We start from the raw sequence: 72,089 nt of genomic DNA, 5'->3' as shown, positions 1-72,089 counted from the left end.
TTTTCTATTATCTCTTTGTCATGATTCATAATATTGAGGGAAATAGCATACTGCATTTAATTTAGTATCTTTCTGAAGTCTGTGTCCAAATCTGTGCATAGACCTGACAATTATCATTATGCTTATGAATAAATAACAATTGTAGCATTTCTAGATTATAATTCTATAAGTTTATAAATTTTCAGGAGCTTATATTTGTGATAGGGTACATGTTAGTGAGATTGGCTTCGTAATGGGGCCATTATTTTTGCCAAATGCAATTGTTCACTAATAACACAATATTAAGAGTCATATAATCCCTCAAAACCCTGAAATAGTAAAAGTATATAGTGATTTCAAAGCTGTACTACTGTTAAAATATTCTTCTTTTGAAGGAAAGAAAAAGGGCATCTGGAGTTCCCAGACTGTGTGTTCAACCTAGCATTCATTATGAGCTTTTTACTTTACCAGTATAAAGAATGAGCAGGAAGACTCAGGCCAAGTAGCTGAATTCTTGTACATAGAAAGGACTAGTATACTCAGGATTTATTGATAGTTGGCAAATATTAACAGACTTTGAAGGAGAACTTAAATAAAACTTGTAAACTCCTAGATGTTTTCCTGGGACTAATAACAATCAACATATATGTACAGATGAATAACAGCTTGAGAAAATTCGAAGACCACTTTTTTTTCTCTAATGTCTTTTTTATAGAGCTAGTATCTAGAATTGACTATTAAAGATGAAGAAAATTAGACTAATTCACAACTGGAAACACTACAACTTTGATTTAGGAGATATGGTACAGATATACAATGCGATATTACTCAGTCACAAGAAAAGATGAAAAACTGTCATTTGCAACAACATGGATGGATCTTGAGGTTATCATGCTAAGCAAAATGATTTAGATAGAAAAAGTTGAGAACCATATGATTTCACTCATATATGGGTGAAAGCAATAAACGAACTAGATGAACAAAAGCTCATTGACATGGACAACGGCTTAGTGATTACCGGAGGGAAAGGGGTAGCAGGAGGTAGATATGGGTAGAGGGAGTAAAATATATGGTGACAGAAGGAAATTTAACTTTGGATGGTGAACACTCAATGCAATTTACAGATGATATATTATTGAATTGTTTTTCCTGTTGAAAACACTTGAAACCTATATAATTTTATTAACCAAAGTCACCCCAATAAATTTAATTTAAAAACAAAATAATAAAGATAAAATAAAAAGTATTCAATAAAATTTTGAATAAATAAATGTATTTATTTCAATCATCATTCATTAAATATAATTTATAGAAAACACACCTGACTTAGAGCCAAAGGAATACTAAAAATTTTTTAAAGTAGTGCTTTCTTTAAAATCTAAAATTTTGTAGGAAAGATGGCAGGAATACATAACTTTATGTTTGTTGAATTATGTATGCAAGAGAGATACAGGTTGGTTATAATGTGTGACAAAAGAGCAGTTTCACCAAAGCAGTATGTGAGATCAGAAGAGGACGGGATGTTTAGCGGGGCAAATCAAGATGAGTGCCATGAATGATGTGGAATTTGAGCTGAGCCTTCAACGTGAGGAGGAAAGCATTGTGGTAAATATTGCACTAGGTATGTCGAGGAAGTCAGTAGTAATACAATTAGGTTGGTATAGCCAATATTCATCAAGGTATAGTGCTAGGTTATGTTAATATTGAAGGACATTTTAGACTTTCTTCTATATTTAAAGGAAAGTGTTCAAAGTTGCTGAGCAATGAAATGATGCTGTCAGAGTTGGGTTTTAGAAATAAAAATGAGTTGATTTTTTCATACATAAAATAAGACACTGCAAGCAGGAAACCCAGTTAGGAAACTTATTATAGTCTAGAAAATAAGTAATAAGGATCCAAAGGATAGTAATGGATCTAAGGCCAGATTCAGGGAAAACTAAAAAAAGAGGTTTAGCAAACTGGAGGACAGAGCTAGAAATTAGTCTCACCACAAAGACAGCCTAAAAGCCTTTATGTGTACCCATGTGTTAATGACACTACCAGAATTTTCAGGCACATTTCTTTGAAGAAATTGTTTCTAAGAAGAGGTAATATTAGGAAGAGAATAGTTGTCAACAGGAAAAATAATTTAAAAAACAAAAACTAGACAAATTAAAAATACATTTTTGTCTTTTAATGTCAGCTATTTTCTAGTTGGATGTCTAAGTGTGTCATGAGGGACCTGAAAATAAAACTTGAATTTTTCATGAAAAAGGCATCATGAAATCATCAATAAAGATATTCATCTTTAATGAATTATTTAGGTAATTAAAAGACAGCTATGTATCTCCTCACATATTTGATGTGTTGAAACTATTGAAGATTACAAAGTAGGTTGATGCTTCAACATAGAAGTTGAACAATTTTAACATGTTAGAGTTGATATTACTAGATAAAAAAAATTTAATTAGCTAACATTTATAAAGGTTTTGCCTTTTCCCAGCTGCCTTGAGATTGTTTCTTATTAGAAGCCATGCATTAGTACATAATATTGATAGTTATGTTTTACATGAATCCATGCTGCTATACAGAGACCATCAATATTATAGTGAGGTCCCTGGCCTCTAAACATTCATGTGTTAAATAAAAATAAAATTAATATACTTCTGAAAATAAGGTAAGTAAATATGCAAATGTTTGTATTTACATTGTACTATAATTTTCAAAGTAGTTTCTTTGAATATAAAGTAGATGAAGTTCAGTAAAACGTCTTTCCCTTCTCTGATCTGTATGTAGTGACATCTGGGGAGGAAAACATCACTGATGCCTGCGAACATCCTTCCACCCACTAGTTAACTTCTGTTGTCAGAATTTAGTTCCTTTTGCCCAAAATATTAATTTTTTACAAGAAGCCTATCATATGATTAAGAAGCTCAGACTTTAAAGACATATTGTATTGATTCATATTCTACTTCTATTCTTGCTAATCTGGGCAAATTGTTTAAACTGGGATCCAGTGTCCTCTTCTCTAAAATAGAGATAAAAATCACACCTACCTTATAGAATTTTCAGGAGGTTGTATGCAAAGTGCTTAACAGGTTTAGTCATATCATAGGTGCCAAATAGATGATCTATTTTTTTTTAATATTTTTATTACTGTTTAACTTCTGAGTCCCACTGGAACTGTCAGATGGTCTGAGTAGTGATTGCATATAAGTGTGAAAAGGAAAGTCATAGGAAAACTGTTTCCCAGTGTGAGTTCACTGAGAAAAACTATATGTTAAATATGACTAAGAGATGAGCAAACAAATGGAGATATTTATTAGAAAAAGGCACAGGATGAGGACATAACAATGAAGGAGGCAATGAGTAGATGATCAGGGAAGCTAGAAGAATGAAACAGAGGATATTTCCAGGGCACTTGATGTTGGGCATTTTGGGAAACTAAGTCCAAGAATTAGAGATAGCTGTTGAATTTCTTTGTTTTCAAATTCATCTCTTGTGAAAGGGCATGTCTATCTTTTTTAAAGAGGTCTGTCAGGATCCTAGTTGAAAGTACAGGACCACTTAGGGAGGTTAAACTTTAAGTTACTACCCCTAATTTATGCTTTTTTGTTATTGTGTTGTCTATGACAGCTCTCGTGAAAGGCAATGGGTGCACATATGTGACTAAGACATAGATGTCTTTCTTGATAAGGGGATGTCAGTGTTTTAGATAATGCAAGCTATGGAATATGAAAGAAAAGTAAGAGTATAAAAGTATGATGTCTGGTGTGTGTGGTGTGGGAAGAGAAGGCCAAATATGAAAAAGAAAGCCTTTTGTTAAAAAGAAGACATTGTCTATTAGAGGGCTATGTGAAGAGAACATATTTTAGGTCTAATGGGAGGGAAAAAAGTGGAGAACAAAAAGCAGGAGTAACTGAAATTATTGTAGACTGGAATCAAAGATGAACAAGTAAGGCAGTGAGGAGGTCTATGCAAGTCTGAAAATAATGTTGAGTCTCTGTTATGTGTGAGATTTATATGTTCCTTGCCATTAAAATATAAACTCCATTAGCAATATATTTTCAATAATACATACATGAATATCCATTTAAAATGTTTTCTAATAATTATCGTTGTTAGAAAATTTAGACAGTACAGAAAATTATGAAGGGATTACAAAAACACTTGTAAGACTACCCTGTCAATAATTTCAATAATAGTCTTCCAAAATTTTTACACTCATTATAAATAGATTCTATATAAACTCATTCACTAATTCAATATCAAGACTTCATGTGTGAAAAGCTCATTTCTAGACATTAGGGATATAGCTATGAAAGAAAACAGACAAAATTCCACCCTCACAAAGTTTATATTTCAGTGAGGGGAGAGGAACAAACAATAAACATTAAATGTCACTAACAAATAAATTTTTTAGCATACTTGAGGGCAATAATTGCTATGGGAAAAGAAAATGCATGATGTAAAAAAGATTTTAAGTGCCAGGTTAGGGTCAGTTTGCAATTTTAGATAAAGTAGGTAAGGTAGGTCTTATTGAGATTATGTTTCAGTTAGTTCTTGAAGATGAGTAATATTTTATACATTATAAACTTTTGTACTTTGTATTGTGTATATTATGCTATACTGTATAAATAGATTTACACAATATGATCTTAAAATTTTATACAGTACAGATTTTTATGTCTTTAAACAAATTTTTAAAAGTGTCATAATTAAATCTGAACATTCCAGTTATTTAAAAAATGGTTTGTGTGTGTGTGTGTGTGTGGTTGTACAGGATGTTAATGTTAGAGAGAACTGCTGGGTGAAAGGTAAAAAGAAAGTCCTTGCATTATCTTTTTTATATTTATTTCTGTAAATATAAAGTTATTTTAAAAATAAGCTTATTAGAAATGTTTTCGTTACTGTAAGCAATATGAAAACACTTATTTATACACCTAAATCTTTGTACTTACATACCAGTATGGTCTTAGGAGTTATTAGGTCGGTGTATGTAAAGTTTAAGCTGTTGATATAATTTCCAAAAAGAATATTACAGCAATATTCCATGTACTTCTATTTCCACTAAAATTTAGGTTATTTTTTCAGTTATGCCCAAATTTAGTATTTTATTTTAAATATCTGCCCTTTTGAGATGGCTGTGTACTGATTTTTTGGCATAATGGGACTGAGAAAATTCTGAGTTTCTTGTTACCACAGAGAATCGTGAGCAGGAATATACAACCTTGTTCCCAAGTAGGGGAAATGGAATAGCGTGGCAGCGGTGCCATGAGCCAAATGCCAGAGACAAGGTGAGTATGTCCACAATTTAGGGCATGCTGATACAGACAGCTGATGAGAACTGAACAGACACTAGATCCAACTCCATCTAGATAGCAACTGTCTCCAATTTCCAAGCAGTTCCAAGCAGTTCAATCCTTTCCTTCTATACTCTGAAATTACTGAATATGCCAATTGGAACTAGAGAGACTATGCTGGGTATCTAAGAAGTAAGTGGAAGAAAAACTGCATTTAAATCTAAATGTCTTGGGAGAATTTACTATTGGCCAAGATTAAGTTTTTTTGACATCATATGAAATGTAACTGGAAATGACTAAGTTGTCATCAATAAGAAAAAAAAAATTCTATTTCTAAAGGCTTTAAAATCTCAAACAATACCTCCTTTAGAAATGATGTTCCAAATTTGGACACAGTTCTAAAGGTGCAGATAACTGAGGAAGACTGCTTCCTCAGCCCCCATCACTGGCATATCTAATGTTTGATAATAGTTTCCAAAAAGAAATGAATTATCGTTTCCTATGTCTTTACTGATTACATGCAAATTTTATAGATTTAATCTTACTTTAATTCAAACATTGGAATTCCATTTCTAGTGCTGAAAGCATACGAAAATTCTGAATTATCAGAAATGAATATAAAGCCATTACCTAATACACAAATCTCTTCAAAGCAGGGCTTATGTCTGTGTAAAAGGGACTGATTTTGTATAATATGGGGTCCAACCAAGTAGAAAATTACGAATTCAGCACGTGAGTTGTGTTAAGTACAAAATTGCTGAAAGATTTCCTAATGTGAATTATATCCTAAAGGCTGGCACTTTTCTTATTGTAAAGGCCCAGGTTGATGGGCCATACTGTTTCTGTCTTAATTCTTCATCTCAGTCCTTGCAGCATGAAACAAACGTAATGCCTGTGTTCAAATAAAACTGTACTTATATAAACAGGTAATATGATGGATTTGACAATAGTTCACCTATCTTTTAGTTTACACTCAAACTAAATTGAACAATTTTTTGCTTTGGTAGAACTCTTATAATTACATTAATTATATTATTTTAGTGTTTAAAGGAATAGATTTGTATTTAAGGGACAATGGATTAGCTGTCCTATTTCTGTGACCTATGTAAAGGCACAATCATAAATACAAAAATAACAATGGACTAATGAAATTACCTAGTAATTCAGGTATAAAAAGTATTTTTCACTCAAAGAATACTGTAACAAAAGATGTTAATTTTTACTTCAGTCTTTCAGTGCTCTGCAGTAATTTTTTCAATGCAGTTCTCATGTTTGGTAATAAAAACTCGTTAGAGAAAATTGTCATAGCGAAACAAAATCCATGGATTTTATTTTCTCTTCATGTTCATATTTCTGAAGATCTAATTACATTGCAGCTAAGGAGGTGAATATAAGAGAGCAGCTTTGAGTCCAAGGAGATGACAACGCAGTTATGTAAGGTTCTGACAGGTTGCTTGATGTCATTGTCTGATGACTTTGTACATTTCTCGGATTTTTCCACAGCTTTTTGTGAGACTTCAGGTAAGTTTAGAATATGCATTAGTTCCTTGATTTATTACTAAAAATGAAAATTATATAACAATCTTACATATGGTCTAGTTTTCCAACTTTGTTTTGGAACCCGGGTTGGCTAGAAAATTACCAGTTTTATCTCATCATATTGATGATAGAAATATCATCAATAAGTATTTATCATATGTTATATAAGGCTTTACAAAGACTCAGAGAAGTGAAGACAAAGAACTTGCTTATTTATTTATTTATTTATTATTTATTTTTTAATTACAGTTGACATTAAATATTATTTTATATTAGTTTCAGGTGTACGGTGTAGTGGTTAGACATTTATGTATTTTATGAAGTAATTCTTGCTATTGGTCTATTAACCACCTGGCGCCATAGTTATTACAATATTATTAACTATATTCCCTATGCTATACTTTACATTGTCATGACTAAATTGTAACTACCAATTTTTACTTCTAAAGCCTTTCACCATTTTCACCCAACACCCTAACTCCCTCTCATCTGGTAACCATTGGGTTGCTCCCTGTATATATGAATCTATTTATTTGTTTTATTATTTATGTTGTTCTCTAGATTCCACATATGAGATCATATGATATTTTTCTTTCTCTGAGTGACTTACTTCATTTAGCATAATACACTCTAGATCCATCCATGTTCTTGCTAATGATAAGATTTCATTTTTTAATGGCCAAGTAATATTCTGTTGTATCTATGTACCACCTCTTTACCAATTGTATATTAATAGGCATGTAGGTTGCTTTCATATGTTGGCTATTATAAACAGAGCTGCAATGAACATAGGGGTGTATATATCTTTCCTAATTAGTGTTTTGAATTTTTATAGATAAAAACCCCAAAGTGGGATTGCTGAGTCGTAAGTAGTTCTACTTTTAATTTTTTTGAGGAACTTTCATGTTTTTCATAGTGGCTGCACCAATTTTCCATCCAACCAATAGTGCACAAGTTTCCTTTTTTCCACATTCTCACCAACACTTCTTATTTGTTGATTTATTGATCATAGAATTCTGACAGGTATGAGGTGATATCTCATTACAGTTTTAAATAAAAATTCTCTGATGATTAGTGACCTTGAGCATCTTTTCATATGTCTATTGGTCATTTGTATTTCCTCTTTGAAAACATATCTAGTAAGGGCTTTTGATCATTTTTAAATTGGAATGTTTGGGTTTTTTTTGGCATTGAGTTGTATGAGTTCTTATATATTTTAAATATTAATCTCTTAACAGATGCATCATCAGTGAATACCTTCTCTCAGTCAGTTGGTCAGCTTTTCATTTCGTTGATGGTTTCCTTTGCTCTACAAAAACTTTTTAGTTTGATGAGGTCCCATCTGTTTATTTTTTCTTTTGTTTCCTTTGCCTGAGGAGATATATCGGAAAATAAATTACTGTTAGCAATAGCAGAGAGTTTACTGACTGTGTTTTATTGTAGAAGTTTTATGGTTTGGGGTCTTACATTTAAATATTTAATCTATTTTGAGTCCATTCTTGTATATGGTGTAAGAAGGTGATTCAGTTTTTTTTTGTTTGTTTTGTTTTGCATGTATCTGTCCAATTTTCCCAGCACCATTTATTGAAGAGACTGTCTTTACCCCATTGTATATTCTTGCATCCTTCATCATATATTAAGTGAGTATATAGGTTTGGATTTATTACTGGGCTCTGTATTCTGTTCCATTAATCAATGTGTCAGTTTTTATGCCAGTACCATGCTATTTTGATTACTGTAGCCCCGTAGTATAGTTCGAAATCAGGTGGTGTGATACCTCCAAACTTGTTCTTCTTTCTCGAAATTGCCATGGCTATATGGGTCTTTTTCGGTTCCATATAAATTATAGGATTATTTGTTTTAGCTCTCTGAAAAATGCCATTGACATTTTGATAGAGATTGCATTGAAACTATAGATTGCTTTGGGAAGTATGGCCATTTTAATGATGTTGATTCTTCCTACCCATGAACACGGTATATGCTTCTATTTATTTGTATTTTTTTCAATTTCTTTTTTCAATGTCTCATAATTTCTGAGAACAGGTCTTCTACCTCCTTGGTTAATTTGATTCTCAGGTATTTTATTGTTCTCAAAGCAATTATAAATGGGATTGTTTTCTTAATTCCCATTTCTGAAAGTTCATCATTGTTGTATAAAAATGCCATTGTCTTCTGAATATTAATTTTATATCCTGCTACTTTACTGAATTCATTGATCAGTTCTAACAGTTTTTAGGTGGAATCTTTAGGGTTCTCTATATGTAGTATCATGTTATTGGCAAATAATGAGAGTTTTACATCTTTCTTTCCAATTTGGATAAATTTTATTTCTTTTTCTTGTCTTATTCTTGTAGCTAAGACTTCCAATATAATGTCGAAGAGGAATGGTGATGGTTGACATCCTTTACTGTTCCTGATTTTAAGGAAAATGCTTTAGCCTTTCTCCATTGAGTACGATGTTAGCTGTAGGTTTGTCATATATGCCCTTTATTATATTGAGGTATGTTTCCTCTATTCCCACTTTGCTGAGAGTTTTCATCATAAATTAATGCTGGATTTTGTTGAATGCTTTTTCTGCATCTAGTGATATGATCATATGTTTTCTTATTTTTTGATTTGTTAATGTGGTGTATCACATTAATTGATTTGTAGATATTGTACCAACCTTGCAACTCAGGAATAAATTCAGCTTGATCATGGTGTATGATATTTTTAATGTATTGCTGAATTCAGTTTGCTAATATTTTGTTGACTATTTTTGCATCAATGTTCATAAGCAATATCGGCCTATAGTTTTCTTTTTTTGTAATGTTTCTGTCTGGTTTTGGAATTAAGGTAATGTGGCCTCATAAAAGGAGTTAGGGAACCTTCCCTCTTCTTGAATTTTTTAGAATAGTTTGAAAAGAATAGGTATTAATTCTTGGAATGTTCGGTAAGATTCACCTATGAAGCCATCTGGCCCAGGACTTTTGTTTTTGGGGAAGTTATTGATTACTGATTCGATTTCCTTTGTAGTAATCGGTCGGTTCAGATTTTCTGTTTCTTCTTGACTCAGGCTCAGGAGATTGTGTGTTTCGAGAAATGTATCCTTTTCTTCCAGATTGTCCAATTTGTTAGCGTATAACTGTTCTTAGCATTTTCTTATGATCCTTTGTATTTCTGTGAAGTCCGTAGTTCTTTCTCTTCTTTTGTTTCTGATTTTATTTATTTGAGTTCTATCTTTTTTCTTTGATGAGTCTGGTTAAGGGTCTGTCAGTTTGGTTTATTCTGTCAAAGAACAAGCTCCTGGTTTAGTTAATCTTTGGTATTGTTTTTCTAGACTCTGTTTCATTTATTTCCACTCTGATCTTTATTATTTCCTTCTATTCTCTTTGGGCTTTGTTTGCTGTTCTTTTTCTAGTTCTTCTAAGTGGAAGGTTAGATTATTTATTTAAGCTTTTTCTTGTTTCTTGAGGTAGCCCTGTATTGCTATGAATTTTCCTCTCAGAACTGCTTTTGTTGTGTCCCATAGATTTTGAGTCATTTTGTTTTCATTTTCATTTGTTTCTAGGTATCTTTTGATTTCTTCCTTGATCTCTTTGATAACCCATTCATTGTTTAGTAGCATATTATTTAGCCTGCATGTGTTTATGTATTTTCTAGTTTTTTTTCTTGTAGTTGATATCTAGTTTCATACCATTGTGGTTGGAGAAAATGCTTGATATGATTTCAATCTTCTTAGATTTATTGAAACTTGTTTTTTGCCTAACACGTGGTCTATTTTGAAAAAAAAATTCCATATGCACTTGAAAAAAATGTATATTCTGCTGCTCTAGGGTGAAATATTTTTAAAAAGTCAAATAAATCCATCTGGTCTAGTGTGTCTTTTAAGGCCACTGGTTTTATTTTTTTTTTTTTCTTTTTTTGATTTTCTGTCTAGAAGATCTGTTCATTGGCATCAATAGGGTTTTAAACTCCCTTAATATGAGTATATTACTGTCCATCTTTCCCTTTATGTTGTTCAATATTTGTTTTATATATTTAGGTGTTTTTATTTTGGGTGCATAGATGATTACTATGGTTATATCCTCTTGATGGATTAATCTCTTTATCATTATGTAATGTCCTTTCTCATTTATTGCTGTCTTTGTTTTAAAGACTATTTTAGTTGATATAAGTATTACTGTCTTAGCTTTTGTTTGTTTGTTTGTTTGTTTCCATTGCATGAAATATTTCTCCATCCCTTTACTTTCAGTCTGTGTGTGTCTTTCGATCTGAAGTGGATCTCTTGTAGATAGCTTATGTTTGGATCTTGTTTTCTTATCCATTCAGCTACTCTATATCTTTTGATTGAAACATTTAATCCATTTACATTTAAAGTAATTATTGACAGGTACATAGCTATTGCCACTTTATTATTTATATTTATGTTCTCCACTCCCCTCTTCCCATCCTTCCTAAAGTAGTCTATTTAAAATTTCCTGTAATACTGGTTTGGTGGTTATGAACTCCTTTAGCTTCTTCTCATTTGAGAACCTCTTTTTTCTCACTTTTGATTCTAAATGATAGCCTTGTGAGGTGGAGTGATCTTTGTTATATTTTCTTTCTTTTCATCAGTTGTAGTATGCCAATGCCATCTGGCTGGCAATGTTTCTGTCGAGAAATCAACTGACAGTCTTATGAGAATTCCTTTGTAACTAAATAGTTATCTTTCTTTTTTGCTCTTTCGGAATTTTCTCTTTGTTTTTAACATTTGTCATTTCAATTATGATGTGTATTAGTGGGTGCCTGTTTGGGTTCATCTTATTTAGAACTCTCTGCACTTTCTGGAAATGTATGTCTATTTTTCACTAGGCTAAAGAAGTTTTCAGTCATTATTTCTTCAAATAGGTTCTTGATCCCTTGCTTTCTCTCTTCTTTTTCTGGTACTCCTGTGATAGAAATGTTGTTACACTTAATATTGTTTCAGAGGTCTCTTAAGCTATCCTTATTTTTAAAAATTCTTTTCCTTTTTGTTTTTCTAATTTGGTGTTTTCTGCTACTTTATATTTCAAATCACTGGTTTAATACTCTGCTTCATTTAATCTGTTTGGATTCCTTCTAGTGTATCTTCATTTAAGTTATAATATTCTTTATTCCTGACTGGTTCTTTTGTATGTTTTTTATATCATTTTTTATGCTTAGTATCTTTTTATTGAAGTTCTAAGATCCTAGATTATCTTTTTAACCAGTGTTTCAAACTTGTCTTTGGTAAGTTGCTTGCTTCTATTTAATTTAGTTCATTTCCTGGAGTGTTCCTCTGTTCTTTCATTTGGGACATATTTCTTTGTTTTCTTTAGCTTTTTGACTGTCTCTATATTCATTTCTATGTATTAGGTAGGACTCCTATGTCTCTTAGTCTTCACTGGTTGACCTTATGTAATATAGTTCTTGTTTTGGAATTATTTTTCCATCACTTATGATGGAATTATTTTTCCATCACTTATGATTTATCTGTGTGCATCCCATCAACATTCTACATCTGTGAGTAGAATTGCCTCTAGGGTGAGAATTGTCTCCACCCACGACATATAGTCTGCTGTGTGTGGGTTGACCTCACAGAGCACAATTTACCCCATCAAGTTCCTGTGCCTTTCGAGAACACCCTTTGGGTGTTTTGCTTGTGGGGCTAATTGGTTAGTTCGTTTTTGGTGGTCTGAAGCTGGCCTTTAAGTTTTTTAGTTCTCAGGATTCCTGGTAGAGGCTCCAACGCAGGCCAAGGTCAGTTGCTGCCTGTGACTGGCCAGGAAGTTGCCTGGTAGGAATTACAAAGCTATGGTAGGTCACTGCCTGTGCTGTACCTGAAAGCGTATGAGAGAAGTCATGCTGAGAACCGAGGCTGGCTATGGCCACCACCAATTTCAGGCCTGGGGCAGCTCAGCAAAAGACTCAGGGCATCCTGAGACCTGATGCCACCTGCCAGCCTTCCACAGGACTCAGCCACTAAAAGAGCCTTGGGCAGTAGGTGAGTTAGGTAAGGCAGGCTTCCAGGTAGTCACCAGGGTGAAGTGAGTGGTGTTCACCAAGTTAATGCTGATTCAGATTTGGTACCAGTGCTGAGGCTTGGGCCCCTCCCAAAGTCTCAGAGAACTCCTAAGCCAGCTACCACCCACCTTGGGTTCTCAGACTCTCTAGTATTGCCCAAGAAATTGATTGCTCACCATTGAAAGTACCCCCAGTGGTGGGCTGGGGCCCCTTGCCCTCAGGGGAAATCTCCACTGCCAAGATATTCCTCTAGATGTTCACCCACCACTCGTGGGTGTGGAGCTAGCTCTTTCACATTTCTGCCACTCCTACCAGTCTCAGTGTGGCCTCTTCTTTATATCTTGAGTTATAGAACTTCTTTTTAGCTAGTCTTAAGATGGTTCTCCAGGTTGATTTTTCTATAACTTAGTTGTACTTTTGATGAGGTCATAGGAGAAGACAAACACAGTATTTATCTACTCTGTCATCTTGCCAACAACTTTCAATAAGCTTATTTTTAATAAAAATGAATAAGTACTTAAATTTAAAAAATATATTTTCAGTGTTTATAGGTTAAAAGAAATATCTGCTCAGATTAATATAAAAAGAATTTCAATAAATAAAATTTACTACCATTTACCTTTGGACAGTTTCTTACTGGTATATGTATGAGTATGTGTGCATATTGTAAAGCAGTTATACTAGCTCTAAGATATTTTATCTTGAATTATTTTTCCATCATTTATGATATATCTGTGTGCATCCCATCAACATTCTTTTAACATCTGGCTCTTTTTATATTAGCATTTCCCATTGGCTTTTTCTTCTTAAAGCTGCAATTCATGAGTATGAAATTAAGTAATATCCTGAATTAACTGAGGGAGAATCTTGCACTTGCTAGAAAAAGAAAATTGTAGGAACTAGATTTACTCTCCTGACTGAATCAACCAAACAAACAAAATATCTAAAGAATGGTTTACAAGACACCGAGCATCAGGCAACAAATAACAGTATGTCTGAAAGACAGTAAACACGTGAGATAAGCTCTATTGTTGTCTCAGTATTCTGTCCTCAGAGATTGTTCAGGCTGCAGTACAAGGAGAGAGAATCCAGGTGGATCCTGGCCAACTTATGGAGGTTGTGAGATTGAGATGAGTTTCAAGAGAGACTAAAAAGGTTGGCGTTCACAGGACAGGATACAGAAAGGAGAGAGCTGCATAGAGAGAGAAAACTCAAGATATCTACAAAGGGCCCCCTGATGTATTCAGCAGAGTACTTGTTAGCACATGCATTTGAGAAAACTAATAGAGACCAGAGAAAGAACCTGAAAAGATTAGAGGAAATGGTACCTCACATTCACACAGGGCCTGAAATAGTGCCTGTTCCCACCAGTCAGATTGGAAAACTCATAATTCATTGGACATTGGGAATAGTACTGAGAAGAAACATGCCTAAATAGTAGGGAGTTACTAGTCTTCGACTCAGATTTGACCTGTCCCTGCCTAGGAAATCTTAACTGCAGAACCCCAAAGGATCAAACCATTTCTAATAACTTAACTACATCCTACATCTAGGTTTAAGACTATTCATAGGAATAAAAAATATCCAGAGCACCAAAGAAGGCAAAATTTACAATGTCTGTAAACTAGTGAAAGATTATCAGACATGAAAATAAACAGGAATATGTAATGAGTAAAGAGGAGAAAATTCAGTCATTCAACTGATGCAGAACTTGCACAACTCTTAGAATAGCAGAGGATATTGAAATAGCTACCATAAATATATTCCGTATGTTCAAAAAGTTATGGAGTGATAAGCAAGATTAAAAAAAGCCAAATAAAGTTTCTAGAGATGAAAATTACAATAACAAAAAAAATATAAGGTCAAATTATATATCACAGAAGAAATGGATAGTGAACATGAAGACATGAAAATAGAAACTCTTTAAAATAAAACACAGAGGAGAAAAATAATAAAACAATGAAAAAAGCAACAATGAGTTGTATGACAACATAATATATGTGTAAATAGAACCTCAGAAAGGAGGAGAAGGAACAAATAGATAATTGATGTCTGAAAAAATTTAAATTTTATTAAACTTCTAAACCCAAAGATCTAAGAAACTATGCATACACATTCTAGGAACAAGAGACACAAGGAAAACCACCCCAACTTACATCATAATCAAATTTTTCAAAATCAGTGATAAAAAAAATCTAAAACCAGTAATAAGGAAGAAAAAAGAACATATTACATACAAAGCAAAGAGGAAACAAGTAAGAAAAAAGTGAAATACACTTTTAGAGTACCTTAAATAAAACCCTGTTAACTTAGAATTACTGCAAAGACATTTTTCAAAAAAAGGTAAAATATTAATATTTTACAGACAGAAATATTCAGTTTATCATTAGCTGATAGGCACCAAAAGAAATGTTAGGAAAATAAACAATATACTAGATAGAAATATGGATCTACACAAAGGAACAAAGAGCACCAGAAGCAGTCACTATATGTGTAAATAGATAATATTTTTCCTATTTTAATTTAAAAAGAAAACTGACTTTTTAAACATATTTAAAAATAAAATTCTAAAGTAATTTGAACTGAATGAAAATTAAAATGTATAAAAATTTTCAGATGCCACCGAATGATACTTATTGGGTAAATTTATATATCTAAATATAAAAAACAGTTTTTATATCAATGACTTCACCTTCTACCTCAAGTAACTAGAAGTACATAAAAGATCTGTACTCTGAAAACTGTAAGCCATTGATAAAATAAATTTAAGATGACACAAATGAATGCCCATGTATTAGAAAAATTAATATTGTTAAAATGTCTATACTACTCAAATCAATCTACATAATCAATGCATTCTTCATTAAAACACCGATGACATTTTTTTCATAGAACTATAGCAAATAATCCTAATATTTGTATGAAGGCACTACAGATCCTGAATAGACAAAGCAACCTTGAGAAAGAACAAAATTGGAGGTATTTCTCCCTGATTTCAAATTACACTACAAACATAAAATAATCAAAATGGTATGGTGCTGGCACAAAAACAGACACATAGACAAATGGAATAGAATAGAGAGCCTAGAAACAAACCTACAAATATGTGGTCAAATAATCTAAGTGGTGTTAGGAGAACTGAGCACCTACATACAAAAAAATAAAAAATAAAATTGAACCACTATCTTACAACATACACAAAAATACATTCAAACTGAATTAAAGGTGTCGATATAAGGTTTGAAACCATAAAACTCCTAGAAGAAAGGCAGGCCGTAGTTCTTTGACCTTGGTCTTAGCTATATCTAATATCTGTCTGTCTGTCTGTCTATCACCTATCTATCTATCATCTAAATTTTGAGTCTGCATTTATGAGACTCATAAATGCAGACTCAAAATGCATTTAGTTTCCCTTGCCAGTCTCCTCAGGCAAGGGAAACTAAAGCAAAAAATCAATAAATGCAATTACATCAAACTAAACTTTTGCATAGGGAGGGAAACCATTAATAAAACAACTTACTGAACAGGAGAAAATATTTACAAATCATACATCTTATAAGGGACTAAAATATAAAATACATTAAAAACATATAACTTAATATTAAAAGAGAAACAACTTGATTAAAAAAATGGGCAGAAGACTTGAATAGACTTTTCCTAAAGATGAAAAACAGTTGGCCACTAGACATATGAAAAGATGTTCATCATTAATCATCAAGGAATTGCACATCAAAACCACAACCTGACACCTGTCAAAATGGCTATTATCAAAAGACAAAAAAATAACAAGTGTTAGTGAAGATAGGGAGTAAAGAGAATCCTTATACATTGCTGTTGGAAATGAAAAGTGCTGTAGCCACTATGGAAAACAGTATAAAGTTTCTTCAAAAAATTAAAAATAGAACTGCCAGCAATTTCATTTCAGGAAATGTATTTGAGGAAAAGAAAAATGCTAATTTGAAAAGATATTTTCATTGCAACATTATTTATAATAGCCAAGATACGGAAGTAACTTAAGTGTCCATCAATAGATGACTGGATAAAGAAGTTGTGGTATATATGTATACAATAGAATGTTATTCGGCCATAAAACAGTGGAATCTTGCTCTTTGCAATAACATAGGTGAACCTACAGAGCATTACACTAAGTGAAATAAGACTAACAAAGACAAATACTATGATTTCACTTCTATGTGCAATCTGAGAAACAAAACAAAACAAATGAACAAACAAGACAAAACAGAAACAGACTCATAAATGCAGAAAACAAACTTGTTTTTACTAGAGTAGGGAAGGGTTGGAAAGGCAGATAAAATGGGGTAAGGGGATTCAGAGGTACAAATTTTAGTTATAAAATAAATAAGTCATGGGGATGTAATATGACAGGATAGGGAATACAGTCGATAATGTTATAATGACTTTGTATTGTGACAGATGGCAACTAGACTGATTGTGGGGATCATGTCATAATGTATGTAAATATTGAGTCATGATGTACAACTGAGACTAATAGGGTATTGTATTTTATACAACAATTTTAAAATGTAAAATTAAATAAGGCAGAAGAGAGACAATAAGAAAGATGAATGGAAATCAATAAAAGAAAAAAGGAACACAATACAGAAAATCGATGAAGCCAAAAGCTTAATTTAAAAAAAAAATCAATAAAATTGATTGATGGCTAGCTAGAATGGTTAGGAGAAAAAGAGGGAAGATACAAATTACCCAAATCAGGCATGAGACAGGTGACATCATTAAAGATGTTTAAGAATAATAATACAATATTTTTACAACATTATGTCAATTAATTTGAAAATTGTATGAAATGGACAAGTTGCTTATAAGACACAACCAAATTTCACTTAAAAATAATCTGAATAGTCATATATGTATTAAATAAATTGAATTTGTAGTTAAAAGCCTTATTTTAAAGAAAACTCTGTGAATAACTTCACTTGTGAATTGTACAAAATATTTAAGGTGGAAAAATATTAATTCTATACAAAATTTTTCTAAAAACCGAACTCTCCACTCATCCTGTGAGGCCTGCATTACCATAATACTAAACTCAAAAAGATTACAGTAAAAGAAATCTATAGATCAATATCCCTCATAAATATACAGAGAACAATTCTTAATAAAACTTTTGCAAATTGAATATAATATGAATAAGTGGAATTCAACCCAGAAAATAAATGAGGTGAATGTGATGAAAAATTTAACATTCAAAATTAAATCCATGTCATTTGCCATATAAAAAAACTAATAAATAAAACCCATAAGATCATTTCAATAGATGCAGTAAAAAACATTTGGTAAAATTCAGCATTTATTCTTGATTTAAAAATTCTCAGCAAATTTGGAAGAGAAGAGAATTCTTTCAACCTGAAAATGGGTTATGAAAAAAGCACTAATGTTAACATCGAGTTAAGCATCATACTGAAGGGTAAAAGACAGAATGAATGTTTTCCTTCTAAGATCATGAAAAAAAAATAATGGCCACTCTTGCCACTCTGTTCAACATTATACAGCCATTCAACATCAACCAATAAAACAAGGTGGTAAGAAATTATAATAAGCATTGATAGCAAAGGAAGAAGTAACATGGTCTTTATTTGCAGACAACATGACTGTCAATGTAGAAAGTACGATGTAATTTTCAAAAAACGTTACTAGTAGAACTAGTAAAACACTAATAAGTGAGTTTAACAAGGCTGCAGAATACAAGAGCAATACACACACAAAAAAGAACGATCAGCAACTGAAATAAAAACAATGCCATTTATAAAACTATTAAATTATTAAGTATTTATGGAAAATCTACAAATGATGTGTGGGACCTGTAAACTTAAAATGATAAAACATTGGTAAGGTAATTGAGGAAGACATATATAAACTGATAGGTGTACTATGTTCATAGTTTGGGGTTTCAATATTGCAAAGATTTTTAATAACACCAAATTGATCTATAGATTCAAAGCAATCTTAATTAAAAGTCTAACATATATCTTGGGGCTTCCAGACAAGATGACAGAGTAGTTGGATGCTGTGCTCGCCTCCTCTCGAAACCATATCAAAATAACAATGAAACTACAGAACAACCATCATTGGGAGTTGCCTTAGGTCTAGCTGAACAGAAGGGACATACATACGAGGTCACCTCGAGTTTGGTAGGAGGAGTGGAAATGTGAAATGGGGTGGTCCAACACCCGTGTGTGGTGGTTGAGATTAGGAGGGATGTTTTGGCTACATTGGTCCCCCTGGAGAAGCAAGGGGTCCCAGCTCCACACTGCGTTCCCCAGCATAAGGTTCCAGTGCCAGGAAGAGAAGTCTCCAGAACCTCTGTCTGAAACCAGCAGAGATTGTGGCTGAGACAGAGAGCTGCAGGATGTTCTCAGATGTTCCCCTTAAAGGGCCCGTGTGTGAACTTACTCGGTGACAGACTCACTTGTTTGAGCCCCAGTTCTGGGGCAGCTTCCCAAGGAATGCCAGAGACATATGGGAAGGACCTGAATTATCTGACTTCAGGTGAGGGCTGGAGGGGAGGCTTTCTCTCAGATAGGTGGGTTGGCAGATTCCATTGTTGTTTTTTTTTTTGAGCCCACCCCACTTGGCACGAAGAAACAGGTGGCTACCATATCTGAGTCTCCTTCAACCTGACTGACTCTGTCATCGTGCCCAGGTGACTTCCTGAGATGCTACCCCACCAATGTGCAGGCTCACCAAGCTACTTCCAGTGGCTTTTCCATACAAATAGCCTATCTTGGCTAAAGCTGTGAATTTTCCAAAAGCTCTCACAGGTTCACAAATCCCAACTAAGCAGCATCTGGCCTTAGTATGCTCCATACCTCTTGCTGAGCAGCCTCAAGCCCAGCAGTAGTGGCAGCCATCTGTGGATCCTGGTTTGGCCTTTGAAGGCATCTATAAGCCCAGCACAAGTGGGAGCCATCTGTAAATTTATTGGTCACTCTTGCCAGGTGGCTCTGGACAGCGCACAGGCTGAGGCTAAACTTGGCCTGCTGCTGGGCCCCTCCCAGGGGACCCTTGGGCAGGCATATCCAGTGGCTGGATTCAGTGGGAGCCAGGGCACCATCCAAGGCTACATCTGAGGAGGACACACCTGAAGGGCAGACTGGGAAGGCACCAGAGCCCAGCTAAAGTGAATCCTGCTTTTTATGGTCAGCTCCTCACCAGCCAATTATCATAATCAATCAACCCAAGGGTCATTCCCTCCCATCGATGTGCAAACAGAAACCAAAGCTCAACTACAACAGGAGGCATACATAACCCGTACAAAGGATACACCTTGAGCACCTGGTTCAGGTGACCAGAAAAGACTGTGCCACTGGACCCCACAGGACACCCACTACATAAAGCCTCTTTACTAACACTGAGTGACTTAGGAACCCTACTTAAGCCATCTATGTTGGTGATAATGTAGTATTTTCTACCATTACCACATTATTTCCACCCCCTCTGAATCATTTTGGGAAGATCACAGCCACACCCCAACCAGTTGAAATTGAAGTCCCAGAATTCTCTACATGACTACTTAGTTGGTAAGACATTTTGTTTCCTGTCAGAGGCTCTAAACGTTAAACATTACACTTACCACTGTCTTACCACTGTCTCAGACTAGAAAACATTTTGGAAAACCAAGGTTATCAAACACTTCTTTAGTAAGTGCCACTGTCAGAATTTTATATCTCACTTCCTCGCCCCAATCACTGCTCAAACAAAGAACTAATACTTTCAGCTAATGATGCTTTAGAAGTGAGCCTGTGACCCGAGGTGGACATCTATGGTCAAGATTAGTATCTTCAGTTTGGCCTTCCTCAGTTTTATAGTCTCCCATGACTAATTTACAATGCAGGACATAATTTTATTACACGATCACCACTCAATTTTTCATCAGTTTGAATTCTATTCCTTAAATACTCATGTTAATTTGTTCACATAAGGATGACACTTGTTGGGATCTGAGTAGATCAAACTGATACCTTTATAATTCTTAGCAAACAATTATTTTTCTTCTCCTTTTCTGTGCAATGAACTCTAATGTTACTTCAGTCTTAGTTTAGAGCATTTCTGTGGCTTCTCCCATGTCTGGCCCAATCTTAGGAAAAATTAATCGATGTACTTGTGCTTGTGTAGTGCCGATTAAATGTCATGGTGCATTGTGGATTATTGATGATTTGTCTCTTTATCCTTCAAGAACAGTAACTGTCTAGTTATTCTTTTGAATCCATGACTTAATACAGATCTGGGGTTATATTATGTACTCAGTTCATCATGATTCTTTATTCACACAGTAGTTTTAAAAATTCAAGAAACAGTAAATTTATTTTATTCCTTTAATGATTATTGTTATTAAAAGGAGGTATAAAGTCCTGCTCCCAAGTCCAAACCTCTTATTAACTTAAACTTTGAGTTTTCTGAATTACCCAATTTGAAGTAATTCTCTTTAAACCTGAAAAATGGTTTTATTGAAATGTTTGAGATAAAAAATATGTATTGCAAGAAGCATAGACAAACATTTCAAGAGTACAAAATCAGTTTTAGGAATAACATCATTTACCAGTAAACCAACATTGCATTAGAAATGTGCAAAACATTTTGATATGTTTTGTTTGATTTTTAATACTTAACACTCTTTTTTTTATAACTTAGCTTCCCATGGGGAGGTCACTGGTTGCAGGCATTTTATCTATCCACTCAATTTAGCCAGGCTCAATCTACTCAATGCATTTTATCTATCCAGGCTCAATCTACTCAATGGTATAATAGTTCACCACTCTGAGAATTGAATTGTAATAAATCCAGTGATAAGGATTTTCTTTAATGGATCCCAAAGTTAGCTAGAACTTTTAACATCAAGATGTAAAAGCCTGTAAAGTGTTCTAATTCTCTCAGTTCCTATCCCACAGGAGACTAACTTCAGAATTTCCCTTAAGTTTCTCATTTAAAAATAATTCAATTTGCTTTTATAATTGTTCAATGACTGCTTTTTTTGTGTACTGATGATGGTTCACTTACTGAACCATAATTTTCTTTTAAGATCAGGTTACTGATTTAGGGCTTTATAAACTTTGTAGTCTGGTCTGGATTTTCACTGAGAATGACCTTCTCTTGATCGTCTCCTAGATCCTAATTAAGAAAAAGAGAGAACATATAGATTGTAAATGTGATGAAACTTTAGAGTTTACAAATATGATATTCTATGAATAACTATATCTATAAAAGACCATCTTTTCTAATTGTAATAAAACTTTAGTTGGTGTTTTAATATACTTCATTTATGATGATGAAATTAAGGTTATCCTGGGTTTAAAGGTACATGTAAATAATAATTTAAAGTGATGATTTTAGTTCTTCAGTAAATTTGAATAAACTCTTCAATTAAAAGTTACTTGTACAATTGATTATTTAATTTCAAATATCTGTATTGAATTAGCTTAGAATGTATTTATAAGCTGTGCCACATCTTGTGACTATTAGTATGTAATTATTTTAGAAATTCCAAACTTGTAATTTATTCTAAGTTCTACAAGAGGAATTTGAGATTTTTGAATGTGTCAAAATATAAGGTAACCTAACTGGGAGCTTAGAAAATGCTCATAAGCACAGTTATAAATAATGTTGTAGTGCATGGGTTATATAAACATGCATATAATCTACATATTATATGAAAATTTTGTACATAAGTATATTAACATTTTCTTTTTGTGTACAGCTTTCCTTTATGCTTCCAACTGTAGTCTCATCTCAAATAATAACATTTTACAGAGTTTAATTCCTCCTAAACCTACTTTTGCTCAGCTCTGATATTCAAGGATTTCTTTTCAATTTAATTTAACTTGAGTCTTCCTCAAGCGTTCAATATATCTAGCAGTTTGCAGGAGTATAATTGCCTTTCCTTTAATATTTGTTATTCTTAGATGTTACTGAGAGTGCAGAACATGAACCATTTATTTTCTGATTCTTGTCATTAAAATGATTTGCTCCCATATTCACAAACTTTTCTCCCTGTCAGACAGCAAAGTCCAATAAAATATATTAAAGTGCTCTCCTTTTCATTGGTTTCTCTTAAAATAACAAAATAAGTGTCATATATGCATATTACTATAGTTAATACATTTACCTTGAACTCTTTTGTTGGCTTGTATCTTCCTCACAGGTATGTCTAAAATTAAATAGTTATAGTTAGAAAAAAAACTTTGAAATTATGGCTAACATCAGACAGGAGACCATAGTTAAGTAGAAAAGTATAAATCTTAAAATAAACATCACTTGAACATGTAGATTTTCTTTTGGAGTACTCAATTTCACAAACATGATACTTTTGCATGGGCAACAGATAAAATGAACACTTTTCTCTATATAACATGATGAATGTTCACTATTTGCAAAGCATATTGTTTCATTATGGCATTTAAAGCCCCATATAATGTGCCACTTTTCTATAGAGATTTACATGAGGTTTTTATCCTTTTAGTAAAAAGCATGACTTTATGATTAGAGTATGTTTAATATTATATAAAGTTTAGCAGAAGCATCTTCCCAGAGTTATCAACTTATTCTTATTTGTGATGTATCAGACTTCTGTCCCTGTAAATTCTCATTGTAAATTAATTCATGATTATCTTAGCGTATATGAGGACAACAAAATACCACTGGCCAAATAGCTCTAGAAACATAATAAGCAATTCAGGAAATGTATGCCAACATGTCCCCCAATTTAATTCCAATCCTATAAGACCGTTAAAAAAATTAACTATTTGAAGATAATAAAAGTTTTCATATTTAAGACTTTCAGATGTCTATCTCTATGAAGTTTTTGATTATTATAGTTGTAAAATATTTCTCAATTCCCTTATTTGTCTTTTACTTCATCATAAGACCAAGCTGGTAGACCTAACTAAAGTCATATTTTCACTCTGTTGTTGAGCATTTGCAAAGAGGTTCCTACAGTGACTTCATTTTTCTCCTTACTTTTATTTTTTCTCCAAATTTTGACTTCTTGCTTTTAATATATCATCTATATTAGACAATTAAGTCAAAATTTTTCTAGTGTATATATATATATATTAGACAATTATATTAGGCAATTAAGTCAAAATTTTTCTAGTATATATATATATATTTTTTCAATTCTCTGAAAATTCATAAAATGTAAGGCATGAAATTGTCACCAACAGTAATTTGGACTGTGTGACACTGAGTAAAAAAGAAACGCTAAAAATTTTTTGAAGAATTTTATTTCTGTCTATAAGGCATATTTTCAACATGTCTTTCCCCCCCTAGAATATAAGATGTATAACTGTATTAATGTCATAATAAAATACAGAACTGTGGAAAACATTAGATTGGATAGTGAGGGAAGTTTATGTGAGATAGAAAAGTCTGAATTATGAAATATGCTCTAATTGATATACTTTCTTTAACCTCAGATTTATTTGGTAACCCAATATGGCTTATAATATGTAGTTGAGAAAAGGTGGATCCAATCTTTATGTCCATTGTAGATGATGGACATATTAAATTCCAAATAACAATTATTGTATAATTTAATACAAAATCATAAAAGTATTTACAGCATTACTTTTCTAAACAAGCACTTACACTTGGATTTTCTTTCATACACTTGACAACAACCAACTGATGAGCAGCCTAATAAGTAATTTGTTAATTTATTACATTTTGCTATGATAATATCAAAATAAGTGTTCATTATAGCAAACAAACATCTTTAGAAGAAAGAGTGAATAAAGTGCACAAAATCAAATTTCTTCCCAGTGGCTCTTTGCTATCTCAAAACGAATGAGAATTGTATCAGGTCACATTTAGAGAAGCAAAATGAGTAATGATAAAGGAATCACAGAAATGATGCCAACAAAGGCTCCTCTATAGTACGTTTTTTGTGGTATTAAAACATGGAAAATGCTTCAGCTCGATTATTTGTAAGACTTTTCCATTTTCAAGTGGTTATCACTTTGGGAATTTAAAATAGGGTGTAAAATATTACTTTATTGATGAGGTTAATGTTAATTGACTATAATACTGATAATAGCTAAGATCACTGAGAACTTATTGTGTGCTGGGCACTTTTCATATAACTCATTTAGATGTAGGTTACATTACTGTCTCCACTTTTCAGAAGAAGGGACCAAGGCAGAAAAGAATCAGCTTACTTAAATTAGTGTGAGGTGAAGGCCAGATTGAGAGTCATTTCAACAACCTGATCTCCTATATGCTACAGAGCCATAAATCTTTACATGTTATATTGTCAAATTTGTCAAAACCTTCCAAAATGACTTTTTTGGATCCTTTCTCCATAGCTTGATCTTCTTTCTTAATTACTTTAGTAGTTTCAGTAAATGCAGTTTTACCTAAGAATGAAAACTTTATGCATTTTGTGAGAACATTTTTTTTAGTTAAGGGCCCTGAAGTATTTCAGTGACAAAACACAATATTGATACCAAAAGGACCACTTAGCCATATTAATAGTCATGACTTAAATGATTGGGTATATACTCAATTCATTAAAAATGTACTATATATGTCACAATATGAGCAGTTCAGAAAGAAAACTCCAAGCTTAGAAATAAGACTATAGTTTGGCTATAGATCGATTATCTATATTCTCAATGAAAAAAAAAAAAAGCCAGTCCTGCACGATGTAATATTTATTCACACTAGCTTCTTTATAAATTGGTGTCTCTTTAGACCTAGCCAAGAGGATACTTGTAACTCAGGGATGACTCAGTTGTATTATAAGAATGGAAAAAAGAATACTAACATGTCCAAGCAATACCCAGATACTAGTTGATATATTGATTATACTGCTAAAAAAAATCTTTGGAAATGTTTAGATAAAAAATCATGGTGTGGTATTGTGGAAACAGATGTTTTATAGACATTCAGATAAAATATATTGTAAACTAAAGGAATCAGCTTCTGTGATGAACAGATACAAGAGTTAAGGGAAGAGCCCATTAACTAAAAATAGAATAACATATTCTTAACTTGTAGCAGGTATATCTTTTTTCTTGGCTGAAGCTATTCTTTAGTATTAGTTTATTGTTCATAACAGACTTAGGGCTTATTAAAGAAATAAAACACACTTACCTGAATTTTAAGCTTAAATAAAAACTGTAAATAGGTAAATTACTAATTTATTCATTCTCTTAAAAGCACTAGCATTCTACAAAGCTGCTTACTATGGCAACGACTGAAAAAAAGAATTCAATTTAATCTTTATAATGTCTTTGCCTCTTCTCTCAAATTCATATGTATATGAATATGTTAAGCATTTGAGGCAAATGAATGAATTCTGTGTTAGATCTCACAGAAAACTTTGGTTCTATTATGGTTTTGGGAGTGTCATATATTCCCTGCAGTCTGAAAGAAAATCTTGTATTTTTCAGACATTTGCCTTTCTTTTGAGGGGAAATTCAATAATTGGTTGAATAAAACTTATTTATTTTTACTATTGCTGAAAATTTTTAATACTATATGAGATTTATATATATTAAACTAAAGAATAAAGAAACAATAATTGTTGAAAATGCATATGGTCCAAGATATTTTACATCTTCATGGACACAATGATACGATTTGTAAAATTTTAAGCAGAAAAACTATCTGGACCATACTTTGGATAAATACCAAACTTCAGTTGTGTTTCTCAATTCACAGTATATTTTAAGGAGCATATCTGAATTTTCTATGTAATTTAAAATCTTGTTTTTCTAAAACAATATGTCATTTAAATAATTCTGTTGTTAATAAAATGGACTTGAAATTCACTTATTCAAGTAAAAATTATTCAAATTTATTTATAAAATTACTATTTCTTTGAAGAATTACTGTTTAGAGTTTGCATAAAATTTAGAATTCTTTTTTTCTCTTTTGCTCTTAAAAGGTCATTTTAATGCCATAGACAGAGAATGTTCCATACTTTAAAGATTAAGATTAATTTCATATGCAAAATAATTTACATCTCCAGGAATAGATTATCACTTAAACTGTTAGAGGAAACAGATACTCATTCCAAAGAATGTAGTTTTAGGAAAGAAAATTACTAAATGCACTGTTTTTTTTCTAGATATATGCACATAAAGAATCCATAAACATGCCTTTTATTATTGTTGTGGGGGCAGTGAATATATTTTTTAATATAAAAAGTATGTCAATTTAAATTTGTTTAGACCACCAATTTAAAAAGTTTTCCTCTTTCATATACTTAAAATGTCCTTACAATTATCTGTATCAAAGCAAAAAAAGTTATTCATTGCTCCCCAAGCTTTGTACCATAGGACTTTTTAAAGACTGCTTAAACTAGTAATCATTGCTTTATAAATATTAATTAAACTACCATTGAACAAATCAGTCTATTAGGACAGCACATGATATCATCTTTAAAAAAATCTGAATGCTCAGTCTTTAAAAAGTTGAACTCAGTCACCAGAACCTGTTAACGTGTTAGTTGTTTCCATTTTACTAACCTCCCTGAAGCAGTCTTTTAATTTCTTCATCTTCAAATAAATGACCATCACCACCTTCAATGAATTTGGTAACCTTGGTGACCTCTGAGAGGATACATGTATATAGCAGAAATTGGTTTATGTAACAAAAAGACAGGAGACTTGATGTGTTATATAATGGCATCTGCCCAATAATGAATTCCACACCAACACTTGGGTCTTTCTCAGTTTTTAATGCTGTTTTTTCTTTTGATAAACCAATTTTCTTATAAAGCTGTTGAACAACATATAGCAAATATAAACATAATAATCAATATGACTGTCATTTAAATTTCATTCTATATCTTTGGATTTTTTCCTTGTGTTGGTATAGAACTTAAAGAAAGGACATAGAAGAGAAAACATGAGGCCTCAAATATTATTTAGACTTTGATACAGATAGATTAGATAAAGTTATATTCTTATTTATTTTTTTTAGAATGCTGACCTTCTTGCAATAATTTCTTTAGAGTTTCTTCTGTTTCTCCACCACCAGTAGTAATCCTAGTGTATTTTATTTCAGGACCTAAGGGAAAGGCAATAAAATAGATCTAAAACAAGGGTAGGCAAACTTCCTCTGGAAAGGGCCAGATAGTAAGCATTTTAGACTTTGTGAGTGACATGGCCTGAGTTGCAACTATTCAACTTTGTATCTGTAATAAATAGACACTTGGTGTTGAAATAAAACTTTATTTACATATGTAGGTGGCTCAGGCCATAGTTGCTAACTGCTTGTTTAAACAAATACTTATAGAATACTTATAGAAACAAATACTTACAGAATTCAGAATTTTAGCTAATTTATTGGTGGGAGACTAATAAGAGGTTTACCAAAATTGTTAATCAATTGTTTTATACAAACTTCCATATATTTTGATACATAGATATGTAGACATTAAGATTAATGGAAAAATATAAGGAGGGAATGGTTTTAATTTTAGGAAATAATAGTGTATTATATAATATGTACACACACATAATAAAAACAAATACTTATAGATTTATCTACAAATTTCTAATTCAGAGAAAAGCATAGATTACTTATAATATTATGTCTGCTAAGAAGAAATGAAGTAACTTCAGTAACCACCATAAAAATAGATTAGTTTCTCTAATGATTCTTATAGAAATATTTTAGGATTCACTATAGTTTGATCTTTATAACCTAGGCATAGTTTCATGCACGGAATTAAAAATTACCTGTAATGATTCGTTCTTCCCTTGTCTCTTTTTCAGTTATTTCTACAGGCACTCCATCAATGATTTTGGTGTATTTCTTAATAATTGGCTCTGAAAGTAGGGGAAGAAAAATGAATTTGATTTATCTCCTTATGGTATCTAAACCTCCATAAGCTAGACATTGTAATGATATTTCTCAAATCAATACTATTTAGAATGAAATCATAACAACAGAGGTCTAAAAGGTGTTAGTTATGTCCTGAATCTTGGGTGAGGGCAAGAACCAGCTGTCAAGCTAACTCTCCATGTCATATTTGTTTTCTGATTGTGGAATGAGTAATGAGAATCCAGTAAATTCTACATTATTAGAATAAGAATCCTGTGATGATTCCTCAAAGTGGCTTATCAGTCAGTTTTATACAATGGCCATTTTTCTCCTAAGTCTAATATGTTCATTCATATTGACATTATTGTTATCATATTTCATAATCATCATGGCATATGCAGAAGGAATGACAGTTTCATTGAACATAATGACTTAATGGTTAAATTAATTCCAACTAGATCCATTAAAAGGTAAACAATATTTTATTTGACAGGTTAATAAGAACTCATTACTAATAAAAGTATTCCCACAGTTCACATAAAACAGAAGCCCAGAGAAAATATCAGATGTTCAATATATTTAAACCAACACTATTTTAAAATAATCACAGTTATCCTAACCAGGCACTAGGAAATATACATAATGTACCTCCATGGATCACTTCAGTTACTGTTTCACCTTCTGTAGTAAGTCTGAATTTAGGTTCACCTTCAATTTTCACCTTTGTTATTGTGGGTCCTGAGACATTGTTTTAAGAGACAAATTATCATGTTAAATCAGTACTTTAATTTTACCAAGAGGGAATTTATTTTACCATTTTGTGTTTTTCAAACATCAAAGTGGTTTCAGCCTTTATGAAATTAGTTTTAAACATTTCCTATTTTCTTCAAATTAGGCAGTATTTATGAGAACAAATGACTCAGTCTATTGGTGTGTTACTAAAATTACTTTCATTTTTATTAGTATATAAATTTATATATAAATTCATCCATTCATTCATAGCTATAAAATATGATCACACAAAATATATGTGGCTATACTTTGTGAATCAAACAGTATGTACAAATTTGAGTTGTTCTAATAAAAACTAGTCTAGATCTTACTTTACCATACTAAGATTGTCTATTACTCTTTCCTTATCAAAATTTTAATTTAATTTTAATCACTCAGTATCTTATGCTTTTTATCTAATGGGCATATGATTAAATATTTAAAAATTTTAACTTTATGCCTACCTTTAAGATACTGAATTTCAGGTTTTATGAGAAAATAAATTTGAGTACTTACCTTCTATGTAAGAATAATGCAAAAATTTACTAATTAAAAGTTAAACAGTCCTTCAAATGCAAAGTTAAATGAGAGTTGCATTTGACCTACAAAATGATTTTACTCACAGAGAGAATCATTTTGAATGTTAGAAAGCTGATTACTACATTAGTTAATCAAGAATATTTCATAGAGAAGAAAAATAATAATTCAGTACATTTAACTCATACTGTAACACCCTTCAACAGTTGAATGTAACTATATTTGCTTATCTTTGAGAGGATTTATTTGCTTGCCCCAAAATTGTCGCCATACACCATTACCCAGAATGAAATAGTCTAGAATAATTAAAATAATGAAAACAAAAGTATAGTCCTTTCAAATAATAAATACTTCACACCATGATATTTGATCTATGGGCTAGGGGATATAGAGTATCAAAACATAAGGCCAAGTTTTTCAGGTGCAGAAATTTCAAAAGAAAGTATACTTAAGGAGATTAAGAACAGTAAATGTTAATAAATTATCCAAATTGACGATTATTTAAAAGAACCTAAACTGTTATTTCAGAAATATCCTCTATAGTTAAGCTCTATGAAGTAGGGTTTTTTATAATTTTTTTTTTAAATTTACTTCTAATACCTAGGAGAGTAACCAGCACAAGAAGTTCTCAATGAGTATGTGTTGAATTGAATTTCAGTTGATTTATTCTTAATTCCAAAATCCTGTTAAGTATCTTTTTTATTATTTAAAGAGGAAATGTCTCAAAATTTTGTCTTGGAGTCTAATTTATTTAATGAGAATTCAAGAGTCATCAATGAATGAATGAATCTGCTAAAGTACAGTGAGAAGGAAATATCAGCAGCGATCTTAGAGCTGGGAAATTATAAATGGCAGCCAAGATTGGTTTCTTTCACTATGTTACACAGAAGTAAAATTTCTAAATTTTTGAACTAAAGAGTTATTACTGCATTGGTGACATGACCGTATTTTTTATCCTTGTTCTCTTTATAGGAAGAACCCAGGAAGAATTAATGATCCACTGTGTTCCTAACTGAAGAAAGATTAATACAATAAAATCCCACTAACAAAAACTGAGAAGATAAATGGATTGAATAAAGAAGCTTTAAAGAAAAGATAGGAATCTTTGAAAATAAGAACAGCACATGTGAATGATTTCGATATAGAAGCTGTATACTAGTAATTATATAAAATTTTAGAAAATCTATATATACAATGGAATATTACTCAGCCATAAGGAAAGATGAAATGTTGCCATTTGTGACAACATGGATGGATCTTGAGATAATCATGCTAAGTGAAATAAGTCAGACAGGAAAAGTTGAAAACTATATGATTTTACTCATATTTGGGATATAAAAATGAAAGTAACAAACAAACATGATAAACAGACACCCATGGACATGGACAGTTAATTGTGGTTACCAGAGGGAAGGTGGGTGTGGGGGAGTAGATGGAGTAAAAGGTATCAAATATTTGGTGATAGAAGGAAGTCTAAATTTGAGTGGTGAAAACAAAATGAAATGTATGTATGACATATTGTTAAATTGTACACATGAAATGTATTTTATTTTATTAACCAATGTCACCCCAATAATTTTAATTTAAAAAGGTTCTTTTCTATAAAAAATATCTTAAAGGGATATTTCTTATTTTTGCTGATAAAAATAAACTCTAAATAATTTGTAAAAAATTGAGGAAATCTAATTTTTAAAAATTGTACAAAAATTTTAAAATAAAATATATTCCCAAGGTTTATTTGATCGTTTTCATTAAAATATCATTTTTCAACAAAAATTTCTGTGATTTAATTTCTTCTTAAAATACCAAATTTTATTCATCAATATATAAAAGCAAACAAATGACCATAGTATAGTATTTTAAAAAATAAGCACAGATTTCAAATAATACCTCAATTTTAGGTCTCATAATTGAGTAAAAATGTAGATAACTTAAATTAGCTAAGAAATAAACTTTTATATATGTATTTCCAATGTCTAAGTTTTTTAAGTTATGGCTAATTTTTAAAGGAGTAGACAAAAATATTCAAGAATTTTCCATCTCAATTTACAGAATATGAAGAAATACCAAAATCAAAAGTAATTAAAATAATCTCAATTAAGACTAAATTGAGAACAAGATTTATTTATTTTTTTTAGAAAACTGTTTTTATCCTTCTTACAAAACAAAGAAGATAACATGGTCTTTTCTATATGGCAAGTCAGTATATTAAGATGTTTACTCATGGAAGTAAAAACGTCTTAAGGTCTAATCCTTTGTGATAATTAAAATATTAAAATACATGAAAATAAGGTGGCATCAAGATGTTGAAGTTGGCTAACATAGACAGTAGGGGTAGAGAGAACATTATTTAATGTTCTAGTCTGAAGTATCAGGAGAGATATTTAAACTATGTATATAAAAATATGTATGTTCTCATATATATAAGTTCAAGGCTGGAGTTAAGGATTATAAATTTGACTCACTGTGCCAGCTATATATTCCCTCTTCTCCATCTGGTAATGTAATTTCAAAATATATTATGTGTGGTTGTAATTTTAAAAGCTTTCATCAATTTCCAGCTTTCTTTGTGCTTTCTTAAGTTGTTGAGTGAAAAATACTTGAGCTTTTTGGAAGAGCTTTGTATAACAGTACAAAAGGGGTCCATGTGGGGAGATTGAAAATAAACCTACAAAAAGAATATACTCTGGAGTCTGACTGTAGTGAAATAGCTTAGGATTTGTTTAGTGAGTATCTGGGTACTAGTGCTAATGCAATGGCCAATTATGTTCATTTGAAACTGTTGCTCTGTCTTAGTACAGAACAAGCAAATGTACTGAAAGTATTAGGAATGCACCATTTACTTTGTTAAATAATTTGCATTCCACATTCTACAATAACATGAGCATGCCATTGGTATAGAAATATTTAGCATGTTAGTTTTAAAAAAGAATGTAGATACATTCATAGAAATCAGTCTGTTATACAGATTTTTTTTTTTTCACAATAAAAGGAACCATTGATTTTTACCTTCAGTTTTGATAATAGGCTGAAGACTGCCTTCAATGACTTTAATTTTTGGTTCCACAACTTTGGTTATAATTTTAGTTGCTGAAAGTATAGAAAGTGGAACGTAAATAATGTTTATATTAAAAAAGAACCTCAACAAATTTTTTTTTGTCTTTTCTGAGTTCTCAGGTATCTGATATGGTAATATGTTCAGGCAGTCAGATACAGGAAATATTCATAGTGGTATCTTCTCATGTCCAGATGGTGAACTCTGAAGTCCAGTGATAGGAATTGTTCCAGTGAAATATAGACTCACTAACTGAGAAATTCTATCTAGAAATCTATAATTTTTAACTACACCACTAAAGCTCTTTACCTTCTTTTGTACTTCTTGAAAATATTGGCTGCATAGCAACAGAAGACAAACATAATTAATTTCATGCAATTCATAATATCTCTAATTGCATTGTTGAATTCTTTCTCAATTACAAAAAAAACACTAAAAGAAAAAGACTCAAAACATTTTTCATGCATTTTATAACAGTAATGTAGAAAGGAAAACATGAAAAATAGATCAGTATACTTAAAAGTAAAAATAAGTTTCAGCCAGCCAGATATGAGAGCTATGCAACAATCATAATATGATCAGTATTTAAATTACAGGCTAAAATATGTTTAGTTTCCAGCATTATTATCATCCTCATTTAAAAAAAAAAACTTAAAGATATGTATTTTGAGTGAATATCATCCACCCGACTAAAATAATGATGTCCAAAATTTGTTTAAGATAGCATCCAACTATTTGGTTGGCTTTTGATTGTACAGGATAATTGGAAATGAGCCTCTGGAGCCATACAATCAGAGCTACTGGGTTTTTGTCATTTCAAATTAGAAGCCTTAAAAGATGGTTCCATAGATAATAGGCTGCAATAAAGCTAACTGTTCAATCATAACAGATTATGTTAACACTTTAGAGGGTAGATGTTAGCATAGTTTGGCTTTGTATCACACTCTCACCTTAGGTTTCTGGGATGTTTAGCTGTCATCTTTTTAATTAAGATGGGTTCACAACCTTAATTATGACTGTTTCAGTCATATCAGATTTTATATCTTGAGATCTCAAATTATAAAGTGCTAAAATATATCAAATCTAAGTACCTAATTATTGATTCCACAGGAAGTCTTACTTTAGAGGAACCTTTCCATGAAAGTCAAATGCACAGGTCAAATTCATGGGTATTATCAAAATAGATTAACTACTTTTATCTTAAATTTTTAGTTCATGTTAGGGAACTAGAAGTTCAGGATGTTTAGTTGGTAGTTTGGTTTCAATCTTGCTTTTCTGAGGACTTAAACAGTTTTGACAGGTCATGGGCTGAGGATTAAATACTGATTTTATTCCCTGTCACCTCAAATGTTATATATTTGACATACTAAAGGGCATTTCCCGCTTCCCCCTGCCCAAACAATTTAAGTGTATGGTATTTTGGGGAAAAGAATAATGTGTAGCAAGGAAATTAAAGTCAATAAAAGTAACATAAAAATGAAATCTTTGGTTTAATAAGTCTCTACTTCTATTTGAAGTATGCTTCTAAATCACAGCATATTTATTTGAGGAGTTAAAAAAAATTGACATCAGAATATAAATCTCAGAGCTGTTTCAAGAGCTCTGAGTTGGTAGGTGAGATTCATTAGACTTGCATAATTTCATTAAGTGTAATTTATTGAGTGAGGATCCAGTTTCAGTAGAGGATAATAAAGGAACTACAATATGTTGTCATTGTAAGCAAAATATTGTATTGACATATATAGAAAATGGTGGACGTATTATGGATAAAGTAAAAAAAGTAAAGAAACAGTGTAGATATACGTCTTTAGTGGTGAAAGATGACAAACATTTCTGATAAATAGTACTCATAATGATTCTTTGTCTTAATATATCTTTAACATTATTGTATACTTCCATACTAAATTTTATACCATGTTGAATTATGACTATTCCAACTAAATCTTTAAAACAGTGCTGAGCTGGCCTGACACTGAATTCATATACATTATTATTAAATAATTGAACTCAGAAAGAGCAGCAGACATTTTGTTTTGCTCCTTACATTGTCTTTACTCTTTTCCATATCTAGTGTAAGTTGTAAGGAAATTTTAAAAAATTAAATAACAGGATATTCATGGTATAAAATAGAATAATTTTCTAGCCAGGATAAAGTTAAAATAATGAAAGTTAAAATAACGTTTTAGCTACTGATAAATTTTTGCATGCTTAACTGTAGAGTCAAAACAAAATGAATATAATTTCTGCTTTGAAAGCTATAAGAAATAAAGAAAAAGGACAAAGGAAAGAAAGTCACATTGAAAGAGAAATACCACAAGTTATATTTATGAGAATGAAATATTTTTTACCATTGTAAAGTAATAGAGTTTTAATTTTGATAATCTGGTAGAGTCCGGAATAAAAGGACCTTGGAATCTAAAACTTTTGGTTTTATAACCTGGCAAATTTATTTCTTTGTCCAATTTTGGAGGGAGAGAGAATTTTGTAACCACCAACTCATACACACTGTCATAGGGTTCTTTGGCACACTGTCTCCCATCCTGCCCTGAGATGGCTAAGGGCTTGAGAGTAGCCTTATTTCAAGTGGGATGAAATTTGCCATTGTTTAGAATTTTAATACCAGACTATCAACAATCTTTATTTTAAAAAATAAAAAAATATATATTATTTTAATTTTAGTGACAAATCTTCATTTAGTACTTACTGTAGACAGTCATGGGGATTTCTTTGAAGGTACTACCACGAACAAACTGAAAATAATTTTTATAATTAGAAACATAAAACTTAGTTGTATTAAGAAAATCATGGCAACACTTTAATTCTTACTAAAGTAATTAATGTGAAGCTACAATTACACTTGACAGAATTGAAGTCTTCATATGAAACATCTAATTTCCTGCTTTGGTGCAAATGGCATAAAAAACTACTGGGTTTGTTACTCAGTCCCAAAATTTATAGAATAGTTAAAGTTAAGAGGATTTATAAAATAGTATTTCATATAGTTTCTGACACTTTGATACTATAAGGATTAAAAAAAAGCAAAATATTCCTTTGCCTTTAACTACTGTGAGTAGTGACAACTTTTTAAAGTAAATGCTTTACATTTTTTTACATTCAGTAGCAAAGATATTTGATGATAGAAAGATTATAGTTTTTTCTGCATGTCTTATCTGAACTATAAAACTATTTGAATAAAGGGCCATATCTGATTCAAGTTAATATTTCCCATAACACTTAATACACTGCGTGGCTCCACATAGGTTTTAATAGATATTCATTGAATAAAACCATAATAAATTATGTCATTTCTTTTTAGGTGGGCCAGTGGTACATAATCAATGGATAGCAATTCAAGCTTAGTGTACATCTACTCATTATTGTATACATTTCTAGTCTCTTATATTCAACACATTAGAAATAAGTTCAATAATGTTCTGACCTTAATTTGGATGTATTTGATCAGTTTGTTAAGTATGTCCAGCAGCTGATCATTTCCAATAGGTGTGTCTATGAAGACAAATATTAAATGAATATTGGCAAGTATGTGTGAAATAAAAATATAGATTTCTAATATGATTTCACTTATATGCAGAACCCAAGGAACAAAAAAGAACAAACTAATCAAAAACAGATTCACAAATATAGAGGACAATTTGGTGACAGCCAGAAGGGAGGAGGGTTGGGGGGTTGGAAGAATGGGGTCAAAGGTTAAAGAAGTACAGATTAGTAGTTGATAGATGGTCACAGGGATGGGGAGCATGAGATAGGGAATGCAGTTAGCATTAATGTAATGGTTATGTGGAGAGCCAGAGGTGAGAAGGGGCAATTGGGGGGATTATACAATTGTCTAACTAATGTAGTGTATATTTGACACTAGTAAAATAAAATAATATATATACATATTTCTATTAAAGATTTAGTCCATTAATGAATTCAATAATTACCAACCTGCTGGATAGAGGAGTTTATCCACAACATGAATGACACCATTTGTTGTCATAATGTCAGATTCTTTTGATTTCAATTCATTCACCAGAAGTGTATCATTTACCTTTCAAAACAGGGGACGATGTCAATGAGAAATTTGATAATAAATCAACATTAAGATAATTAAATGATAGATTAACATGATCATCACTTTATTCTAGAGAACTTACTCCTTTCAGATAGATTTTGCTTCCTTGTGTGGTCTTCAGAATGTTAGTAACACCAGGTTCGAATCCCTTTCCAATGAAAACTCCTGGTGTTAGGTGATAAAGGATGATGTTTTGAAGAGCATTTTTGTCCCCTAGGGGGAAAATATATATATTTATTTAATAACATATCATCTTTTGTTGACACTTTGATGCTATGAAGACTAAATAGAAAAATATTTTTTTATCTTTAAGTATTATTTCCACAGTGTAATTTCTCATAATGTCACTGTTCACTTAAGTTGATATCAATGCTATGTCAAATATACAGTCATTTCAATCAGTTCAATCAAAATATTATCCAACTAACTGGGAGGAAAAAAAACCAAATTATTTTTGAAACCGTTCCCTTCTTTGTCACCTAATTGTGTCACCTTAATAGAAATAATGAACATCTAACCCAACATGACAGTATGCAGTTAATTAAGAAAATTAATGAGTGACTCTCCACATACTCCAGGTGAAATTAAAGAAAACTAAAGCTAGACAAGAATATGAAAGAGGAGACATTTTTGAGGCTGTTGTCTGGGCAAGAACACTTGAAGAGGAAATGAGATCCTGAAATCAAAGGACGAATATCTGGTATTCATGTTTACTTACGAATCAGAATTTCCTTTTCTTCATTAGTCATTCCTTTAAAGGCATCATTAGTTGGAACAAATAAAGTCCAATCCCCAGGTTGTGTCAGGAGCTCTTTCAAATCTGCAGCTTCTAGAAGGCTGAGGAAGATGCTAAGCAGGAAGAGCATGTGTTTATTTTGTTAGATTTATTTTTTAATTAAATTTATTTGGATGACGTTGGTTAATAAAATTATATAGGTTTCAAGCGTACAATTCAATAACACATAATCTGTATATTGCATTGAGTGTCTACCTTCTAAAGTCAAATCTCCTTCTGTCACCATATATTTGAACCTCTTTGCCCATATCTACCTCCTTTCCTCCCCACTTTCCCTCTGGTACCCACTAAGCTTTGTCTGTGTCTATGAGTTTTTGTTTCTTGTTTGTTGCTTTCAGTTTTACATCTCACATATGAGCGAAACCATATGATTCTCAACTTTTAAATTTAGATTTAAGTCTGGTATGCTCTCCCACAATGTATGGAATAGAATAAAATACATGTATTGCAAAAAGCATGAGAAAATTGTTCATACATTTTCATGTTTCCAATGCAATTTACCTGTTAAGAAAGTTTTATCATGGGGAAATTATTTAAATGTACATATGACTTTTAAATTTCCTAAGCTTTGTTTTTATTCTATGAAACAAGACAATGTCACAATTTATAACAAATAAAAAGCATTTTTTTGATTTTATATTTTACTAAAGTCTTTGCTAGTATATATTATCATTTAAAAAATTTAATTGTAGAAATAAGGAGTAGTTCAGTTTATGAAATTGTTTTTCAACTACCAAGTTATATTACAGTGCATCGAGGAGCGAAATAAAGTTAAGAACATATTTCAGTTTTGAAAACATTTGCATAGACTTCTTATTCTAAATTCTATTCTTAGCAATACTGAATACTAAATGCATTTTGGAATACTAACTGTGAAACAAACATATGATAATAGCTCTCATTCTTTTGTGAAGGTGAAACTAATAAGCTTACCTGAAGCGTTTATCTTGTTTTAATTTTTCATGAAGGGATTTCTCTGCTGGCTTGATGATCTCTTGGAATATGTGAATTGCACCATTTCTTCCTTGCTTGCTTCCTCTCACCATGCATGAATTTTCAATGCAGACAGCCTAGCAAAGAAAAAAAGATACAGCGGTCCATTTCCTTACTTGAAATTTCCAATGTGGAAAGAGTCAAATAATTAAATGTCTAAATTGATGCTTCTAAGAGGTCACCTGACCTCTATGGCCAAAGGAAGCAGTTTCTCTTCTCTGTTTTTAAGATTTTGCACCATCTGACATCACACTTCTTATTCAATCATGTTTTCTACCACTAGTTATACCACCCTGTGTGTCAGGCAGGTAGTTTTGTCACTAAATAACAAAAGTTCCATAGAATTCCACTTCAACATTTTCCATCATTCTTCTCTATGTTCTAACCATTTTCCTAACCCTCTTAGGAAACTTTAATCCTTTCACTCTTTAGCTTCCTCTTTCACCATAAAGTTTCATGACTTCTGTGTCTCTTGTGATCTTCAGAAATATTTATTATATTTTCTTGACTGTAAGATCAATTATAAGTGAAATTATTGATTTAGTTATAGTGTTTTTGAACAAATATGTATAATTTAAAGTGCAGTTCATTTTCTGAATCCTTTAAAATGTGTGTCTTGAAATCGTGTACCTGTAATGAGCAGTTATTGGGTATTACATTCAATTATAGGTAATGTTTGACTTTTTGTGAAATATATTAACTACAGCTGCATGTGCTGCCTGGGCTGAAACTGAACAGCACCACTAGTTACACTGCAATTTTGATAAGCAATATTTTCTAGAAATTTTTCCTCAGATAAAGTACATTAGAACCATTTTATAGAGTTCAGAAATTATTATGCATCTATAAAAATTTATTTTGAAAGTTATTTAAATAGGTTCAGTGGCTGAATTGTAATCTTACAGTAAAACATCATCCTACATATTTAATCCTATATAAAAATTACCATGTAAACTTAAAGGACTATAGATCAATATATAAATAGCCAACAGATATATGAAAAGTTGCTCAACATTACTAATCGTCAGGCAAATTCAAATCAAAGCCACAGTGAGATACCATCTCACACCAGTCGGAATGGCTATTATCAAAAAGTCAACAAACTGCAAGTGTTGGTGAGGATGTGGAAAAAAGGAAACCCTTATGCACTGTTGATGGGACTGCAAAGTGCTGTAGCCACTATGGAAAACAGTATGGAGATTTCTCAAAAAAATTAAAAATAGATTAACCATACAACCCAGAAGTTCCACTACTAGGTATTTATCAGAAGAAAATGAAAATGCTAATTTGAAAAGATATATCTATATTTTCTCTCTTCTCCTCTCCTCTCTTCTCCTCTTCCATTTTCTCTCTTCTCTCTTCTCTTTTCTCTCTCTGTCTCTCTCTCTCTCTGTCTCTCTCTCTCTCTGTCTCTCTCTCTCTCTCTATATATATATATCTCCTTAGTTCATTGCAGCATTATTTATAATAACCAAAATATGGAAGGTGTCCATCAATAGGTAAGTAGATAAAGAAGATGTAGTGTATATATACAATAAAATAATATTCAGCAATAAAATAATGAAATCTTGCTATTTTTGACAACCTGGATAGTGTTAGAGAGTATTATACTAAGTAAAATAAGTCAGAAAGAGAAAGATAAATGCCATATGGTTTTAATTACATGTGGATTATAAAGCAAAAACAGAACACATAAAACAAAACAAAAACAGACTAATAGAAACAGGAATCAAACTGATGGTTTCCAGATATAGGTGGGGTTGGGAGATGAGTGAAAAATGTGAAGAGGAATATAATCAATAATATTGTGATAAGTTTGCATGGTGACAGATGATTACTAGATCTAGTGTGGTGTTCACATTGTAAGGTATATAAATATTGAATCACTATGTTATATAACTGAAACTAATTTGTATACAAACTATCCTTGAATTTTTAGAAAGCTTATTTTATAGGAGTTTTAGCAGCTTCTGGAATTGAAATAATTAATGCTTTAGAACATAAAGTTATTTATAATAACTTTATAATGCAAATTTTCTGCTGTCACCAAATTTCCCGACTTATTAATATATAATACTTTTTGTGTAATTTCTCAGTCTTTTCATACATGTTGCTCAGCTACCTGATCTTCTTATGCATATTTATCATTAAAATCACATAATAATTCTGAGAAACAATTGTTGTAACAACACTTTCACAAATGCATGTCATTTGACACTTAGGCCAATGTGGATATTTTCTATTTTTCTGATTCACTTACTGTACGATACACGAAGACTCTGAGCTGTTTGCCTCCAATGGTTTCGAGTTTTTGTCCATTGTAAAGCTCGTTAAGGCCAACTTTTACTTTCAGTATGTGATTCTGCAGAATTAATTTAAGAAGGCGCTGATCCATGCTCAGAGTATCATCTATAAATAAATTTTTAAAGAAAAAGATGATTTTATGTAGAAAGCATTTAAGTTTCTCCTGGTAAGAGAAAACTATGAAAATAAATAATTCAATACTATTGATATTATGGATTCAACACTCATATATGACTCAACTAAGTGTTGAAGGCAATGAATTCTATGCACCAATAGAAACTCTATGAGCTATTTCATCAATTGACTATAACATGATTCCAAGCAGTCCAAACTATGGGTTTCATTTCTGTGAGGGCTACATAGTTTTACGTGGTCTACGGTTAAAGTTCAACTCTAATGCTGGTCAAAACGTTTTCTGAGAATTTGATATCCGTTAGTCACATGAAAGACTACCAATGAATCATTTGTAAATTTATCTTTATTACTGAGAAAAATCAAATCACACAACCTCTTAAAGGTGGGTTAACATATGGACATTGTTAGTTCAAAGAAGAAAAACATTTCTAGGAATTTGAATTTTTTATTAATAATTTCTATATCACAATTTAGTATTTGAAAATATGCAAAAAAGGTAATGCTTATTTGTTTATTTAATTATTAAATTAAGCTAATGTTTTAAATATGTCTGCGAAATCACTTTTCTGGAAAAAGTAGCAGATAGCATTAATCTAAACACTGTAAACACTGTCCTTGAAGAACAGTTACTAGGTAAAATACTTATAATAATAGTTTACATCTTAATATGGAAGTATATATTTCCTTGTTTTTATTAATTTATAATCTAACATCTTGTCAAATTCTAAAATGCAAAATATATCTATTTATTCCTAAATATTTTTGTGTTAGTGTTAAATAAAGAAATCAAATTTATTTTTCTTAGGAATCGTAATGTGTGTTGGAAATATGGTTATATTTAGAGAATAAGTGAATATCCCTTACCACAAACTTTCACTCCCTACAAGCTATTATCTATTATAATGAAATGTTTTGTAATAAAGGACATTTTAATAGAGACTACATAGTGCTAATATCTTGTGTGTAGCCAATGCAGAAACTAATCAAAACCTTGTAAAATGTCTGTTGTTTCTTATTGCAGACAATCATGGTGAAGTAAAAGGGTGTGTTTGGTTGGGGGAAGGGAGGGCAAGAATGACAGTGTCCAGTACGTACCAGAAAATGCATTATTCACAGGTGCCAGCAAAGTATATTCTCCATCTGGTCTCAGAGAAGATGCCAAACCTAACTGGGCCATGAGGTCTGTGAAAGTGGTTTGCTGATTTCCAGCCAGCTCAATAACTTGTTTGGCTGTAAAATAAACCATTGCCATCCCCCAAATGTCATCATTGTTATTATCATCATCATGAAATTAGTAAATCAATTCTTGGCTGTTTTCTATAAGCTGTTTGCTGACAATGTGATAAGACATCCTGCTTTTCCCTAATAAGAATTCCAGCTTCTCTTTTTGGGGGTTGATAACCACAAAACATTTCAGAAGGAAAATATCTTTCTGTCTTCTTAGTTTCTGTTTTCTTTAATTTTCTATTGCTCACCTCTTGACTCTAATCTGAGCACTATAGCTCTTTCATTTATATGAAGCTGACTATTTGGTTATATATTTCTTTATATTTTCCAGAAAACTGGTTGTGTGAGAACTTTTATAAACAGTATACCTAGAAAACCAAGGTATCATGTATGAAATGCCAATGATGACACGAACACAAACTTATCACTCACCTCCCTATTTACTTTGTGTTTGTGCTTCACATATCCTTCCTTATATTACACACTCATTTTTCATGGACTTACTCTTGAGGCATCATAACTGATAAAAAAAAAAAGTAGAAGAAAATGAAACTGTTGCTTACCAGAATCAGGAATCAGGACTTGATCAATCAAATGGATAACACCATTGTTTGTAACAATATCTTTTTTGTTCACCATTTTGATTCCATTTACTGTTATGCTATCACCATCACATCCTATCTCAACTGTGTTTCCCTCCAGAGTCTCAAAGACTGCTCCTCCCATAATAGCTTCAGAACACTGCAGAGTGTTTAAAATGTGATACTTCATGAGAGCTAGAAGACAAAATAAAGAGAGCGAGCATTCATATCAAGAGAAAAAAGCATTTTACCCTTAAAGCCATGTTTCACTGTGGAACTAATTACTCCTAACAAATATAATACATAAGTAAGACCTAAGGATTTACCGAAAGTTTTTAAATTCTAAGTTCTTGGTTTTTTTATTTATTTTTTATTTTTATTATTTTTTTTTAATCAACTATATTGCAGAAAAGGGTCGGTTAAGTAGGGAGTAAGAAGGGAAAATCAGTTGCATGAAATGATTTGTGTAGTACTAGAAAAATGTTAGATCAAATTCCCACTAACATAAAAAAGTAATTTCTGATGTGAAAGTAAAAAAGAATTGTTCCACTCAGAATGCCTATAAAGATATTTCTAGTACTATCTTTCCAAAACACCCAAGCAGTATGTTGCATTAGACACTGTTAATAGAATAGCTGTACATAATTCATAAAGAGGTTAATAAAGGCTGAATAACAAATCAATTTTTAAAGACAACATATAGAATGTAGCCACAATATAGATAATTTCTTGAAGAACATCTGCAGGGATATAAGACAATCAAATTATATCTATGTCTGTATCTTCAAAATTTCTATCTTAAATTGGTTCAATATGTTTTGGGATAGTTTGAGTAAATGAAATGTATTAGTTACCATGTAAAATCTACTTTAAAAACTCTGTGTATCAATAAGTAATGGCCCAAGAGAACCATGCAATTTTTCTCAACTTAGTATATCTTTTAGCATAAATTTAGAATTAAGAGCATTTCATAATATGTATATGATATTAAAATTTGTTGATCTAATATTTCATTTTAACATTTGCTAATCCTTTTTAATGTTGCTATTTATTTACTTGAAAGCAGTGCAAAAATGTGATCTTTAGGAAATTCTTATTTTAATTACTTTAATTAATTATTAAATTAATTACTTAATTGCTCTGCATACTCTTTGAAAGAGTATTAATTAAATAATTAATTTGATTAATTATTAATTAATTTAATTTAATTAATTATTAAATTAGTTATTTAATTACTTTGCATACTCTTTCAAAGACTTTGGTATTTAAGATTTTTATAGTCCACCTCAGAAATGCTTTTCTTTCTCTTTGTTTATCAAAGCTGATAATATTAGCATGACAATCTTGTTTTTTGTTTTTGTTTTGTTTTGTTTTGCTTTAGTTCATTTTCTTCTTGTATTCTGGGAAGATTCTCATAGAGAAAGGTGTTTTTGTACCTTCAGAAGCTACTTTGTCTCCCATGATCCTTTCTAGGACACCCCGTGGAAGTTTCTCAAAAGCCTCATTGGTGGGAGCAAAGAGTGTGAAGTGACCATCTCTTCCAAGGGCTTCCAATATATCAGAAGTGATGGCAGCTGCCTGAAACAAAAATGTGCTTTTCAGAGGCTTGCACATTGCAAATTGAAAAGAAAATTATAACACACTTTACTTAGTCTGACACGAAGGAGCCCATTTTATAGAAAATTATTAAAGTTTGCTCTTGTTAGATCTTTAAGACATTACTTTTTGAGACACCAATTGTAGTTTTTCCAACTCTCCTTGAACTATGTTTATAAGAATGAAAATTTTGCCATTGTTTGTATGACTGTAGCAATATCCAGCAGTACCTATAACAACTGTGATGGACACATTCTAAATACACTAAATAGACTGCAGTCACATAGTTAACCATTCTTTATCTATATTGTCCACATAAATATTACTATTTCATATGAGATGATTTCTTTTGTCTGAAATGAAAAGTCTCATTTTAAGAAATATATTTGTTATATTTCTGCCAGATTTAACAGCATTTTTTATTGTTTTTAGATTTCGGCAGGAACAGTGAGGGGATTTCAATGATCCAACGTGATCTACTGTTACTTCTTGTACTTACCCTGAAAGATGAGAGATCATCTTCTGCTTCAATGAAGTCTTGGATTGAGGTACCAATTTGTGTAAGGACACGGTCAATGACGTGTACAACACCATTTGTTGCAATCTGGTTCCCATGAATGATTCGAGCACAGTTAACAGTGACAACCTATAATTATTTGAGAAAACCAAACTGCAAGAATCAGAGCTATCCACTGACCACTGACACAGCAAGCCTACTGACTATTTTTCATTTATGCTAGTAAAAGTATCAGTGAAGAAATCAAAATTCTGAATTTAAATACTGAGAATGAAGAGTTTCATATTGTTATGTCTAAAACTTGAGTAGAGAACTTGAGTAGAGAACTCAAGTTCAGTTACATTTAACATATCATAAAACAAAAGGCAAAACATTTTTTAATTTGAATTATTACTTTTATTCTTTTCTTTTTTTGAGGTAGTAATCAACTATTTCTAATATAGATCAGTGAATTACATAAAGGTCTAAATAGTCTGAAAATAATTTCTGAGAGAGAAAAACAAATAATTGTTGCATTAATATAATTGGTTCTGTTCTAGTAATTTTCTAAATATTGCTTCATCAGTGACCTTTCTTGTCTCTGAAAATTTGACTGTTGAAAGAGCCCTATGAACTTGTAAGCTTTGTGCAAAGACTCTTATCTACACAAAAATCTAAATCGATATAGTAAACAGAAGGTGAATACAGGAATACTTATTCTCCAATTATTTTTTGATAAACTCTCTGCTACATTCTTATTTATTATTCTTTTCGATATTATATTTTTAATTTTTTTCTGTATTATATTTTTAAACACATCAAGTACTTTATTAGAACATCCAAGTCTACTGTCAATAAACTGTCAATTTAATTTCTTCCTCATAATCACCCTTGAGTATAAGTCAGTCACTTAATCAGAAATTTGCATGCCTTAAATGTGGAGAAAGTCATGATATGGCACTTATATTCACTAACTTTTATTATTTCTGTGAATATTATATAAAAAGTACAGAAAAAAATTAAGGGCACTATTACTCAGAAGTGTACTGTTTATTAATGAAACTTACCCCATTAGGATAATGGTTAATGAAAAGCCCCAAATTGTTGTACATTGAAGGAACAATCATGCCATTTTTTAAGTCTTTGGTTAACATTCTCTTATTAACCATATGGCTATGTAAAGCATTCAATAATTCAACATTTACATTGCTCTCCAAGCCTCTACGAATATCCTAGAAAAAATTAAAATGACAGACGTTTATTTTATTGTTCATTATTAATATTCTTACAATTATACTGTTTCTCATCTCTTGTTATTACATTGTTTAGCTCGGCAAACCAAATTGGCATAAATAACTTAAATTACATTGTATCAATTGATTAAGGAATTTTGTAAGTTCAGGTACTCAGTTAAGGATCCTGAATTTTTGGGTACTTTTACAAAAATAAGTATTTTAAATGAATATATTGAGAAAGAGACAATCTCAATATAAAAGCTTAGGAGGATATGAAATTTTTAAAAATTATTTTGAGTGGTAAACAAAACAGAAAGTACTATATTTGTATGTACATTTTCATTTAATCAAGGATTTTGTTTATTCAAAAACAAATTTAAGAATTCAACCATTCCGTACTTTTTTATTTACCCAATAGCATATATTATATCATACTATACACAGTGCTATGGAAAATACAATGGTCAGTTGAAGTTTCTCCCTTTAAGGTACTTATATAAAGGCATGTAAAAATAAACAGTAAGATAAAGGCCAGAAGGAGTAAAAATGTTTTCAGGGGTTAAATGAGGAAAGCCAGCTATTCAAGGTTTGGAGATAGGTTTTGAAGGGTAGATAGGATAGAAATGGTGTAATGATCATTCTAAGTCCAGTTGCTGACAAAGGATGAATATTAGGAGAACATAAGTTGTCCAATGTGGTTAGTACATACTTTCATGTCTCTCAGATAATATTTAAAAAACAATATATAAAAGTATGTAGGCAATAACAGGTAAGACTTTAATGCCCGAGTAAAGCATAAATGAAACTGGCAGTGGGAAACTATTAAAAATTTTGTGGCACTGAAATATAACATTTAGACTGGGCTTTAAGAAGTTTAATACAGAGGTAATGCATGGCAGAAATGAGGGTATTAGGAGGGTAAAACATGGCATATGGGGGATTAAGAGTTAGTTTGTAAGAACCGGAGAGAGAGGAGTTAAGGATGACTCACAATTTTCAAATCTGAAGACTGAGGTTACTATTGCCAATTACGGGGAAAAGGCAGCTGAAAAGCAATTATGGGGAGAAAGAGGGTGGCATAAATTTTAGATACCTTTTCAATTAATGGTATATCCAAGTAGAAATATTAAGATGGATATTAATAGTCTCTTGGGGTTCCAAGGAAAGCAAGTACAAGAAAGATTTCATGATTATATGCACTAAAGTGATAGCTGAAGCTATCAGAAAATATAAAGAGCAAAGTCTCTTCCTGCAGACTTTAATAAGACACATTCTTAAGGTAAGGAAGAAGAGTCAACAAAAGAAACCAGAAAAGTGGTTAGAGATGTGGTCAAAGGTAACCAGATGAAAGAGAGAGAGAGTTCTATAATGAGAACAGTTAACCACACAATTAATGTAGTAAGATAATATTTAGAAGAATCTACCTAAGTTTTACTAAATATTATTCAACTTTAGTAGTGATTATCAGTGCATCTTCATATCAAGTACAAAATAGGAATATATTTCTATACTTGCTTTACAGACTTGGAAATTGAGTCATAATGTAGTACTATGCACAAAAAGTCTGAAAAATCAAATGCATTATTTACAACACTTCATTTAAATATCCACACATGTATTTATACATCTGTCAATCCCTGAATGTCCATATGTGTTTACATATAATTAAAATACTAATACACTTTATAATAAATTTTAAATTCCACTAGGCTTCTTAAGTTAACATTTTATTAGATATGTTATCTAAAATTACACATATTTTCTCACAATCAAAAATGAAGTTACTTCATTTATGCACATATTACAATAATTTACTCTTTACCCTCAATAACTTATCCTTTCATGTATTTTCACATATGTATAATAGAAAGATATAAAATTTCTATTATTTTTCAACTTAATAAGGTAATTAAAATAAAATAACAATAACATCAAAAATAATTATATTAAAAAATAATTAATTACAGAATCCAAGTTGTCCCAAGCTTCATTACTTGGTGCGAAGTAAGTGAATGATCCCTTTCCTTCTATCTCTTCCCTCAGTTTTGAGACATCGGAATAGTGCTGTGTTGTGGTGGCTCCCACAATGCCCAGAGTACCATAAACATGGTCAATAGGCATAACTGAAATAATAAAGTAATGAATAAATATTTAAGATTTTATTTCAAGAATATTATTTCACACTCATTTACACATTACACTAATTCCCCAATACAAAGAACTGATAATTTTAACAATAAAATTATGAGTCATCGACTTTATATGAAAATTGCATTTTGATGCTAAGTAATGAAATACTATTGAAAACTTGTTTCATATATCCTTTGTGTTGAGGGAAAATAAATTTTAAATTGTCATCCTTGTTCAACATTTAGTCTATTTGGGTGTCAATCTTTCTATGTCAATAATAGCTCAATTGTAATTATCAGTAAATATCTCTGGTTATTTCACAGCAAAGGTAGTATTTTCTTTCACATTGGCTTAAAGTTCCTAAATAATATGATATTGTTAGATATAGGGATATAATTTTTATAGATGTCGGTCTCTTAAAAGAAATAGATAGACCTCCTTCTCTTCATTATGACCTCAGGAAGGAAATAGATCAAAGTATCTAACACTTCCAGAACAGTTTTCCTGAACTTCAGAAGAAAACTAATACATGAATGTCAATCTGAAGTTTGGTTCAGGCACTTATATTTTATAATCCTATCTTATTTGAAAATTAGTCTGATTTGGACAATATCATAGAAGAAATGTTTATTACATTTGTGAATATAACAGGAATAAGTAATATAATTAATATTTTAAATTATAAAATCAGGATTGAGAAAGAACCCAACAAGATAGGGAAAATGAATCAAAATTAACAGGTTAAATGTAACAGGGTTCTATGTAAGTTCCATGCTTAAGTTTACTATAATCAATATTAATTGACTACAAATTCAGTATGAGCTAATGATATGACTTTGTAACCAATGACATTAACCAAAATGGAGGTATTTGTCTTAATATTCTCTCAGCTGCTTAGACCCACATGAATTGTAAACACCAGTCTGGGATCACAATCAGAAAAAAAGATGACTGAACTAGAAGATTTTTATGGGTTGGTGTCCATGACAGTGAGGCTCCAAAGTCTCTGTAACTTCATAGGAAGTGAGGATGACTAGCCCAGAGAAGAGATGATTCTGTTGGGGAAGAGAGAGTAGCTGGAGGAAGGGTGTGATGATCGGTGTTAAATATCAGAATTGCTGTCATTTCAAAGAGGAAATAGATGAACTATTTTTTCTCTAGTTTGCAGAGTTATAGGAAACCAACTTCCAATATGAAGAACATTGTAAAATCAGAACTGTTCAATTAGAAAAGATGATGCCTTGCCCAGTAATCAGCTACATGTTTCTAGTCAAATTCAAAGAAAGGGATTTTTGTAGAGGGAATTTTTGTTCATGAAGGAAAGCTGAACTAATTTAAATTTATGACTGAGTTTCTGTTGTATTGTTCAGCATTCAGTGCGTGAGAAGTATATTTTAATACTTTATCACCATGATAAATTCATAATTAACATGAATGAGAGTATATGTAGGCCTTATTATGATGTTAAACACACACACACACACACACATACACACACAAATGGCTCCTCTAAAAGCTACCTCAAACTTTTTCCTCACACAAGTTCCTCATTTTATTCAATAATTGAAATTTTACCTGCTGGGCAGCCTTTCATTCCTTCCATTCTCATATAACCAGGGCAACATTCATATAACACAGTCCTGTATGTTGGGAGAAAATTAATATTAAAATGGAGAACTACATAAAATACATTTTGACACAAATTTAATAAAGCATATCACCTATTGCCATGAATATTTAAGAATCTAGAAATCGTTTCTTTTTTCTGACACCGAGGTATTTATATTGATTTGATTTTTAACTATAGCCTTACGGCATTGTGGAAAATTCTAAGATCTTGAGACAGAACAATAGAGTTTGGTTCCCAGTTCCACTATTTGGCAGATGTGTGACCTTGAGCAAGTTATTTTACAAAGCTATAATGCCTATTCATAGGGTGGTTGTGAATCTCAAAATTCGATTTGAAAATCATTTTGTAAATTATAAATAGGTAAAAACGTTTATTAGCATAAAGTTATTAAAAACTAGAAACATCAGGAAATGAATTTTGCCATTCTGATCAATAAAAGCTATCTCATTGCTAACTAAAAGAATGCCATTTTTGTTTTCAATTGCCAATAAAGTTTTCATTTGGTCATATTAAAGAAAACTTTTAAAATCTTCTATTTTGTAAAGTTTGAAAAAACTAAATTTAAATGTTTGCTTGAAGTTACGAGAATAAAATGTTCAAAAGATGCTACTCCATTCAAAGTTAACAAAGTATGTTAAATTATATATAGGCAATAATTAATTAAGGTAACAGACCAGAAAATTTAAGCAAATAAAGATATATCCAAAATAGCTCTCCAATTTACTGTATTTTGTGAGAAAATAATAACCTGAAGTCATCTATATAATTTCTTCCATTTTTTCACTTTACTAACTATATACCTGATCTTCATTTTTCTAGACTTTTTAAAGATCTATTATAGATAGTATTTTTAATTAAAATTTTACAGAAGGCTTTGTTTCCTCTCAGTAGAAATATGAAGATGAATGTTGTCAATTGGAAATAAAGAGAATAGTACAAGTAAGAGGAAATACAGATCATTTTGTCATGTCACTTAAGGTACCTACTTATGGACTAAGTTTCTTGTAATATAGTAATTAAACATATATTAGCTCATCCAGATATTTCTTTCCAGCTTTTAATCTAGTTTTGATAATTATGCTACAGAAGTTTAAGTGAATTAATTTCAATATATTTATGAGAAAGATCACAAGTTATAAGCATACAAAACTTTTTCTTGGTATGATAAAAATTGCAAAAGGTTAATTTTCAAAAAGTAGAATTTTTAGTGATATAAGAAATGGTCTTATAGAGTTAACCAAAAGTAAATAAGCTTTTTGAATTGAAACCAGCTCCATTAATTGTTTGTCTATGATTTGTGCTCCTGTTTATGATCTTGGATTCCTATTTCTCTTTTTTCTCAATGCAAATTTTAAAAGTATAATGTAATGTTGTTTTTGAATATACATTTATATGTAGTAAAATATGACAACATGAATGAGAAAAAATTCTGACATGAAATACTGGCTTAAGTATAGTTGATAGATGACAGACAAAATTATGTAAGAATGCTAATTTCAAATTGTTCTCTAATTTGAAAATAATTTCAAAAATAGGATTTTTTTAAAACATATTCAAACATAGGAGACCCCAAAACAACTTTATTTATATAGTCTCCATATAAACAGTTGGATATTTGATGTCAAGGGATTAAGAATTACTTACACATTCACTTTGTCGTATACTGCAAACAATAAGAAAATGAGACATATTTTATAGTTCATGACTGAAAAAGTTTACTTGAAATAAAAACGTAAGTAAAAGAGGAAAACAAAAATGTAACAGAAATTTCTATAACCCAGGGATCAGTCTTAATGTAGAGAATTAATATACTAGATGGGATAGAATTTCAAAAACATCAACAGCAATTTCAGCTAATAGTTAAGCAATATGGTTATCTGAGTTGATATTTTAAAAACAGATAAAGTAGTTTTTCAGGAGAATATTTATGCTACACAAAACTCAAAAGTTCCCATATGGTCGGTAGAACAAACAAGAGTAAAAAATTACTACATACATCTACGAAAGTGGGAAATTTGTCTTCATTTTTTGAGTAGTATTTAAAATCTCATGGAAATACCAGCTGAAAATGTCACTGACACTCTTTAAAAGGAAGTCTATAAAATTCTATATTACTTGACCAATACATATTTTGAGAAATACCTTAAATCTACGAAATTTTGATTTTCATTAGACCTGCCCAGTTGTTCTCCTTATATCTCCAAGCAACTGTTCAATCAGAAGACAAACATTTCTCTCAACTAAGACATAAAGTCTTAAAGATATCATTGGAAATTTTAGCCACTGAAAGTAGATGGTAAATTAGGCATTCTTTCTGTCAATATTGATTTCTTTGGTTATTTGAAACTAGCAACTACTATTTACATTTATTCCAGGGCATAGATGTAAATGTGTTTGTGAAAACTGAAGTTGTTCAGGGGAAATAAGCCAATATAATTAAACAAAAGAGACATTGTTATATTTTTGGCTTCAAAATGGAAAAGCTTTTTTTAATGAGAAGCAAGAAAAAGTCTTGGCCTATGCTTTGGACAAGCCTTGGCATCTCTAATATATTTGGATGGATAAGTAAGATTATATCACGCTTCTTAACTTCCAGGAAGGATGTAATAAAGATTTCCACTAAATATTTCTCTTATGTAGTTATCATGCATTCCAATTATGCCTCTTGGTAACCATGAATAGAAAGAACAAAGAGAAGAATTTAGTCTTGGAGTTCCCAGCCGGGGCCTGGTCTGCATCATTGCAGCCACTGACTTGTAATTGTAATTGTAAATGCATGAATGACTCACAAGTCTAGCACATGTCTGCACACAAATAGTACTAATGCCCATGTCAAAAATGAACATCATTGAAACTCTATTAAGCCAATAAGTGGAAACGGGCAGCAATGTCCTGTGATGTCCTAGATTTGGTTACCATAGGGAGGTACAGTCCACCTAAAGTTATATGCCTTCAATACCTACTTATTTGGAAATAAATATAATCCTATGGATTTTATAGCTATCTTCTCATAACTCCTTTTCCCATCGACATATGTAACTTGTTTAAAATAGTTAAAATTTAAGTTAAAATTTGATATTGTGAGTTAGTTGTTTAGTGATTTCACATTTGTCTATTCAATTTACGTTCAGACACTCTGTAAGTATTAAGTCAACATTTCACAGGTAAAGAAAATGAAGACTGCAAGAGGTTAAATAACTCCACATTTATTATTTGTACCAATATTAAGAATAAGTTTCTAACAATCTTCCAATCCTTCTATACTATTTAGGGTAACTGACATTTAATAATGATGTGATAAGCAGGTCCTCCTTGTGGTACACTAGCTCTCAAGATGTCCCTCACTGTGCCTGGGGTCTAAATAGGAAGCAAGGAGGAACCATTTCCACTGTTTTCCTGATTGGGGAGAACACATTTAATCTTTTTGACTTAGTAACTTATTCTGTGACTCAGGTCTTTCATTTTAAAATGAAAACTTGGACCACATGAATAGTTCTCATCATGCCCAGAATTATATTTTTTCTACTAATATTTATTGACAGATTAAACCAATAAGCATATATATCAAGTAATAAAAATGATTTTCAATTTTAAATTAATCAGTGAAATACATAAGTTAAAAAGTGATTGTCATTTTGGTTATTGAAATAGTAAACATAGTGGTAGGCTTTATCACCTTTGTGGACACCTGGGCATCTGACAGTTTGTAATGGATTACTGGTTTAAACGAAGAGATGAAATATAAGTCCTTTCCAATTTTAAACTTTGATGACAACTCTGAGGTAAATTCAAGTACTTTAGATAATGTCCAAACGACTGTAGGCGCACATTAATTTGTGCCTCAAAAACCCTGCAATTTCAGATCATTTTGTTCCTTTGGCCTATTTTTTTTTTTTTTTATGAAATGAGGAAACTGAGGCATTGAGGTTAATTGACTTGCCTAAGAGAAAAGAAGCTAAACCAGGAATAGAAATAACAGTCTCCTTCACACTGACTCTTTACTAGATCACATTACCATGACATTTGCCTTCTTTGGACCTCCATGATACATAGGTTCGGGAATGAGAGTTCCACTAGTATATGCAGAAATGCAGGGATAATTTCTTTATTCAAGGATGTGATACATTTTTTTAAAGCTCAAATTTGGAGAGTATTTTTAAGGAAAATGGAGTGTAAGCCCTAAGAAACGCATAGATATCATGTGTTGCCTTTGGAATGGGCATATTAAGAAAAAGCTGAGACTTACGTTTTCTTTCCACAGATGGCACCTTGATACCAGTTCCTACAAGTACTCAAGTATTTCTTTTTGGTGCCTAAAATCTGTTGAAGGGCACACACATTTGGGCTGAAAGATAAACAAAATGAGTCACTGTCTCAATGAACGACTAGTTTTTTGTACCTAAAAGTCAAGTGGTTAAAAAAAAAAAAACAAAAACAGTTAACATGTGGATTTGATTTTCAAGAATGTGATTCTAGTCTTGCAAAAATCTGATTCTTGATACAAACCTACTTAACATCAAACAAACTAAAGTCTATGGAAAAGAAAGAGAGAAGAAATTATGCATTCGTGAGAGTAAATTGTCAGTGTTCCAAAAATTAACCTAATAGAAATATAAAAGCAGCATTAAGTTTACCATAATTTTGTTTTAATGTCTCATCACTTTTAATAGCAAATAATCCATTGGCCCTTTTTAAACCAAATATGCTCATTTTGGGTGTGGAGAGCCTTTAGAGCTCTTAGAACAATGAGGAATCAGAGATCAAAAGTTTTACTATATCTACAGACATTATACTCTAATAGTGGATGTAAGTCATCACCGAAATAAATGAGTGCTAAAATTAAATGGCATGGCTGCAGAAAGAAATAATATTTTTTTTCAAATGGAAGTAATAAATCAGAACATCCTCTGCCAGAATTTTAAATTTTTTTTTTCCTCTCTCTCTCTAAAGAGATGGAATTCTTATTTGCACCATAGGACAAAGATTTGAGCATTATGAAAATTCCTCTAAGACTTAAGAAGTGCCAAAATACATTTTTTAAAAACTATAAATGATTAGTTAAGAGACTAAATTATGACCAATATCTTTAAAAAGTGCTAAATTATAGCTAAATTTAACCTAGGAAATATAAATTGTTTTTGCAATTTTACAGAATGTAAATTTAAAACCTTTCTTAAATGTTCCAAAAATTTCAGAGAACTGGTTACCTTACCCATTATTTAATTTTTATATAAATTGCAACTTAAAATAAAAATTTCCTAACATGATGCGAGACATTTCAAAGCTGTTTACATGAGAGCTTTTAACCATAGATTCTTCAGTTTTGTAAATCTCATTCTGCATTTTCAAAATGAAATAAAAACACAAGTAAACTGAATTATAAAGAAATGTCCTGTTAAATGTTATTAATTAGATTAAAATTATATACCATTCATAAAAAGGCAATTATACACGTTATTTTGACAATAATTTTTAAAGTTTAAGACACATATAAATCACAAAACACTCACTGTTTCTTTTTCCTTATTACTCTGTAATAAGTAGAAAAAACTTTATGTATACTTGTACATATAGAAAGCTAAGGCAGAGGGAAAAAAGATTTATAACCACTGACTTACCCCTGATCTCGGCCCCTGATACGGCTATGAGCCAAAATCTTGTCATAATGACCGCTGGCATTTGCAGGGTTAACAACAACCAGCAAGAGTAGAGAAAATATGGGTAAGAAAGGAACCATCTTTAGTCTCTCTGTTGCAGTTAGTCCACGAAGAGAACTGGCAGTGGGCTTTGGAGAGCTCAGAGTTTATATACATGTCAGAGTTGTGGGAGGGAGCACTGTATCAACCTTGGGAATCTGAACTGTGCAAAAAACACCAGCAACTTCAAGTTGCTAGCTAAAATCTGTTCTTGTTAGGTTTACTGAGCTCATTGAGCATCTTTTTTTTCTCATTCTGAAGAAGATATTTATTTTTATATTATTTATATTTCTCTTTATTTTTAATAACTTGCTCACTGCGTGTTGATATTTGTTTTATTCTTTAGTAATTTAGAGGGTTTTTAATGGAAAATGATTTTGTTTGGGTTTGAAGGAATTTCCTGCAATCTGTCCCTTTTAGAGTACATGTCCCTGTCTGTGCTCAATGAAATCATTATTTGATCTCATCACATCTTATTGCATTCAGTTAACTTCAGAAGTGAACAGTTATTTTTTACTCAGAAAACAAAGGTAGATGTAAGTTTGATAATCACAAAGGAGTAATGGCTGATAATTAGAAACAAATGTCGAATGGATTTAAAACTTGCACAGAGTGTGAAGTAAAAATTCTAACTTGCTAACAAAACATGTAGAAGAGATTACATTTCCCTTGTAATCCTACTTAACTGAGATGATTCCTCTCATTTCACTTCTCTCTTTAAATATCAAGGAATAGATACAGTTAATATAAATTTACTTCTGGCAAGTTTCTCTAACTCTCAAAATTAAGCAGAAAAGTAAAACATTTGTGTTTTATTGTTTTTTTCATTACATCCTTCACATATTGTAAATCTCTAGGCAGCACATGTATTGAGAACTACTAGACAAAAGCATCCCCGATTGGAAACAAACATTACCAATCTAACTATAATAGAATAATTAAATACATATTAAGGCACAGGGTATTTGTAAAATTTTTCTTTTGATTTTATCAAGAATAACTAAAATCTTTTAATGTTACATTGCACAATTACTAGCCAAAGAAATATGCATTCTCACCACTTCATATACAATATGTCAAATCTTTGAAACATTTTGGATAAAAGAAATGTGAATTCTAGAAGTCACTAGTAAACTGAAATGATAGCTGCAATGAGTCCCTTTGAATAAACAAGTTACATACCATCTTGAAGCAAAAGTGCTATTCAAATACTCCTTGTGCCAAATGCTCCCATGGTCATGGCACATTGGTGTTGTTTTCTTGCTGCTTCTATAAGGATATTTTATTCTGAATCTTCATGTTGTCACATTGGAAGTGCTTTTAGGAGATGCTGAATTAGGTCAGGAGAGTTATTTTAAGCTTGCTATAGGATTTTGTCTTAGGACAACAAATAATTATGCAACTTGCTGCTAATATATTAAGAAAGTATTCAGTGAAACAATAAATTTTGAAATATGATTCAGAGGGCTCTTTTCAATGTGAAAATCTTAGTAGTAAGATATAGAAAATGAAAGAGTAATTCAAAAGGAGAGCTGAAGAGATGGCATAAAAAGTTAAATTATACTCTTTCCTGACCCCTTGTGGGAAGAAGAGAATTAGCCTATCATTTATATTTCTCTGAAGGGAATTATTCTAACTTAATCTGTATGTCACTGGCATGCTTTATATAATAGATTTCTATTATTACTCTTATGTTGTGCAAAGAGTATGTGGTCAGTAATTGGTCATTGAGCAGAATGGAAAGACTTTTATGAAAATAAGTTCTACTTAATATCAGCAAATTAGCTGCTAGAACATTATTGATAACATAGTTGTATAAAAGTCTTCAATTCTAGACTGGTTAGACATTAAAATGTAGATTAATTCTTTTCTTTCTTTATTAAATTTATTGAGGTGACATTGCTTAATAAAATTATGTAGGTTTCAAGTGTATAATTCAATAATACATCGTCTGTATATCGCATTATGTATTCACCATCCAAAGTGAAATCTCCTTTCGTCACCATATATTTGAGCCCCTTTACTCTTATCTACCTCTCTCTACCCCCTCCCCCATTTCCCTTTGGTAACCACCAAACTTGTCTGTTGAGTTTTTGCTTGTTTGTCTTGTTTGTTTGTTGCTTTCAGTTTTATATGCTATATATGAGTGAAATTATATGGTTTTCAACTTTTTCTGGTTGGTGGTTTTCATGTACTGCAGTGAACATCAGGGAACACATATCTTTATGAATAAATGTTTTCAAATCTTAAGGGTAGATGTTCAGAAGGATTTGGGGTCAAATGTAATTTAATGGGACTATAGATGACTTATTTTCTTAAGACTCACAGTAAAATTTATAATGCAGAAAAAATAAATCGAACTTAAAATACAGAAATCTCTCTAATATCACCACTAAAAGTAGTAATTTACTATTTCCTGGGATGCTCACTACTATTAATGCAACCCTCTTCATTTTAGATAGCTGTAACTGTTTATAAGTTTTTCTATAGTGAAGCTGAAATTTGCTCAAATCCAATGTAGTTTGACTGGAGAGGAAAGAATGGGGTATAGAGAGAAAGAGATATGGAATTAAATAATTATGTCCCAAGAATAAAAGGACTACTTAAATACCTAAAGTCCAGAATGATAACAGGTAAACTTGATCAAGTGTATGGAGGAGAAGAAAGAATCAATAATTTCCTGCCATGTTATCTACTTTCTTCATAGTGCCTGCAATAAATTGAAAGTATATTAATTCTTTTCAAAATCGATTTTGACCTAGTTGTTTCTTGTGACTACACTTTTATCAATTGCAATCAATGTCTTCCATTTATCCCAATTCCTTCAGTGATCTAAATGGACAAAGAATTGCATGGGATGAGTAGTGAAAATGGAAATGTATTCGTATTTCAAAAGAGGATCGCTGTCTTATGACAGGAGATATAGTTTTCCTTTCTGTAAAAGCATGATAGATTTTCATAATGCTAAAAAGAAAGTTCTTAAATCTTTCCTTCTAGAGTTTCAAATACTAGAGTCTTAAATCTATTCATACTGAGCATCTTATTTGGAACTTGTATAAATCCCATGGAAGCCAACAAATACTGGCCCTCAACAAACATTTATACACAAGATGAGTAATAACATCAAAAAAGATCTTAAAAACGAGGCCAGATTGTGCATATTAACTACATGTAAATTTAGAGGTTAGAGAACATTCCAAGAGAAGGAAAATTTTAGAGTAACTATAATAACATTACACCATTTCAACTTAAAAAGCTAAGCCAAGCCCAAAAATGTGATATAGTGGGAGAAATTCCAACCAACTGCTTTAACCAGAATTAAGTCCTGTTTCATAGCTGACAGTCGGGGTAGGGTGAGAGAAGGAATGGAAAGTTGCAGAGAGTGAGAAGAAATGGTTGTCTAAGTTGTAGAGAAAAGATTAAAAAATCTTGAGAGAAATACAATTCTCTCCTTTTAAAGCACTCAAGCACATAGGACCCTTATTCTTCTGCTTCATGAAAAGATCCTGGCCCTGGTTTGGCTATACAATTTAATTAGCAGTTTGGAGAACTTTCAGGGTTGCAAAATCTGACCCGGAAATGTAAGTCATTCATAAAAAAGAAACCGTTTATTATGCAATCAAAGAAAAATAATGTATCTAAAAAACAGAGGCATTTCTAGCTACCAAGTTGCTAATTTACTGGCCATTCCCAAATTATCCTTCTTTGTAGAAAGTCTTATAGTCTTTGAAGACTGTGAAGTCATTGTAATATCATGCTTACTGTCGCTAGCATGTAACCAACATTAAACTTGCCCGAAACTCTCTAGAATTGAACATGACCTATGGATTCAATAAACTTGGATACTCAAGCCAAGAGTAGATTTTTAGGACAGAATTTCCTTGGTTTTAAATGATGCAGAGTGGTTATTTGCCCAAAGTTTATAAACATCTGCTTTTTAATACATGGTCTGTGGGATCTTGACATTCCTTCCCTAAGCATCACTTTCCTTTCTTATTGGCCTATTTGTAAAATATGAGAAGGCCTTAAAGTTAATGCCACACATTCTTGCAGGCAGCACTCTTCAGTCTTCAAGCACCTTGGCCAGTGAGGGTCTCAGACTTCTCTGGTACATGGGTTTGCAGCTCCGAAGTTCTGACAAAGACCCAGTGATCTGATTTTTTTTACATGAGGGAAAATGTTTTCTTAAAATTATTAGATTATGTTGAACTAAGTCAAAAGTAGAAGGAATTTAATTCAAGCAAATGTTAAATTTTATGATTTTTTTCCCTTATAAGAAAACATTCATACAGTCAAAATGAAATTAAATATCAATGGCCAATTTAAAGAGGGCAACATATAGGCTCAGGTATTTGTGGCCAACACATTGTAGAACATACAAGAAGTAGGACCTCCTGATCCCTCCTCCTAATATATTTCCAATGGATTTCCTTCTATAGTCCCATAGATCTTACAGGCATTTTCTGGCCTAACATACCTAAGATAATGAAATCACATTCAGAGAAAGAGATAACTAAATTGACCCTAACGTAAACATTAAGTGATATCTCTCTAATGTTATTTTAGATGCAGAACAGAAAGCTTTCTTTGATAACTGTATGTAGTAAACCATCAAGTGACAAATCTCACCGTCATACTAAGGAATCAGTGTAACTATTTGTCCCTAGTTGAGCTGAGTACTTTTGAAATCTTAAAACTGGGTGGGTATCAGCAACTTTCCTTATTAGCAGCATTTACTTGTATTTCTCTGGAGACATCTAGTGGAGAAAGTAGAGTATACATTTCTAGAAACATATCAATTACATGTTGATTAAAATAATAATTAATATGGAATTGATATAAAAATCGATCATTTTACATGAATTTCAAAATGTCAAACAACTAAAGATTAATAATTGTCTTTTTATAAAAAATATTTTTTAAAATTACAGTTGGCATATATTATATTAGTTTAAGGTGTACAACATAGTGATCAGATATTTATATACTTACAAAGTGATCACCCTGTTAAATGTAGTACTCATCTGATGCTATACATAGTTATATAGTTATTACAATATTATTGACTATATTCTTTATGCTATTCTTTATATCCCAATGACTATTTTGTAACTGACAATTTATACCTCTTAACCTCTTAATCCCTGCCCCTTTTTTATTCATCTCCTCAACGCCCCTCCCATCTGGCAACCATCAAAGTGTGTGTATCTATGAGTTTGTTTCTGTTTTGTTTGTTTCTCTGTTCTGTTCTTTAGATTCTACATTTAAGTGAAATCGGATGTCATTTGTCTTTCTCTGTCTGACTTAGGCCACACAGCGTAATACTCTCTATCATCCATGTTGTTGTGGATGGCAAGATATTATTCTTTTGTATTACTAATATTCCATTATATATATGTATCACATCTTTATTCATTCATTCATCGATGGACACCCAGGTTGCCTCTATATCTTGACTATTGTAAAAAATGCTCCAATAAACGTGTGCGTGCACATGTCCTTTAAAGTAGTGTTTTGGATTTCTTCAGTTAAATTATTGGGTCTTCTTTTCTGGTGCTGTAGCCTTTCTTTTAGAGTCTATTTTGTCTTGTGTAAGTATTGTTACCCAGGGTTTTTCGTTTGGTTGTTTTCATTTTAAGAAACATATTTTTCCATCTTTTACTTTCAGTCTGTATGTGTCTTTTGATCTGAAGTGAGTCTCTTGTAGGCAGCACATGTAAGCGTCTTGTTTTGTTTTCTTATACATTCAGCCATCTTTTCTTTTGATTAGAGCATTTAATTCACTTACATTTAAAGTAATTATTGATAGATATGTAATTATTGCCATTTTATTATTGAAATTTTTTATTCATAGTTTTGATCTTTTTTCTTTTTAATATTTTATTGTTTTTATTATTTTTAATTTTTTGTCTTACAATTACAGTTGACATACAATATTATATTAGTTTCAGGTGTACAACATAGTCTAACTTGCAAAATGATCACACAGATAAGTTTAGTACTCATCTGGCACTGTACATAATTATTATAATATATTTGAGTATATTCCCTATGCTGTACTTTATATCCCCATGACTATTTTGTAACTGACAATTTGTATTTCCTAATCCCTTCATGTTTTTCAACCTGTTCCCCACTGCCCCTTCCACCTGGCAACCATCAGTTTGTTCTCTGTATCTATAAGTTTGTTTCTATTTAGTTTGTTCATTGATTTTGTTCTTTAGATGCCACGTATAACTAAAATAATATGGTATTTGTCTTAGTCTGACATGTTTCACTCAGCTTAATACTCTCTAGATGCATTCAAGTTGTTGCAAATGGTAAGATTGCATCCTTTTTTATAGCTGAGTAATAGTCATTGTATCCATGTACCATTTCTTCTTTATTCGGTCATCTAGCCATGGGTACTTAGGTTGCTTCCGTATCTTGGCTATTGCAAATAATGCGACCCTTAATGTAGGGGTGCATATACCTTTTCGATTTAGTGTTTTGGATGTTCTTGAATATATACACAGAAATGGAATTGTTTAATCATATGGTAGTTCTATTTTTAATTTTCTGAGGAAATTCACAATCTCAACAACAGTGTCCAAGAGTTCCCTTTTCTCCATATCCCTGACAACGCTTGTTGTTTGTTGATTTATTTATCATAGCCACACTGACATGTGTGAGGTGTTTCATGTATACAGTACATTGGTTAAACATTTATATAGTTTACGAAATAATCCCCCTGATTACTCTATCTTCCCTCTGGCTCTACACATAGACATACATTACTGTTCACTGCATTCCCTAAGCTGTGCTCCTCATTCCCATGACCATCTATCAACTGCTAATTTTTACTTCTTTAACACTTCACCACTTTCAGAACTCTCCTTCCCACTCCCCTTTGGTTGTGGGTCTTCTACCCATTTTTTAATTGGATTGTTTTTGTTGTTATTGCTGTTGAGTTGCATGAGTTCTTTATGATTTTGGATATTAATTCCTTATCTGATGTATCATAAGCAAATATCTTCTTGTATTCAGCAGGCTGTCTTTGCATTTGTTGATGATCCCCTTTGCTGTGCAAATACTTTTCAGTTTCATATAGTCCCATTTGTTTATTTTTTCTTTTGTTTATCTTGCCCAAGGAGCTTTTTCTGAAAATAAATTACTAGTAGCAATATCAGAGGGATTACTGTCTGTTTTCTTCTAGAAGTTTTATGGTTTTGAGTCTTACATTTAAATCTTTAATCCATATAGGGTCTATTCTTGTATATGGTATAAAAAGGTAGTCAGTTTTATTTTTTTTTACATGTATCTGTTCAATTTCCCCAGCACCATTTACTGAAGAGACTGTCTTTAACACATTGTATATTCTTGCCTCCTTTGTCATATATTATATGAGCATATAGACATGGATTTATTTCTGGGCTCTCTAGTCTGTTCCATTGATTAATGTATCTGTTTTTAAGCAAGCTGTTTTGATTACTGTAGCTTTGTAGTATAGTTTGATATCAGGTAGTGTGATACCTCCAACTTTGTTCTTCTTTCTCAAGATTACCGTGGCTATAAAGGTCTTTTATGGTTCTATATAAATTTTAGGATTATTTATCCTAGCTCTCTGAAAACTGCCATTGATACTTTGATAGGAATTGCATTGACTCTATAGATTACTTTGGATAGTATGACCATTTTAATGATGTCGATTCTTCCTACTCATGAGCACGGTATATGCTTCTATTTATTTGTATCTTCCTCAATTTCTTTCTTCAATGACTAATAATTTTCCGAGAACCAGTCTTTTATCTCTTTGGTTAATTTGACTCCTAGGTGTTTTATTGTTTTTAATGCAATTGTAAATGGGATTGTTTTCTTAATTTCTCTTTCTGAAAGTTCATCATTGGTGTATAAAAATGCCATTGATTTCTAAATATAAATTTTGTATACTGCTACTTTACTGAATTTATCGATCAGTTCTAACAGGTTTTTCTTTTTTCTTTTTTGGTGGAACCTTTAGGATTCTCTCTTTATATAGTATCATGCGACCCACAAATAGTAAGAGTTTTGCTTCTTCCTTTCAAATTTGGAAACCTTTTATTTCTCTTTCCTGTCTGATTGCTGTGGCTAGGACTTCCAATATAATGTTGAACAGAAGTGGGAAAGTGGGCATACTTGTCTTTTCCTGAACTTAAGAAAAAAGTGTTTAGCCTTTCCCCATTAAGTATGATGTTGTCTATAGGTTTGTCATATATGGCCTTTAATTCATTAAAGCATAAAGCCTCTATTCCCATTTTGCTGAGAGTTTTTTATCATAAATGGATGTTGGGTTTTGCCGAACACTTTTTCTGCATCTATCGACATGATCATATGATTTTTATCTTTCGATTTGTTTATGTGGCATATCTCATTCATTGACTTGCAGATATTGTACCGACCTTGCATCCTAGGAATAAATCCAACTTGATATTCAACTTGATCATAGTGTATGACATTTTTAACGTATTGCTGAGTTTGGTTTGCTAATATTTTGTCAAGGAATTTTGCATCAATGTGATAACAAATATCGGCCTATACTTTACGTTTTTGTAATATCTTTGTCTATTTTTGAAATCAAGATAATGGTGGCCTCATAAAGGGAATTAGGAAGCCTTCCCTCTTCTTGAATTTCTTGAAATAGTTCGAGAAGAATAGGTGTTAATTCTTCTTTGAACGTTTGGTGAAAATTGCCTATGAAGCCATTGGGTCCAGGACTTTGGTTTTGGGGGGAGTTTTTTAATTACTGATTTGATTTTGTTGGTGATATTTCATTGGTTCAGATATTCTGTTTCTTCTTGACTCGGTCTTGGGAGATCATATGTTTCTAGGAATGTATTAGTTTCTTCCAGACTGTCCAATTTGTTGGCATATAATTGCTCGTGGCATTTTCTTACGATCCTTTGAATTTTTGTAGAGTCTGTAGTTATTTCTCTTCTTTCATTTCTGATTTTATTTATTTGAGTCTTCTCTCTTTTTTCCTTGATGAGTCTGGTTAAGGGTTTATTAATTTTTATTTTTATCCTTTCAAAGAACTAACTCTTGATTCATTAATCTTTTGTATACTTTTCCTAGACTCTATTTCATTTATTTTTGCTCTGATCTTTACTATTTCCATTTTTTCTATTCACTTTGGGCTTTGTTTGCTGTTATTTTTGTAGTTCTTTTAAGTGTCGTGTTAGACTGTTTCTTTCAGCTTTTTGTTTCTTTGTCTCTTGAGGGAGCCCTGTATTGCTATGAATTTCCTTCTCAGGACTGCTTTCGCCATGTCCCATAGATTTTGGGTCATTGTGTTTTCATTTTCGTTTGTCTCTAGGTATCTTTTGATTTCTTCCTTGATCTCATTGTTACCTATTCATTGTTTAGTAGCATGTTATTTAGCCTCCATGTGTTAGTTTCATACCAGTGTGGTCAAAGAAGATGCTTGATATGATTTCAATCTTCTTAAATTTACTGAGACTTGTTTCGTGGCCTAACATGTGGTCTATCCCGGAAAATGTTCCATGTGCACTTGAGAAGAATGTATATTTTGCTGCTTTGGGGTGAAATGCTCTGAAAATATCAATTAAATCCATCTGGTCTAGTGTGCCTTTTAGGCCCATTGTTTTCTTGTTGATTTCTGTCTGGAAGACCTGTCCATTGGTGTCATTGGGGTGTTAAAATCCACTACTATGAGTGTATTACTGTTGTTCTCTCCTTTTATGTCATACGATAATGGCTTTATGTATGTAAGTGCTCCTGTGTTGGATGTGTATATGTTTAGTCAGGGTTATGCCTTCTCAATGTATTGATCCCTTCATCGTTATGTAATGCCTCCTTTGTCTCTTATTATAGCCTTTGTTTTAAAGTCTATTTCATCTGGTATAAGTATTGCTACCCCAGCTTTTGTTTCATTTCCATTTGAATGAAATATCTTTTTCCATCCCCTTCCTTTCAGTCTGTGAGCGTCATTTGATCTGTAGTGAGACCCTTGCACAGCATATGCATGGGTCTTGTTTTCTTATCCATTGAGCTACCCTATGTCTTTTGATTGGAGCATTTAATCCATTTACATTTAAAGTGATTTTTGATAGATATGTAGTTATTGCCATTTTATTATTCGTATATCTTTTTCTCCTCCTCCTTTTCTGTTTACAGAAGTCCTTTTAACATTTCTTATAATACTGGCTTGTTGGTGATGAATTCCTTAAGCTTTTTCCTGTCTGGAGGCTTTTTATCTCACCTTCTATTTTAACCAAAAGCCTTGTTGAGTAGAGTTTTCGTAGTTGTAGATTCTTGTTTTTCATAACTTTGAATATTTCTTGTCGGTTCCTTCTGGCCTCAAAGTTTCCATTGAAAACTCAGCAGATATTCTTATGAGGGTAACCTTGTAAGTAACTAGTTGCCTTTCTCTTGCTGCTTTTAATATTTTCCTTTGTCTTTGAACTTTGGCATTTTAATTATGATGTGTCTTGGTGTGGATATGTTTGAATTTTTCTTGTTTGAGACTCTTTGTGCATCCTGGACCTATATGTCTAATTCCTTTGCCAGGTAAGGCAATTTTTCTGTCATTATTTTTTCAAATAGATTCTCAAACCCTTTCTCTCTCTTTTCCTTCTAATACTCCTATGACACAGATATTGTTACGCTTCATATTGTCTCAGAGGTCTTTTAAACTGTTATCATTTTTTTCATTCTTTTTTCTTTCTGCTGTCCTGATTGGGTGTTTTCTGCTATTTTTTCTTCCAGTTTGCTGATTCAGTCTTCTGTTTTGTCTAAACTACTGTTGAATCCTTCTAGTGTATTCTTCCTTTCAGTTATTGTATTCTTCATTTGTCTGGTCTTTTTTATGGTTTCCACATTTTTTTATGCTTACTATCTCTGTTGAGATTCTCATTGAGGTCATTCGTTCTCCTCCTAAGTTCATTGAGCATCCTTATAACCATTATATCGAACACTGTCTCTGGTAGGTTGCTTGCCTTTATTTCATTTAGCTTATTTTTAAGAGTTTTCTCCTGTTGTTTTATGGAATGTTTGTTTTCTCATTGTATTAGCCTCTCCATGTTTGTTTCTATGTGTTAGGAAGATTTGTTTGGTCTTTCAGCCTTGGCCATATGGCCTTATGTGGAAGATATCCTGTGTGGCCCAGTGGCACACTCTCCCTAATCACCTTCACCGAGGGCTCTGGACATGATGTTTGTGTGGGTTGTGTGTGATCTATTGTAGCTAAACCTTTATTGGTGTTAGTACCTCAGCGGATGGGATTAACACTTAGGCTGACTAACTATGGGAATGGGCTATGCCCACAGGGTATGAGTTGCTATGTGAGGGCTGAGCCCAGTGAGTAGGATTTACTCTAGAAGGCGTGTGCATTTGTTGAGACTATCCTTTGTGTGTGCTGTTTATGGGGCTAATCAGGAGTTGCTCTATTGTGGTCTAGTGCCAGCCTCCGGGTGCATTGGTGTGGCCACTTGGGAGGGACACCCCAGTAGACCAACATCAGCTGCTACTTTTGATTGCTTGGGGTGAGAGCTACAAAGTGATCCACAGATGGTTGCTGCCTATGCCGGATCTATAGGTAAGTGGAAGAGACGACGCTGCAGGCCTTTAGTACCGGACTTTGTGTAATTTAGCAGAAGGACTAGTGCTTCTTAAGGCTGGAGCTGCTTGTCAGTTGCCCGTAAGACTCCACAAGTTGAAGTACCTCTGGGAGATATGTGTATTGGGTGGTACAGGGATCCAGGGAGTCACCTGTATATATTAAGCAGATTTTGGCTTGCCACTGCAGTGTCAGTTTATGTGCCAGTGTTGTATCTGTGGCTTCCCGTACAAGTCTCAGATTGCATAAAGGACAGCTGCTGCCCACCTTGGGCTTGCAAATACCTGAGATCTGTTCAATACTTACTGAAGCTCACGGCCATGTGTTTGTGGTCTGCCACTGAAAGCTTCTTCTGGATGCACAGGCTTTGCATGGCCTGCATGAACTGAGTGCTTTTATTTGCTATTGAATTTGTGTCCCAAGGAAAGCACACAATGGGACTGGGTTGCCTTGGAACGGGCTTGCTACAGGTCATTTGAGGGTTAGTTGGGGTGGCATTTCAGTGAGGCATGGGGCTGTCAATCCGATACAGCACTAGCTTTGCTGCCAGCTCTGGGCCTGCGAACTCCCACAAAAGTCAAATATCACTGCAAGACCTATAGCCATCTGAGATGGGCCCACAAACTTGCGATCTGCCCAAATAATATTGTATCTCATGTCAGCAATTGATTTCCCCAAAATGCGCTCACTGTACTAGCCAAGGTCTGTTGACTATGCAAAATGCACAAACCCGGAAAGAGGTAGGGAGGGGGAGGTTGCCTGTCCTCTGGCTTTGGGCACTTTGTGGATTGGGTGAGGCAGGATCTTAAGGAAACAAGGGCCGTCAGGTGAATATCGCCTTAGTTTTGCTGAAACTTCTGCGCCGGTGCGTTCTCGCTATAGTCACAAATCACAGTGAGATCATCTGCCATCTGGAGCAGTCCTACTGACTCCTCCAAGCTTCCCAAGTGGTATTGCAGCTTCTGCAGGCAGCAGTGGCCCACAACTGATTTCACCTAAATGTGTGCACTGCTCTAGCCTAAGTTTGTTGTCTGTGTGGAAAGCGAGGCCTGGGAAAGGGGCAGGGTAGGGGTGCTTGTCTGTCAATGGGCCACTTCAGGCAATTTGTGGGTTGGGCGGGGCAGGGTCTCAGGAAGACGATGGCAATCAGGCCAATACAACCTCAATCTTCCTGCAACTTCTGTGTCCGCCTGTGTGTTCCCACAAATGTCGTGCCCCTCAGATCCACACAATCTGCCCAAGCTCGTGTTTGGCAGCAATGCTATGCCTGAAACTGTCCCTGAAATGAGCTCACAGCACTGGCTGAGGTGTGCTGCCTGCATGGAATGTTCAGCTCCGGAGAGAGGTGGGGTGGGGCAGCCTCTTGGCAACAAGTGATCCCAGGCAATCTGTGGCTTGGGTAGGGTGGACTGATCTCCTCAGGCCAGTGCAGCTTCAGAATTGACTGTGTAGGGACAGGGAGCTGGGGAGGGATCTGCATGGACAAGCTGGCACAGGTCTGTAGATGGTCCATAGGGAGGCCCCAACTAAGACACAATGGTGGCTGTTTGTCCAGCCCTGTTCTGGCACCAGGTAATGTAATCTTTCAACATATGAATCTTTCCTGAGCCTCCATTTCAACACTGGTGCCCCAAGTGAGTGTCTGTGCATGAGAGAGCCTGTGTGGGGGCCCTTTAACAGGGTGTCTGGGATTTCAGTCTCCTTCTCTCTCACCCAGATGGCCAGAATCCCCTCTGATATTTACAATCAGATCTTTTGGGAACTCATCTTCCTTGGTCTGGGACCCTAAATTGGGAGCTCTCATATGGGGCTAGGACTCCTCTATCTTTCAGGGGGCCTCTGCAATCTTGCTCTCCTTCCCTGTGCTCCACTGTACCCTGCTGGTGTGGGTCCACTGCAACTTGTGACTTTGTCCCTCCTACTAGTTTTGATGTAGCTCCTTCTTTATATTATCACATGTACGTATTATGATCAGCTGGACTTCACGTGATCCTTCACGTTGCTTATTTTTTTATAATTTGGTTGAAATTTTTAATGCGGACCTGTGAGGAGGCGAACACTGCTTTTGCCTATTCTGTCATTTTGACCTCATCTCTTCTTTTTCTTAAAAAAGTCTCTTTAACATTTTCTGTAATACTGGCTAGGTGGTGATAAACTCCTTTAGCTCTTGTCTGGGAAACTATTTGTCCTTCAATTCTAAATGATAGCTTTGCATCTCAGTTGCATGTCCTTGTTTTTAATTAATTTAAATATTTCTTGCCAATCTCTTCTGTCCTGCAAAGTTTCTGTTGAGAAATTAGCTAACAATCTAATGGGAGCTCTTTTGCAGATAACTAACTGCTTTCCTCTTGCTGCTTTTAAGATTCCCTCTTTGTCTTTAATCTTTGGCATTTTAATTATGGCATGTCTTGAGATGATGTCAGAAGCATGGCAGTGTGAGAGATCTCTTTTTACTTATCCCCTTGAAACTATAAAGAGTTGATCACCTACATCTCAACAAATAACAACCAACCTGCACACAAGCATGTCTGAGTTCTGTGCATCAGAGCCTCAGAAGGTGAGCATTGCAGGCACATGACAGCGGGGCAGAGAGAGACAGAGCCAGGCACTGTGGAAAGCAGCCTGGAGCTCAAATGAGGGGGAGAAAACAACAATACTCTTTGAAGACTTGAACAGTTCTGCCTGAGGGATAAGCATTTTCCATGCTGCAGAACCCAGGGAGCAGGAAAGAGAGCAGGGCCGAGACCAAGCACTGAAGGACAACAGTGATGTCTTAGCAACCATCTTTTCTAGGCAGAGAGCTGAGTTACAGTGCTAGGCTACCATCCCCCACCATCCCAGAGCACGCCCTTCTAACTACTCCCCATAACCTCCCTGTGCAAGCACAGAACCACAGGGGATATGATGAAAACAGAACCAAAACATACACAGCAGACAGTCCCATAGATAGGGGAGGAGATACTGAAAGGGGTGATTCTACATGAAACAAAAAGAAAGAAATACGGTACTATGGATAAGATAATGAACAGGCAGACAGAAGCAGCAAAGTGCAATCCTTATTAAGAACAGGGTATTATAAGCTTAAATGTTACATAATGGTTAAAGCAAAAAAGAAAAAAAATACTAAAAAGAGAAGATACAGCGACTGCAACTCAGAAATACAATTTCAGCGTAAATAGTGATAATTTCAGACAACAAAAACAGAGAAGTGGAGGGAGTAAAGATTCACATCTGCAAAGGGTAATGGAAATAAGGCACATGAAGAAGAAAATGAACTACTGTATATATGCAGTATGCTTTTACATAAAATTAATGTGAACCGCACACAAAAAAATCCAGAACAGGGACACGTAACATAAAACAAGAAGAAACACAGAAAAGAAAAATAACATAAAATACCACCAAATTAAAATAATAAGAACAGGAAGATAAGAAGGATCTTTGGAAACATGGCAGAGTGAGAGATGTCCCCAGATATCTCCCCTTGAAACAACGATAAACTGAACATCTAAAACTCAACAAAAAATACCGAAATTGAAAACCAGCACGTCTGAGCATGAGATCTGTGCATAAGAGCTACAAAAGGTCAGAAACCCAGGTGTAAGGCAGTGGACTGGAAGAAATAAAGAACTGTCTCTTGCAGCCACCGGAGCTCCCTATAGGAAGAGGGGCAGGGGAGAAGGTGCGGTGACATCTCTGAACAGCCCTTCCGGTAAGAGCCGTGAACTCTACGCGGCCAGCGACAGGGCCCAGTCATCAGGGCAGAAAGCAGAGAAGCGGGAACGGCAGAAAAGCAGGGTCTCCAGAAAAACAACAGTTGAAATTTATAGGCTGCAGTTGCAAAACAGAGGCTGAGACACAGCCCCCAACCCTAACCCTTAGGGCCCCTCCCCCTATACCCTCCAAGACCAAACACCGCAAAGCCCCAGGGGAAACTGAGCAAACACTGCCGAGACTCTCGTTGACACTGACAGGGACTGAAATGGAGGGTAGAGAGTGTGATTAAATATCTATCAAAAAATAAAAAGGCATTTTTAAGGCTTTATATAAAGCAGTGATCCAAGAGGCTTAGACACCACCTACTGGAAACCAAAAGAAAAGCTCCTTCTATGTAGCAGGATAAAGAGAGACCTTTATATAATAAATCTTCTTTCTGGAAAAAAAAAAAAAGCAGAATATACTTCCATTAATTCCCAGGTGGAGAAATAGTCCATTAAATACCATGAACAACCAAGGTGACAAAACATCTCATAAAGAAAGAGAAAAATCTCCAGAAAATAAGCTTATAGACATAGAAATATGCAATTTAAATAACAGAGAATTCAGGATAGTACTTCTGAAAAATCTCAGTGAATTCCAAAACAAATAGATGAGCGGAGCAAGGATTGAAACTCTCAAAAAGAAACAAATAGAACATCTGCAGATGAAGAATACACTGCAAGAGTTGAAAAATGAAATAGCGAGCTTGGGAAATAGAGTCGAACATAATGGAGAAAAGGATCAGTGAAGACATAAATCTAGAAATAAATCAGAAGGAAGAAGAGAGAAATCAAAGAATCAAAAAATGAAAGAGAAATGCAGTAACTGGCTGATACCTTCAGGAGAGGAAGTATAAGAATAATGGGC

The 72,089-nt window shown here is 32.6% G+C and overlaps 1 protein-coding gene across 8 annotated transcripts; it reads right to left on the bottom strand.

The window, feature by feature from the left end:
• Positions 1-21,843: 21,843 nt before the first annotated feature.
• POSTN (periostin) lies at positions 21,844-55,916 on the bottom strand. Of its 8 annotated transcripts, XM_006915793.3 has the most exons (23): positions 55,793-55,916; positions 54,421-54,519; positions 50,120-50,184; positions 48,380-48,537; positions 46,247-46,411; positions 45,183-45,329; positions 44,524-44,665; positions 43,070-43,282; positions 42,375-42,509; positions 41,101-41,249; positions 38,781-38,917; positions 37,770-37,900; positions 37,134-37,264; positions 36,925-37,027; positions 36,416-36,483; positions 35,681-35,726; positions 32,931-33,011; positions 29,262-29,351; positions 28,529-28,618; positions 27,777-27,854; positions 27,311-27,394; positions 22,945-22,986; positions 21,844-21,950 (listed from the first exon to the last, which is right to left on the bottom strand). In XM_006915793.3, the coding sequence occupies exons 1-23, from the start codon at positions 55,909-55,911 to the stop codon at positions 21,913-21,915; spliced, it is 2,511 nt and encodes an 836-aa protein (XP_006915855.1). In that variant the 5' UTR covers positions 55,912-55,916; the 3' UTR covers positions 21,844-21,912. The 8 variants fall into 8 exon arrangements, with proteins under 8 accessions (XP_006915855.1, XP_024905290.1, XP_006915856.1 ...); XM_025049522.1 differs by lacking the exon at positions 27,311-27,394; XM_006915794.3 differs by lacking the exon at positions 32,931-33,011.
• Positions 55,917-72,089: the final 16,173 nt, after the last annotated feature.

This window comes from Pteropus alecto, unplaced genomic scaffold (genome assembly GCF_000325575.1).
Source record: "Pteropus alecto unplaced genomic scaffold, ASM32557v1 scaffold16, whole genome shotgun sequence".
NCBI classification, from domain to species: Eukaryota; Metazoa; Chordata; class Mammalia; order Chiroptera; family Pteropodidae; genus Pteropus; species Pteropus alecto.
The sequence above is the reverse complement of the archived record's forward strand: the minus strand, read 5'-3'. Positions and strand labels throughout refer to the sequence as shown.

Excerpts from the sequence above, each read along its gene's own strand:
- POSTN (XM_006915793.3), bottom strand. The coding sequence starts at position 55,911 with ATGGTTCCTTTCTTACCCATATTTTCTCTACTCTTGCTGGTTGTTGTT. Across the intron at positions 35,727-36,415 it reads TCAAATACATCCAAATTAAG|TTTGTTCGTGGTAGTACCTT; the intron begins GTCAGAACATTA and ends AATTATTTTCAG. Across the intron at positions 33,012-35,680 it reads AATCCCCATGACTGTCTACA|CAACTAAAATTATAACCAAA; the intron begins GTAAGTACTAAA and ends CTATACTTTCAG.